This window comes from Panulirus ornatus, chromosome 28 (genome assembly GCF_036320965.1).
Source record: "Panulirus ornatus isolate Po-2019 chromosome 28, ASM3632096v1, whole genome shotgun sequence".
NCBI classification, from domain to species: Eukaryota; Metazoa; Arthropoda; class Malacostraca; order Decapoda; family Palinuridae; genus Panulirus; species Panulirus ornatus.
In genome coordinates, this window is record NC_092251.1 from 6576893 (window position 1) to 6645649 (window position 68757).

The 68757-nt window shown below is 39.2% G+C and overlaps 2 protein-coding genes across 2 annotated transcripts; both read right to left on the minus strand.

Annotated features, from left to right (window-relative positions):
- Nucleotides 1–2872: 2872 nt before the first annotated feature.
- Nucleotides 2873–31900, minus strand: LOC139757799 (PHD finger protein 12). The gene is made up of 15 exons (XM_071678620.1): nucleotides 31537–31900; nucleotides 27990–28204; nucleotides 27176–27245; nucleotides 23843–24116; nucleotides 22100–22208; nucleotides 19944–20076; nucleotides 18416–18586; nucleotides 17635–17997; nucleotides 16146–16462; nucleotides 15808–15929; nucleotides 14886–15131; nucleotides 12095–12177; nucleotides 10893–11099; nucleotides 8996–9129; nucleotides 2873–3231 (listed from the first exon to the last, which is right to left on the minus strand). Exons 1-15 carry the CDS (start codon nucleotides 31582–31584, stop codon nucleotides 3018–3020), a joined length of 2706 nt encoding a protein of 901 aa, XP_071534721.1. The 5' UTR covers nucleotides 31585–31900; the 3' UTR covers nucleotides 2873–3017.
- A 4069-nt stretch (nucleotides 31901–35969) lies between these two features.
- Nucleotides 35970–52302, minus strand: LOC139757802 (uncharacterized). The gene is made up of 3 exons (XM_071678624.1): nucleotides 52146–52302; nucleotides 38221–38428; nucleotides 35970–37108 (listed from the first exon to the last, which is right to left on the minus strand). Exons 1-3 carry the CDS (start codon nucleotides 52221–52223, stop codon nucleotides 36939–36941), a joined length of 456 nt encoding a protein of 151 aa, XP_071534725.1. The 5' UTR covers nucleotides 52224–52302; the 3' UTR covers nucleotides 35970–36938.
- Between the last annotated feature and the right edge of the window lie 16455 nt (nucleotides 52303–68757).

A 68757-nucleotide genomic window follows, 5' to 3' on the forward strand; every position in this document is an offset into this window, starting at 1 on the left:
CAAATATCAAAATAGTTTTCAAATATATGGATAAGCATATAACTAGAATGTTGTTCATATCCTACCTAAGGCCAAACTAGAATGTTCTTCTCAAGGTTAGTAACCTAACCTAAAGAAGCACATGGAGCAAACAGAGAAGGTCCAGAAGAGGTCTACAAAGATGGTACCAGAATTACGAGAACTAAGTTGTAAGGAAAGACTAAAGACTTTATTTGCCCATCTTAGAAGAGAGAAGAGTAAGGGGTGATTTATCACAACCTTATAAGTATTTAAAACAGATAAATGGTGTGGACAGTGTAAAGTTCTTCAAAAAATGTAGGGAAGGAGCAACCACAGGACATTAAACAACTTTAAGCAAGAAAGTTGTTAAAAAAGATGTAAAGAAGTATTTTCATACTACAAGAGTGGTGGATGAATGGAATAAAACAACTGAGAACGTTTCATGCAGACAGCACACATTAATATAAGAAGCTGCATGATAGAGAGATGATCACAACCTTTAAGTCATAAAAGCAGTTCAATACTGTCAACTGTAAAATATTCTTCGAAAAAATGTAGGGATAGAGCAACTAGAGGACATACCATGACATTTAGCAAGAAACTTGTTAAAAAGGATATAAAGAAATACTTTAACAGTATAAGATAGGTTGGTGAAAAGAATATAATGACTGAGGGCATGGTTCAAGAAGACAGCACACATAAATTTAAGAATTTTTATGATAGCAGAGAATGTTCAAGAAATGGGGACACTACAAGTGTAACCCAACAGGTAATAAGTAATTACAGATCAGAAAACAAATGATTGAAGACGTTATGGGAAACAATTGAAAAAGAAAAATAAGAAGTTAACACACCTAGAAAGGGAGATAAAGAAACTGATGAATCAATTCAAGGATCGTGATGGGTCTCATAAGATAAGATAGGAACTCAAAGATCAGAGAGTAAGAGAGCAGAACATAGATTTGCATAAGGTGAGGAAGATCAGAGGGTACATAACCAAAAGAAAGAAGGCAGAGTATTTAAGGAATGGGAAAAGTGAGAAGGGGCTAGCCTAGATGTCCTAAAGAATGGAGAACATGAGGAATTCCCCATAACTCAAGTTATGGAATCTACTGAAAGGGAGGGAATGAAGAAGCTATTTCTGGGGCTACTCAGCAGACTCTAAATATGACGACTGATGTAGTGGGACTGAACTGGAGACATTATAACAGCATGTCACTCCCTGTATACCACATCGCTCTAGTTCACTATCCTGTGCATAACTTATGCATTCCTGCATGTTCTGGTCCCAAGCATTCAAACCTTCCATCTTCAATTCTGTCTCCACTTCTCCTTATGCCCTCCATTTATGACACATATATTCTCTTTACCAACCTTCTCGCACTTATTCTCCGCATATTTCCAAACTATTTCTGCACAATCTTTTCAGCTTTCTCAACCATATTCTTATTACCACATCTCTCTCTTACTGTATAATTTCTTACTCAATCAACCCTCCTCAAAACATATGTCCTTAAACATTTAATTTCCAACACATTTACCTCCCCACAGTTCATCTATAACCCATGCTTCACATACAAACACACTGCTGGGACTATATCTTTAAGCATATCCATCTTTGCCTTCTCTATTCACACATTCCTCAGCACTCCAAGGATTTTGCCTCCTCACCCACCCTACAACTCACTTCAGCACCCATGGTTCCATTTGTTGCCATTTCCACTCCAAGGCATATATAAATAATTATCATTATTCATCAAACTTGATCACTGTTTCCCACATCAGCAAGGTAGCACACATATGTTCCAATGGTTCCAACCGGTGGATGTGGCCAGCTTGCTAAGTGCTTCAGGAGCCTCGTAAAGATAGAAGGGACTCCTAGGGCAGGAAATAAGTATGCACACACAAGATCCACAAACTCTTAAAAGCAACTGTGTAAGGAGATATGTTAAGATGGAGTGCAGGGATGTGGGAGATGGTCTGGTAACACTCTTTAGTCATAGGGAAGAAGATAGGACATCGAAGTAATGTGTACTTTATGAATATAAAATAACATCATTAAATTTGTACATTATGTACAATCCTTCTCATTGTATAAGGACATGAATTAAAGTTTGATATATACATTACCATTTACATAATATATTAGCACTAAAATACATATAGATTGTTCAATATTGAGAGCTTTAGGTAACACAGTGGCTTTTTGGTACAGAAAATATAAGCTACAACCATGTACCAACATCATCTTTTTAAGAATCTGGGTAAAATTACAAAGATACTTTTAACAAAATGCTGATAAAGCAACCATCAGATGAAAAGTCTGATGATCAGTTGTAAGAAATGGCATAACACTTTCAAAGTCCCAACAACAGGCAGCACAACAAATGTACTAGTTTAAAAACCTTTACATTTCTACATCACTACTTTGTATTTGTGCATATACCTCCCAGCCACATGTACATCACAATTATCTGGATACGGTAATCATAAACCCAACATGCTGAGCTGGTGCACTGAGCTGCCTCTGATCATCGGGTTAACTGGTAGACGATCTTGGGAAAACTCTTCACTGTGGGCAAGATGTGAAGATTCTATGACCTATAAATGGTCAGAATACATGAACACATCAGTCTTGGAGATTCTGTTTATAAAAGAATTAATGAATGCCCATCACTTTCAGAATATTTTCCATACTTTGTCTATCGTCATCAGTAATAAAATAAAACCTTTCTGTTTTTATGACAAATATTCTTTTGCACCTGAACAAGATTCAATCAATTCTGTTTTCATAAACAGTATTTTAAAAAATACCCATTCCAGTCCATGATGGGCACCTAAGATATATAAATCTATTAAATATTCTTTCTGTAATTTTGTCAATTCACCTAAAGAAAATCATATAGTTTCTCTATAATATTATTTACTCATTACACTTATTCATAAACACTCCATTCACGGAAACTATAAATTCAAGAAAACTTGTTATGTACAAGTCAATTATCTAACACTGTTTTTCATGACTTTGAGTTCTTTTCCTCCTTTCTGGTCTTTTCATCTTCCTCCTCCTCTTCATCATCCTCTTCAACCTCTTCCTTGACCTTTGCTTCCTGCTCTTCTTTTTCTTCCTCTTCCTCTTGCTTGAAAAACTTATCATATGTACTGAGAGTTGTTTCTACCCAATCTGCTTTACTAGCCTCTTCCACAATGCTGAACACAAACTGCAGGCATCTGGAATAAGTTAAATATAAGAATGTCTATACTAGGTATGTACATTACTAGATTGGTTGGCCTCAGTTGTTCATGAGGGCACTACCAAGTTCAAACTTGGAGCTGTCTCTTCTTTTATGAGTGGTCCTTTTCTTACAGCGCTCCTGGGGACTTCAACACATAGTACCAAACATGAAGAATTATTTAGCTAAAATTCTGAACACCAACACTTAACAAGACTGTTTATGTACCATCCTGGTTAGAATATGGAAAACAGCATTCTTGACACAGATTAAAGATTATGTCTATTCTTAAGGAAGAATAAATATCAATATAATTTTCACTTTAACCCAAAGAACTTGGGCTGAAGAAGTGTGCAAGAAAACTGAAAGACTGACTGCCTCTTTTCAAACCATGGCACTGGGAATGGATTAAACTATTACTTACCAACAGATAGATTCTAGAAACAGAGGTCTGAAAAATGAAAGAACCCCCTGAACTTAAGAAAATTAATTTCTCATGCTTATGTCATGTGTTGGGACACACTTTTGTTAGCTCTCTGCACACTCTATGCTTAAATTCTACACATTCATTAGAACTTTTAGTGTACCTCTATTTCTTCTTCCCTACGTGCTCTATTCTCAAATTCAGCTTTCCCACCATGTAGCACCTTTACCCCTAAACACTAAATATCTTCGACAGCTTCTCCATCTCCTCCATTCAAACTAATACTATACTGGGGGACCTTACAAGATGATGGGGTAATGTTCCTAGAGATCCTTCATTATAGTGGAACGTCGTTATGTGAGTAATTGCATGAGAAATGTTTCAGCTCAAATATTTCCCATCTAATTCTCACGTATGAACTACACCTGAAACATCTCAGCTTACCATTATGATGTAATTCAAACTTTCTGAATCAGCAATTGTTGCCATTTCATGTGTAAATATGATAATATCTAATAATTCTTACTAAGAATGCTGGTGATGAGGGATTAAAGTAGGTGGTGGTGGTGGGGTGGGGTGGGGCTTAAGGGAACAGTTTGTCAAGCTGTCCAAATTCAGTTTATCCTCTTCATTATGTGATATCTATCACTGATGTTTTGCTATTATACCATCTATTCAAACATTTTCATGTTAGGTAAATCTCACTTTTATGGCAGCTTAAAAATATGAAAACTTGGTGTTCCTTATAAGGTTACTGACAGTAGCTGGAATATGAAGAGAAACATTATTCTCTTTGATACCATTATACAGTGAATCATAACTGAAAAACTTACAATTGTAAAGATTTCACTTTAAATGGAAAAGAACTGAATAAAATAGAAAACTTAAGGGTGTTCTATGAATTTCTACCCTAACATTGCTCTGTGATCTGTTATTTCTTAGGGATTGCCTGTACTCTTTAATCACTTGTCTGAACACTTGAGGGCCTTAATGGGTCCTGAACTGAACTGAGGTATGAAATAGATGCCAGATGTCAACTGCAACTCTAACAAGCACAAAAAAACAAACAAAGCACAAGTCTCCCTGAGATAACCATGGTGGGAACCATGGTGGGAGAAAACAGTACATGCCCTTAACCCAGGTCCCTGCAATAGGACACTGTAAACAATTAATATTCTGTGGGGATCAGATAATGATAACAGTCATTTATCATATCAAGACATATCTGTAGATCATAAGGTGTGACTTAAAATACAATCTCCTAGCAAGAGGCAATGAAACCGGAGAGGAACTCCAGGTCAGAGTACTTTTCCTGGAGGATTCAAATGGTTGTAGAATGCCAAGATTCAAATGCATAAATGTTGCACTGAGGTTTAATGGTCTATTATGCATTTGGTTTAAATGGCCCTACTTTGTATATGCAAACACCGTAATGATTTAAGATTTAACCTGTAATTCCTTCCTCTTCCCTTTATAGAGGAACAATTACTGACTCTGTCAAATAAACAGGCAAATGATCACAATTCCATGCTGCCAAACACACTTTTACAACTCTACCGGCATTCTTCACTATCTAACTCTTTAATCCACCTATACCCACAGCTTTACCATTTTTCAGGAGTAGCAATGATCTTTCTACCTCTCTATAACAATTCTGAACTTCTGACTAGTAATTCTATTGTACCAATACCTAATACATGTGTCTCTTATACCATCATCCCCATCAGTTCTTTGAAATATTTTCTCCATCCCTACAAGGTTTGTTTCTTAAAATCTCCAAAATGTGTCTAATACAAATCTGCTTTTCACACAGCAATTCCTTTCTGTACCTATTTGTCCTGTTCCAGGACAACATATTCTCCCTTATAGTTTCATGCATCCTTTTTCCAAGATTCTCATGAGCTTTTCTTTAGTTCTTCTGTATCATCTTTTAATTTCTTTATGTTTTCCAACTTCCCTAAACTCAGCCACCAATTCCTACAGTTTTTCACTTGAATCTCCCACTGTTGCTGGATCATCAGCAAACAATAACTGACTCATCTCCCTTATAGTTTCATGCATCCTTTTTCTCAGATCCTCACTAACTTTTCTTTCATTCTTCTACACCATTTCTTCTTTTTACTATTTTTTAAACTACCCTAAACTCAGCCACCGATTTTTGCAGTCTTCCACTTGAATCTTCCACCAGTACTGGATCATCAGTAAACAATGGCTGACTCATCTCCCAGCCCTCCACCCTCAAAAGACTGCTACCTGCTCTTTTCTCCAAGGCCTGCGCATTTTCCTCCCTCACTACCCCATCCATAACAATATCACATAGGCAAGGCGACATCACACAACCCTGCTGAAGACCTGAAACCACTCATCCTCCTCTACCTATTTGAACATATGCCTTACTTTCTTAATGAAAACTACTCAATGTTTCAAATAGTTTTCCTCCCACATCATATATTCATAATACCTTCCAAAAAGTATCTCCATATCCATAAATGCTGCTTACCAATCCTTCTGTCTCTTTAAGTATTTCTCACATACATTCTTACACCTGTTCCACACATGCTCTTCCACTCCTGAATCTACTGTGTTCCTCCCACTGTAATGCTCTTTTCATACAGTTCAAGTTCTTCTAATCTTTCATGGCAGTTCTCATGCTCCAGTCCAGACATGCTACTTGCACAGTGTTTCTATATTCTTACTATCTTTTTCATATCTACTGCTTTTTCTGGTTCTGCACATCACACATTTTCATTATCAATTTTGTCTCTTGCTGTGAGTGTTCTTAATACCAGACCAATCATATATATCAATTATTTGGCTTGAATGCATATGTCTTAATATATTCCTTAAATTCAGTTTTCTTTACAATAATTTCCAAATCCCTAAGGTTTACTTCACTTTCCATTATTTTTCCTGAAGGCTCTTTTCTATGTAGGCACTGAAGTATTGAAGGTTACCAAGTGACTAGTTCAAATTTCTCTTCCTTAAATTCCATTGGGTTCTTTTCTGTCAATTTACATATATCATTCAAGTCTTTATCAGGTCTTTCTTGGTTTTTTCACCTTCCACTCTTTTACTTATTCTCATGTCATCTCAAAAACGTCTGATATACTCCCCCTCTCTCTCTCTTACTTCTTTATCTATGTCTGATATAATTACAAAGATTACTAAAGCTAGAGTTATTTTTTGCAGTGCATCTGAAAATGTATCTTTCATCAGACATGTTTCCATTTGCAACTACTTTTAGCTTAATGTTAGTAAAATATTCTTTGATCCAAAGTGTCCCTACCTACCTATGAGTACCAATGATGACATTTTGCCAAAATAACAGGGGTAATGTATCACAGTAACTCCTAGTCTTGCTTGCTGGATATCACTGCTTCTCTCAACCACTACTCCTCTACTAATTACATGCCTTGCTTGTTGTATAATGGAGGAATGGAAAGGAGAAACATAAGTGAGTCTTGCTACCAACATACCAGTACACTGATCATTTCCAATATTACCATCCACCAGAATTCTTCCAATGTTTCATGACCTTTTATATACCACTAGAAAACAATCAACTAGAGTAGGGTACATACAGATAAATAAACAGACTAACATACATGCAAGTTTTTAGGTCAGTAATACTGGAACCATAGTAATACAAATTCAATAGACATAAAAAGTATAAGGTATACACATACGTACACCACCCTCAATAAACTAAACAATACAAAAGAAAAGGGTAATGATCCACGAGGGGGTAAAAAAGCCAGCCTCACAACAGCATGTCTTGACAGTGCACAATCCCAAAGAATTGTAAGCTTTAATAATACAGCTAAAAATGAATGAGCTGATAGTGTCCAAATGGCTGTGGTAGCTGAATTTGCTGGGAGCAGGCCCAGTATGAGTGAGCAGCTGGTGCCTCCTTGCTGGATATCATGTGGAGAGGAAGATCTTGACCCCTTAAATTCCCCGGAAATATATCTCATGCTCATGGGACAGACCACAGAGGAGAGCAAAAAGGCTAAAATGAACCCAGAAACTAACAGCAAAACTGAGGGGATGAAATATATGGAATGCTATGACAGCTACATCTATATTGCCAGGAAAAAGAAAAATACATGTTAACCTCAGCATGGCAAAACAAGGAGGGAAATGAAAAAAAAAATATTTACCAAGACAAGATCTTCAACAAATATAAAAAAGTCCTTAAAAATGAAGGAGAGATTTTTTAATGACATATCCAGCTAAATGAAAAGCCTAAGAGGATTATATAGATCATTACAAAAATATTACATAAATGAATAAAAATAGTTCCAGATGAACACAAACTATTCTTAAACAAGAAGTGTATGTGGAAAGTGCAATTCATTCACCCTTCAACAAACAAGACAAAGCTTGTTTGAAGTACTCTCCCCCCCCCCCCCCCTCTCTCTCTCTCTCTCTCTCTCTCTCTCTCTCTCTCTCTCTCTCTCTCTCTCTTACACTCCCTCCCTCTTCCTTATTTTCTCTCTCTCTCTACCTCTATCTCTTCTCAACTTGTTCTTTCCTCCAAACTTCTCCCCTCTTTATTTATTCATAATACCTCTTCTCACACATTTGCAACTCTTTTCTTCATTATTTCATTTCCTTCTTTTTCCTTCCTTTATTTCTCTTCCACTTCCCTTGCTCTCCCTTTATAGTTTCTCCTTCTGTTGTTCTTACATGCTTTTCACTTCAATTATGGCACATGTGATGGAAATGGTGATACAATCCATGAGTGATAAAACTGAGGTATGCTACTAAATCCAACAAATTTTCATTTCCCTTACAATTAACATCCCCAGGTCTTCATAACAATTCTAATTAGATGGAAATAGTATGTATCTGAAATATTTCAGTTTTTATCATCTTTGTCAGTGATCACTAAGTTAATGTGACTAAGTACTGTAAATGTAATGCACTGCTGTTCTACAGGAAAGATGTGAACATACATTATGTGGTAACCAAAATGACAGGGGAAGCTTCTGCCTGTGACATTCTGCAATAAATGCTGGAATAAGTCTGCATGACAGAAAGACCCAAACATCAAAACATCTTTCTTTCCTCTTTCAAGCATGTTCGCTGTTTCCCGCATTAGCGAGGTGACATCGGGTCAAGATGACTGGGCCAGAGGGGAAAATCCTAACCAGGCTCCTTCCTCTGTTCGTTGGAAAGTAATAATTCAGAAAGAGAGAATTTCCAGCCCATCACTCCAGCTCCACTTAGTTGCCTTCTATGACATGCAGAAAATATGTGGATAGTATTCCTTCTCTATCCCTAAGGGATAATAGAAACAGTATACAACACCAGAAAAAGCTTAAACTGTACTTACCCGAATCTGAGATGTGAACCATGATGAAGAACAGCACCTCCTTCCCAGCCACCACTTCCTGGGTTAGAAGACGTTATACTTGAAGCACTACCCATCTTCGTTTTCCCTGGTCTGCAGTTACACCTTGATAATGTCTATGGGGGATATAAAAATGAAATCCGTTAAATTTCTAAAGTATGATGAAAAAAATCTTCAATATCACTGCAGAAGATATCACTTCAAATTTCTTGTGGATTTTGCACAATATCAATACCATAACAAACTATGAGCTAAAACTGCTTCAACAATGAGCTGGTTTTTGAATAAGTAAATAAGTAATGGTAACACACACAGTCTGACTGAGAGAGCTGACCAGGGGATGCTGAAATGGTTCAAACATATGGAGAGAATAAGAAAAGAAGACTGACTAAGAGAATCTGTGTGTCAAAAGCAGACTGAGCAAGCTGGAGGGGAAGACCATGGAGATAAAAGGATGGGGTAGAGGAGGATTTCGGGGACTGGGGCCAACCATTCAAGAAGATGAGAGCCATGCGAGGGAAAGAATGAACTGGATCAATGTGGTATACTGGGAGGAACATACTATTAATAGACTGATCCTGGAACTATGAAGTGGCCAAAGCAAACCATGGAGTAGTCTGTAAGGCTTAGTTGTGGATGAAAGATCATAGTTTTGGGACAATATATACACAACAGATGTAAGCAAATGAAGCCATTGTCAGTTCTTAACGCAAATTTGCCATGGTAAGAGAGGCACTGAAAAAAAAAAGTAAACAAGAGTATATAAAGACAGGGGAGTTAAGGTAATTGGGGAAGCACTGGTTATATGTGTGGGTGATGTGTGCGGCATACAGAAGTTGGGATGTGGACACATGAGAAAGAATGGTGAGAGGTGTACAGATGGTATCTTCTGGGAACAAGTGCAAGTGATTGGGAGGAATATAAAAGAAAGCAGAAGGTCAAAAGAAAGGAAAGAAACCTGAAAAAAGAAGGCAAATCAGAGCTAGGGTAAGAAGGACATGGCAGACTTGAGAGAGAACAAAAAGACATTTTGTAAACAGGTGAAAAGGGTGTGGAAGAAAAGAGATTACATATGTGACCACAAGGAAAGCAGAAGGGAAAGTGGTAACAAGCATAAAAGCAGGTGGAGAGAGGATCTTACAGGACTACTACATGTGTCAGATGACATGTATATATGGTAAGCATGGAACAAGGGGGCATGTTTAGTGAAAGAGTGACGGCAAATGGTAGATAAAAATCAGAGGTGGTGGTGAAAGCCTTGAGTAAGATGAAGTTTAGCAAAGTGACAAAAGTAGACAGGAGTGCAGATAAGTTTCTAAGGAAAGGGGATGACAGTGTTGTTCACTGGTCAATCAGGATATTTGTTATTCATTTACCCCAAGGTGATATGCCTGACAACTGGCAAAATGCATCTATACTAACCTCATAAAGAGGCAAATAGGATAAAAGTAAATACTTGAATTAAAGAAGTACAAGTCCTCTGAGTAAGATACAAATGGCCAACATGTTGATGGTGCTTGTGATATATAAACAAAACCTTTTTCTTTATCATATATGCATTTACAATCCTTAAATTAACTACACACTCAATCCAGGTCCATTCTGCTGTCTTTTTCCTTTCCTACAATCTCATCTTTCGAACTCATCACCTTATGTTTTCCTTAAAATTATAATATGCCCCTATTTATAAAGGCTTAAACTCCTTGAAAACTTGTAGATTATTCATTCCTATTTTGTTCCAAGGTCTGGCTTTAATAAGGAATTCTATCCATGACTGAAACCTTCGATATGAGGAAAAAGTAAAATCAATCTGTAGCTGACAAATATTTCTTTACTATGGATGAAATGAAAACCAAAAGAAACTTGAGTAATAACTCACCTGTCCAGGAGTATCTGTCATAGCTTCTTCAGATGGTCTGCCAGGAGGCTGGCCTCGTTTTTGGTTAATAATGGCTCGGACTTGTTGAAGAAGTGGAGGAGGAGGCGCATGATTCACAGTTTTTTCACTGTGATCATATCGGTACATCACACTGTCAACTCTTGTACCATGAGGACTATAGTTCAGAAGCTCATAATGGCCTGTATTCTGAAATGAAAGTATAGAATAAATTGGAGCTTACAACTGACTTTATGAAAGTATATCTCACAAAGGTAAAATATTATTAAAAAAGTTATCTATACATATACTGTGCATCTCATTCTCAAATCTCCACCTCTTTTTCATTACACCATTCAAACAACATTCATTCAATAAAGGTTACTGTCTTAACAACCCTCTCAACAATATCTCAACTGTTTAATTATGTCTTTCCCATTTTTCTCTCGATACTACAGTGTTAGGGGTTATCTAATACACTATATGGAATTTTGCAAATAACTTCAATCTCTTGTCTGTTAAGCCTTAAGCCAGAGACTTGTCAACAAAATTCAAAATAATGCTTTTTAAAATTTTCTTTATCAATAAGCTGTTATTTTCACATCTTTCTTTAGTGTCTTCATAAGCAATATAAATCCACCTATATGTCTCTCTTTCTTTCATTAGCAAGGTAGTACCAGGAACAGACAAAGAAAGGCCTCATTTGCTCACATCCATTCTTTACCTGTCAAGTTTAAGCAATCAAAGCCACTGCCCTCTATCAACAACCAAGCCTCACTGAACTTTCCATAGTTTCCCCCACATGCTTCCTTTGCCCTGGTTCAGTCCACTGACAGCATGCCACTCCCTGTGCAAGACATTGCTCCAATTCACTCTATCCTGTGCTTGCCTTTCACCCTCCTGCATATTCAAGCTCCAAGCATTCAAAATCTTTTTCACTTCACCTTTCTCCTTGTCCCCTCCATTTCTGACCCAAATATCTTCTTTTGTCAACTTCTCATCACTCATTCTCTCCATATGTTCATACCTTTTCAGCAAACCCTCTTCAGCTCTCTCAACCACACCCTTCTTATTACCACATCCCTCTTACCCCTTTTATCACTTACTCAATCAAACTATCGCACACCACACACCGTCCTTAAACATTTCAACTCCATTTCATTTCATAGATCTTGTCAATCTTCCAAAAAATATAACATTCTTACCTCATCAAAAAATATTGCAGCATGCTCCTGGGATGTGTAATTACAATGTCCATAAGTACTTAAGTCCACATGGTTGTGACTTCCTGTAAAGAGAATAGGTATTATTTGAAAAAATAAAATCAATGCAGTTTATAAGTACAACAAAAATGCCATCCAGCAATCCTGTCAGTGACTGCTGCCACCCGTACAGCCATTCAACTACCTATTCTTTTCTGTTTTTACTTTGTTCTCACCACTATTTAGGTAATTCATGGGCATTAAAATGTCAAGATGTGCAGTTTAGGAGTGTTACACATTATAATGCATAAATGAAGATTATATAATGATAATATATGGTATTTTTGACAAGTCCTAATGCAAATCTTTTTTTCATTCCCCTTATAATTAATTCACTCTTCACTGTGTGTAAAGAGCAAAAAATCATTACACTTGAAGAAATTTATCCCACGTATTCCCTGCGTGTCGTAGAAGGCGACTAAAAGGGGAGGGAGCGGGGGGCTGGAAATCCTCCCCTCTCGTATTTTTTTTTAATTTTCCAAAAGAAGGAACAGAGAATTGGGCCAGGTGAGGGTATTCCCTCAAAGGCCCAGTCCTCTGTTCTTAACGCTACCTCGCTAATGCGGGAAATGGCGAATAGTTTGAAAGAAAGAAAGATTTCTTAATTCATTTTCCCCATTTTTTTATGTTTTTAAGAAGCACTGATGCCAAGGATGGGAAATTTGTGGCTTTGCTTTAATATAAAAGTAATAAAAAAGAACCATTTACCATATCCATATTTTACATGAAATTCACAATCCTTGGGAATGCAGGTTGAAATTAATTTTGCAGCCAAAGATTAAGATTGATGGCCCCATTAATGGCTATCATATGTTTTCAGACTTCATACTACCCAACTAACAGCAGTTTTCCACCTCACATGATATGCTGCTTTCCTTTAATCTTCTCTTTAATCTACTGAATCACCTATCGCTACCACAAAATATACTGTAAAGGGCTGAACTTATCTGTCCCCTACAGTCATGTGCTGAATCATTTCAATGTATGCTTGGTAGTATAAATTAACACTCATATATCCCTTCATGCAGATACAGCAAAGAAAAAACTATCTTCTTAATCCTGGTAAGATAACCCTTAAAAAATAAGAACCACACCATTATAAATCTTTATGAATTTTATTTCAAGCTGACAACCAAACCTAGAGGCAGGGAACAAATTCATCCAGACTAAAGATCTAAAGCAAAAATGTCTCCACCATCCCCAACCCCACCTCCTGGGACTGGCCAAATACTAAGGTAATTTTAGTTAGTTCTTGCACTGTTTCAATGGGCCTTGAAACATGCTTGTTTGTCTGTCTGTGGGAAGATCATAAACAAATGCACAATACCTCTACCCCCTAGCCCCCACCCGAGGTAAGTTTGTGACTGTTTCCACAGCATATTTACTGTATCATTATTCTATTTTGTTTTTCCAGTATTTCAGATGTTGAGGTGAACTTCAAAATTTCTAAAGAATATCTAATCAAAGCATGGAGTGGCAATTTTCTATTGCCTCCAGCCACACTAGGGGAAGGGATGAAATTGCTAGGTGCTACACAGAATGGAAAACAATATACTCATGATCACCTGACAGCCTAAGCTAATGCACCATAATGAGCAATTGAGTTTTAATGAAAGAACAAAGTACAGTACTTACAATTCAGGTCATAGAAATCAAGAGAAATAAACAAGATATATGTATGATAAAGGCCATAAACAGAGACAATGAGATGAAATCATCACTTTGCAGTGAAAGAAATGATGAAGAAAATGCAAGCGACTGAAGGTTGGAGGCTGGGGAGCCACCAACTCACCATCACTCCAGCAGTATCATAGGTTTGGGAAGGCTTTTCTATGGTTTTTATGTCTATGAATGAGCATTAGCTAACACCTTACATATATGAGGGTCAAATAGAATGAAATCCTACCAAATACACCATATTCTAGAGAATAAATAATTGTATTTAACCCCTACACACTAAAACTGTCTCTAATGTTTACAGTGCTCTATCTGTAGGTGAGAATAAAAAATCCTTTGTGTAACAGCATATGAGTTGGTCCCCACTTCACATAAAACAATCAATGTGGAGAAAATGGAGCTGTTAAAAAGTGCAATGTCCACTTTACATCTGCTTGCCAAATGTTGAAGGTCAATTTCCTTAAAAAATCTTCACTGCAGTCCTACATAACTGCTAGTTACAATTATCCAACTTAACACAATTCCATAATAGTTCCCTTCCCCATTCTAGTATCTTTTCTTGATTCCATAAACTTGAAAACTCATACCTTTAATCATCTAGGTTCAACACCTGCTATTGATTGCAACCTTCATTATCTTACAAATCTAACTGCAAACAAGTTAATCTTAGTACAAGCTGAAAGCAATTCTTTCACTTTGATGAAATCAACATAAATGGGCATCAGGATTCACAGGAAATCCATAACAAAATCTCAAGTGGTACCAAATCATCCCTGAGATCAGGTAAGACTGATAAAATAAGGTTCACTACAATAATTACAGAACAAGCTGTCATCTTTTGGTCAATCTAGATTAAACCCTCCCACCCGGTAGGAGTATCAAACAGAAATTACAAGTGAAAAATATTTTCTTAATCAAAAGGAAGAATTCTACAACCCACTTTTTAAGGAATAATGTAGGACCTTAAGGAAAAGTAATGAAAAAATATCTAGTTTATCACTACGCATACTGCAATCCTTCAGAGAAACAATATAAAAAGTTCATATAAATTGTTTACCTTTGCCTATACGTATAATTCTGTAGGTCATAGCAATGGGCTGAGAACTATAGGACGGTATGGGAGACTTGACAGCCCAATCCTGAAGGTGAGAGTCTGGAACCAAAGGGCAGAGCAATGCATGGGCTGGAAGAGGTTGAGTAACGACTGGTGCAGGCGCGGGACTTGGTGGACAAAGCAACTCCTCTAGCCGTTGCCATGCCAAAACATCTACTACTGAACGCTCTAACTGACTCAGTGAAACCTCTGTCAAAGGAAGACAATACATTTCTGTAAGTATACAAAACATTAAGTGATACTATTGCAAGTGACGAAATGTCTAATACAAAATGCTCTCTTGTTATTACTACCATACTTAATTCATGGACTGCATTGATATTTTTGTTTAAATGGCATAATTTTCTGCAATGTAGCCTGAAAAGGTATTTGAAAGAGAGTTGACAGTAACACTCACTAAAATAGATGGAACCACCAATTTTCCATTCAGTGAACCAAGGAGAAATATTAGGTAAAATATGTAGAGTCTCATCCATTGTTCAAGGATATATACACTGCAAGTTGTAATACACAGCTGAATCACATAAAAGATTCCATCAGAGTTAAGTTGGTTGGAATGTTATCCTCAGGCCTTAAAAACCACATCTTGTTCAAGAAGATGGTATACTATCCATTTAAAATTAAATCTGACATGTATTAAAAAAAAAAAGTGGAATATGCTGGAATGTTAGAAGAGGAATACATGTGACATAAAAATGATTCAGGGAAATTTGACCCTAAGATGTGAATGGAAGACTGATGAAAAATGTTCAGAGGCATGTAAAGTAAAGCAATATAAGATTAAGTAACCTGAATTAAATGTGAAAGTGCATCAAAGTTATACTGTACAAGAAATCCGATACAAATGATGTTTTCTAGTTCTCACCCTGCTTGCCTGTGATGGAATTCTGTAGGGAAGAAGCCAAAGAAGTCAAAGTTTCAGACAATATTTCAGAGGCAGTTTGTTTTCTGTGTCTGGGAGCCTTTGTTCCTGGATTGGTAACACCCCTGCAAAGTAAGAAAACCACCTGAAGATGAGAAGTTCTAACCAAACTAGCAAATTCAAAATTTCAGTCATTTATTAGTATAACCATATCTAAGCAATTACAAACTATACAGATGTTCACTGCAAGATTGTTTAAGAAAATTTCAAAAACATTCATACCATGAGAATACTTAAGATAAAGTATCAGATAGGCAGGAAAAATAACAAGCAATACTTACTTTCCCTTTTGGTTTTTTAAAATTCCCTTTTTAGTAGGCAAATATGTTGGAGGAGGCTGAAAATTACTGTTCACAACTGCTTGTTGTCTTCGAGAGTCTGCAAATCTACTGTGTTTACTGCTTAGATCATGAGAAGTTAAGTCACCATTCATACATCCTGGTTTTTCTAAAGGAGGTGACATGTCCATATTGGTACCTAATGAAGTAGGTCCATTCATTTCTCCTTGTTTCTCTGGTGTTTTGCTTAGGGAACCTGTATTATTATTTGCCATATGCTTAACAATGCTTGCTTGTAAACATAATAATCCTGCCAACCACTGAAATATAATACAAGACATAAACATTAGATAACAATAAAAAACACATTCCATTCCCACAAAATTCTTTCTATCCACACCTTATATGGATCTTTCATATGCATACCTGAGTCTTCTAAATACCATGTTTTTACTACAGTATTTGCCCTGTCTTGCCACATAACAAGGTAGCTTATATAGAATCTCCCATAAAACCTATCTCATCACAGAAATTCTTCTATCAATACATTCGTCTTACATATAAATGCCCCTTAATTTCATTCTTCTAAGTATCTCCAGCACTTTGTATACATCTATATCTACACTCTCTTTTTTTCTTTTCTTTAATTCTTTCAACCTTACTTTCTCTTCACTCTATATTATCCTTAATTTCATTCTTTCAATTTGTCAAACATCTCTCCAACTATATTGCATCTTCCTTAATTTCCCCATTCTTCACTAACCTCTTGGAATTCCATAACCACTTCTCAGATAATCTTACCCAGGTAATTGCACTATAAAATGAAACCCACTACTAAAGACCATATTTCAATAACATACAATAAGAGATGTAACAGCTTTACCCAAACAAGCCTTACGACACCTGTTCAATCAAATTTTTCATTTCTGAACTTTCCATTATGGCTTAATATATATAAAAATACTTCCTCCATTATCAATTCTACTATGTATAGCACAACCATTTAAATCTTTTACAATTACTTCGTCTCATTTCCTCCTTTTAAATGATCAAAGCCCAAAACTTACTACCATCTTTATGAAACTGTATACTCTACCTCTGTTTCACCTCATTCACTTTTCATTGCTTATCACTTTCTAATTTTTTTCTTTGTTGTATTCCCCTTTGCATTCCCTTCTAATCTCTTCACTAACTCACTTGTGGTATCATTAACCAATATGCTTAATTCCTCTCGCCAAAGACATTTTGCATCACCTCACTTAACAATGCTTTTTATATCATTCTCCAAATTCTCATGTCACTTTATCTGCTGCACACAAATCTTCCAGCTTCCCACACATCACTAATATCTTTAAGTTCTCTCATGAAACAGAATTATAATCTGTTATTTCTTTACATCTTACCTATCATTGTCTCTTTAACTTTCACATTTTACCTTAAATTTCACCGTTAAACAATCTAAAATATGATAAAAATAATGCCCTTGATTCACCTCATCCATTTCTTCTTTTGTCGCCTTTCTTCTTTCTGTTTCACTTCTTTTTTCTTCAACTTTAGATTCCTTTTCTACTCCTTCTGTCCCATCCTGATGTATATCTGAATTTATAACTGGTTCTTCTTTCACTTCTACTCCTCGCCAATTCTGTTGATGCAACCAGTTTGTTACAGTTACATTTGTGCCACATGATGTCACTGGGATGGTAGCCACCCTACTGACAGCAGTGGTAGGTACAGTAGTAGCACTGGAAGCCTCTGTGTCATGGTCAGTAACAGAAGGAAGGAGATGTTGCGGGGGACTGTGACGCAGAAGCAAATCTGGTGGTTCTGAGTATTGCTCTTTGACAGCTAGTGGCACCTGAAGAAAAAACATATCAAATCACTATCTTCAAAACATAAATTTTCTTTATGCAAGTTAACCCTTAAAACATACTAAAAAAATTCAAACTTTTGTGTTTACTCTGCACAAAAAAAATAATTCACTCAAAAAATATGAAATATCTCAAAGAACTAGATATACGTAACATCCACAGTGTTGTATAGATGTGTCTTGGGCCCTGAATGCAAAGGGACAGAAGAAGGTGAACATGCTGAAAATGAAATGCTTGCGAATAATGTGTATTATGAGGTCGGGTGATCATATGAGGGATGAGTAAAATATAGAGTAGAAAAATACTTTGGAAATGAAACGTCGAGTGATAATACATGATGTGAGATAGATTGATCAGGTTCATGTATGTATAAACAGAGACACAATAATTCAAAGTTATACTTACTCGTATTCTTGACCTGAGGGCACGTTTAACTTTGTACCGGAAAGGAGGGTTTTTTCTGTGACACCGCTGAAGGAATTTAAGTCTTATGGAGTCTTGATCAACTGGCACGTTGAATTTGTCCCATAATTTCACCCTCTGACTGAGACTCTGAGATGTTAGCAGTGTAGAATCCTAGTTGAGTAAAAAATAGTCAAAATCAAAGACTATGAAAAACAAACAAAGTCTTGGGCAAGAAAGTACAAACAATTTCCACTAATATAGGAAACATAGTTCTGATAAAGAAAGACCTCTTTCTGTATTGTGACAAGTGTGTTCAACATGGAATGTGGGTCTTGAAAGTGAACAACCAACAACTGTCCCCTAAAGATGAGTCCACTGAGTAGTGACAATTCAGTTTCAAATAAGCACACTACAGGAACAGCATTTGCTGTGATGAATCACAGCAGATGAAAGCTAGACAGAGAGAAACGAAGCCTATAAATTTTGGTGGAGATAATCTATCTTCTGGCAAAGATTAGGCTTATAGGTACATTGCTGGTGTGGATGAAAGATAATTACTTGCCTGAAATGAAATGTTGGCTCCTAATCCTCTTGAAATAATGATCAGTTCACATCATAGTCCTTTACTCAATTCCTGCCCTAAACCATTGTTCTTTTTTCTTTGCATCTAGTCACACTTACTTCACATGAAAAAACAATTGAAGATAATCTTTGCATATCCTCTCCCTTCACATCTAGGTTAAAAGCAGATAAGCATCTCATAATTCTTATAATCATAGCCTAGCAAATTATTCTCCACAACATCCAATCTTCATATTCTATCCATCCTGGAAATTTAAATCCATTTTTTATGAAGCATACAACTTAAAGTATTTGCAGTTGATGGGCCATTCTAGGCTGTATGAGTATGGGATGCTTCATCACTTCTAACATACCACACCAAACTAATGTAACTTATTCTCAAAGCTCCATCAATTCACATTTTTCAAAAGTCTGATACCATATTTTCATCTAAACTATATGACAAAGAATATACTTTGTATATTCAAACTGTAACATTTCCATTCTTCCTTTTTACTACACTTTCAGAGCTTTACCATTGTCACAAACCCTCTACCAATCAAATAATGTGTTACTGCACTTACACTGTAGATACTTGATTGGTTTGCCACAATCAAAAACCCTATACAGTGATCAGTTTATGCACTTTTCCATTTCTCTCCTTTTAATGATTTCCTTACTCTTTTTCAGTCTCTTCGACTTCGCTAACTTTCATTCTTTTAAAAATTCTAATGCATGCATTAACTGATTTTCCTCTATGATACCTATACCAGCACTAAGAATTCTTCAGCAAATGCTTCTAATGCTGCTGTTGGGTCTTATATGTGATACTTTAAGGCATATATGAACTCAGTAAATAATGGTGTTGGGGCAGCAATACTCTTAATATGCAAGCCTGCTTGTAATGCAGGTACAGGTGATATAAACATATAAATTTGGCATGTTCCTCACATCAAAGTCCCCTTACCAAAAAGTTTTCAGGATGATTTGGACACATCCATTTTCCCATGGGTGGGGTGGTGAGTGGGGGGTCTAAACAGTCAAGATGGAAGAACAACTGGCAGTAATCACATGGTATTAAAGGACCAATTCGGCAACTCCTGCACAAAAGAAACAATATGAAAATCTATTAGATATCAATTCATATAAAACAAGTTCTACATGTAGTAGTGAATATTACTAGTTTCCATGTCAATCCATACACCCATAAATAATGCAGCATCACAAATCATGACAAGGTGATCAATACATTGCAGTATGATCAATACATGGTGTCCATGAAAGATTAAGAATGCTTCTGTTCGATTTTGTGGCAACAAGGACATTACTATATTGCAGCCTCTATCAGCATACCATACAGAAAGAGGAAATATCATTAACTGAGAATACTTGAGAACAAAGTCTGACAAATAAAACCTGCTCTGATGGATGAAAGAATATTTCTTGTCTAATTCAACAGTAGAACTTTCCACAAATATAACTCCTCCATGGCACCTCAAGTGTATGAAACATGGGCAATTCTGGCATACTTTTTGAAGTCACAGAATATCCTTGGTAAACACATTGACTAAAGCTTCATTCTCCTGGGATACAAATTCCAAGTACTCTATAACATTGAAAATGTTACCTTAATTAAACCAGATGGTGCAGATAATAAGATCATGTTAAAGACTGAAGAAAATGTAACTTTCTATCTACCATCTCCAACTCCATTTCCAGTTATAAAGGGTGGTTTGTAAATATACAGCACCTCAGTTTCACTCCTATCATCCTCAACCTACATCTAGCAAACTAAAAAAAGACATAGTCCTCCATGCTAAAAGAAACACTTCTTACTTTTTACTTTACATATCAAGTTAATTTGATATGTGAAGTTAATGTCTCCATTCACATCTCAACCTCTACACACAAAATCATTCTAATGAATGAATAAAAAGGCATAAAGGAAAGTAGGAAAGTTGAAAAATTAAAGAAAGCTTACCTTCCAAAAAAAGTTTAATGAAAAGCTGGGAAATTCTGAATCAGTAAAAGCAAAAGGAAGTAGATAACAGATACAGATTGGATGTTTGCAAATGAGATCATTTCCATTTGTTCCTTACATTACATCACTAAGGCACAAAAAGTAAAATTAGGTATAGGAAGGATTATCTTTTTATACTTTTTGCCATTTCCATTGTGGTGAGATGGCACCAGGAACATCCACTCTCTATATGTCATATAAAATACACTCTATCCAAAGCCAAGACACAAAGACCTTTCCATAGTTTCTCCTGAATCCTTCTTTTACCCTGGTTCGGCCCAATGACAGCATGTCATCCCCTCTATAATACATCGCTCCAATCAACTCTACCTAATGTGTACACACACACATCCCAGCATGTTTAAGCCCCAATCCTTCCACCTTCTCCTCATTCCTTACACTTCCATGTATACCCTCTTTGTCAGCCTGTTCTTCCTCATCTTTCTCATATGCCCAAAGCATCTCAGCAAACTCTTGCTGGCTCTTTCATAGATACCATTCTTACCACCACACCTATATCTTTCCCAATCATTTCCTATCTAATCAACCCTCCTCATGCAGCATTTCATTTCCAACATATCCACCCTCTTCCATACTTTAAGATTTGAAGTCCATACCTCACATCTATACAACACTGCTGGGACTACTACACCATCAAATATACCCATCTTTGCCCTCACACACAATGGCCTCTCTTCTTTTATGCTTAATGCACCCAAGATCATATCACCCTGATCCACCCTATGACTTACTTTGGCTCCCATGATTCCCTCTGTTGCCATATCTACTCCAATGTATCTAAAACAACAAGTTATCTCCAATCAAACTCACATGTAAACCTATCTCTTTCCACTGCTAAACTCAACAACCTTACTTTTATTAACATATACTATCAACTTTCAATTTTCACACTCTCTCTTAAACTCAGAAATCAGCTTCTGCAGTTTTTCATTTGAATCTGTGGCTAGAACCATTTCATCAGCAAAGAGCAATTGTTTCACCTAGGGTTATATGATATTTTACTAATGACAACAGAGGTAAAACACACAAAAAGGTATTAAAAAAGTAAAAGTTTTTGATACATGATACATGACTTGGCTTACTTGTTGCACTGAAAACAAAGTTTGGCAGGCAAAGGAACTAATCCATTATCAAGTTCATGAGCCTTCTTCTTCTGGGCTCCTTTCCTTGTTCCATTGCTCTTGACAGCAACTGCAAAAACCAACACAAACAACTGTCACATAATTTTGCATATACTGCTACATGATAAACCAACACTGGTAGGAGGGAAATCTGATAAAGTACAACTTGTCTGAAATTAGTAAATTTTCCTCTCTTTTGAGGAAGAAATACTAACAAAAAAGACATTTTTTTTCTTTATGCAATATACACATGGTATCAAAACTGCTTTTTGTACCTGTTCAAAACCACCAAATAATTTTCCATACATATCATGAGCTGTTGTCTATCTATATCTACTTTCTTTAAATCCATTTCTATTCACATGAGGTTAATCAAGATCATATTGCCTCTTACTTCATTCACTAAGTTCCTCAAATCATATCAAGAGTGCTTAAGTGAACATGTGCTACCAAGCTGACATAAACACTAAAAATTTTTTCACTCTTCACACAAATTGATTCATTCCCTCCTCTACCTTCACAGACACCATTAATTCTAAGGTATGCACTACATCCTCGGCAGAAACTCTGAAAAAACATTCAAGTCTTTGAACATGTCCTATTCATCCATGTCACCAAAATATATCACATATTACACCACTTGCCTCCTCCTTTATAATGTCCTCCATTTCACAGTACCCATCCTAATCCTCAGTTCCTTAAAAAATGATACCCTCATTTCTTTGATTATCACCCATCAATACTATAAAACTTTATCTCCCACAGTATTTTTCTCTCCTACAACATCCTCTTTTCTTTTGTTGCTGACCTTTAACTCAAATTCTCCTTCATCCTCCTCCCAAAACGTTCATTCTCCTTCCTTTCATCATGTATCATTTTTTTTGTCTGACAAGTTTTGTCTTTGACTTCTATTCTCTATTTTTCACTGGGTATTTAACTTCTCTCCCAAAACTTTAACTACTTTCTTATATCAACATTCCCATGCTGCTCCCTCTGTTCCTTCCTGTCTGTACATGATACTTTCACGACACTTGTGGCTATATATATCAAAGCATTTATCACATGGCTCCCAACATTCAGCCTTGAAATGCAAACTTAACTCTTTTGGAAATTTTGTCTTGTAATTCAATTCCAGGGTTCTCAACCTTTTTCCTTACTGCCATTTCACTTGCATGTCCAGTTAATCACTATTCTAAGCACATCTTCATTCAGCATCTTACTGCTGTATGATCCAACAATGCACCTACTAGCCCTCTGATTAACCTTAAATGCTGTATCAAGCACATTCTATTTTATTTCCCATCTCTATTTCATGCTATAACCTGTGGGTGAACAAACAGATAAATGTGAAGATCATGCTTTGATGCCATCTATCTATTCATAACTCTGACATCCATTCCCTCAAGGAACTCCCTCAAAAGGGTGGCACCAGCATGAGTCTCCATAATTGGTGAACTCCAATGCTGCTTCTTAGCCTTTAGTGATGCACCTAAGTATTAAGTTCCAGTGGACTATCAAAAAGGGTGCTGAAAGCCCACAGTTGGTATCGATGAGCAAACTATATGTATGCAGATATCTGCCTAACTATTCATCCACCTGACCATCTGGCTTTCATCAGTTTATTCTTTTCCTTCACAGTTCACAATACTGAATCAAACATATCAATCTGAGGACAGAAATATATCAAATGAAATCTAAACATACTTTTAGGTTCACCAGGAAAGCAGACAGGCAATGTCATCTCAAAGGGTAGAGTGAACTGCTTAGGATTGATTGCAGCTGCTGCCTTGATGAGTGTAGCCAGGGGGGAATCTGAGATTTCGTATTCACGCCCCCCTGCACAAACTCTCTTATCATTGGTGTCAGATCTTCCTGTAACAGACGTTGTTGGCTTGTCATCCTCTTTGTCTTTCCTTTTGATGCCTTTGGCACTTTTGTTAGACTTGCCACTGGATACTGATGTTCTGTCATCATCAGGCTGGTGAAAGGCAATATCATATCAGTATAACTGTGGGAGTGGGTTAAAGAGTGCAAGGAAATGAGCTCTAGTTGTGACTTACAATGAAAGTTGACTACAAGAGTTGAATGACTGCTAGAGCTTATAACCCAGAACATGAAAGGAGTAAATAAGAAAAGAATGCATTTTGAGAAGCTGATTGAATGCTTTGGCAATTCTGGTACAAGGGAATGAATCACAATACTAGGGAACCTAAATGAAAGGATGGATCATTTGGTAATTGAGGATATAATACAGAATATGTCATAAAAGAAAAGTTACAGGCCTCTCCTGCTTTCCACTATGTATTTTCCTGAAAAATGCATGTAAAACAAATCCATATGTAGTAAGCCATATGGTGTATAAATGTAACAGAGAAGCAATCCTGGCATCTTCTAAAAGTCACCTTTTGTCACTGCTGCTCTAGAAAAAAGCGTCCCACAAAGTTTATGGAAACCATTTCAATACTGGAGCCCTTGCAAAGATTGCAACTGAGTTTAATGGTACCTATTTCTGACTTTTATCCTCCACCTGGATCACTAAAAATTTTTCAATACCCCTAAACAAAAGATATCTCACTTTTGTCATATTTGCTATTTTCCCTACACAAAAAATGTTGCTTTTGTCTTATTCTAATTATTTAGTAAGTGTGATTAAGCCACCTGTGCATTCTGAACTGCAGCCTCTGTATGCGAAATCAAGGTAGGCAACTCTATGGCCTTTTCATGTGGGGTCCTATACTACTTAATATAATATAGAAAGTGCATTTTGCAGTAACAAAAATATACCATAAAAATAATGTATGAAAAAGGAAAGAATTTAAGTGAATGAAGCGTTTAATGGGATTGAAATTAAGTAGAATTCCCGAGAACCAAAATGTACAATCAGAATTCAGAATCCTTAGATGGTAACTAACATCAGCTGTCCAATTAGTAAACATAAGCCTAAATTACTTATTGTTTTAACTTTCCCCTCATCTGTTAAAATCTCACACTAACTGATCATTCCACTGCCAGGAAGCCAAAGGAAAAAATTCTGCTTTCATCACAAACTATACAACCAACATCATAAATGCATAGCTTTGTCCCATAGGTCATGTGCACATGGTGAACCCACAGAAAAAACAAAGATTACTGAATGACCTGAGTAATAAAGAGGAAGACTTGCAACATGCATAAGTTTGTGAGGAAACCGAAGAATAATATCATGAAAAACATGAAGACATAAGTGAACAAGTATGATTTTAACATGATTACATAAGATGGACAAAGTCCTACATGGAAAGCATTCCCAGTGACCCCACACTTGTGGAAGAAAATATGAAGGGTAAAGAGCCAAAATATTTCTAGAGCAAATATTTATCTTTGTTTATTATACACTGTCGCTGTCTTGCGTGTTAGCGAGGTAGCACAAGGAAACAGACGAAAGAATGGCCCAACCCACCCACATACATATGCATATACATACACGTCCACACACACACACACATATACATACCTATACATTTCAATGTATACATATATATACATACACAAACATATACATATATACATATGTACATAATTCATACTTGCTGCCTTCACTCATTCCCGTTGCCACCTCACCACACATGAAATGACAACCTCTTCTCCCCGCAAAGGTGCGAGGTAGCACTAGGAAAAGACAACAAAGGCCACATTCGTTCAAACTCAAGTCTCTAGCTGTCATGTATAATGCACCGAAACCACAGCTCCCTTTCCACATCCAGGCCCCACAAAACTTTCCATGGTTTACCCCAGACGCTTCAAATGCCCTGGTTCAATCCATTGACAGCACTTCGACCCCAGTATACCACATTGCTCCAATTCACTCTCTCTATTACTTGCACGTCTTTCACCCCGATTGCTCAAAATCTTTTTCACTCCATCCTTCCACCTCCAATTTGGTCTCCCACTTCTCCTTGTTCCCTCCACCTCTGACACATATATCCTCTTTGTCAATCTTTCCTCAGTAATTCTCTCCATGGGACCAAACCATTTCAAAACACCCTCTTCTGCTCTCTCAACCACACTCTTTTTATTACCACACATCTCTCTTACCCTTTCATTACTTACTCGATCAAACCACCTCACACCACATATTGTCCTCAAACATCTCGTTTCCAGAGCAAATACATCTCTAATATCCCCCCTACATAAGACAACCTCACCCGGTCACCACACTTATTCTCAGTATGAACTAGCATAAACATATCTAGTACAATTTTCCAAAGAAGGAACAGAGAAGGGGGCCAAGCAAGGATATTCCCTCTAAGGCTCAGTACTCTGTTCTTAACGCTACCTCACTAACGTGGGAAATGGCAAATATGTACGAATAAAAATGTCATTCACCATCAGCACTATGCCTGTGTATGAAATATGAGAACACTTTCAAAAGAAGTTAATGAAAAACTGGGAAATGAAATCTGCAAGTCCTCACTCCTTATTGTTGTCTGGATAAAGTTAACATTAGATAAAAACAGAACACTTTAACTCCAAAAATGACACATCCATTATTTCAACAGCAATAAAAAAAAGCATTTGCAATCACATTTTGATCCTTAAAAGTTTCTTTATATTATGAAATAATAGCACTATGCCACACTTATGTCTAATGAATACCTAAATATTTGCAATATATCTGTACTAACATCCATATCCTTGGACAGGGTGTATGGAGTAAAATGGTAAAAATAAATGCAAGTTATAGGAGGGCATGGAAGGAGGAAATCTTGAACCATTGTCATATGATTTATGATTGTGTACCCATTCCAATAGTATCATTAACACACCTTGGAAGTATGCCTCAAGTGCGGTCAGAGTAAACTGTTAGAACACAGCTGTGCATGTTTTTGTTAAGAACCATCTCTCTATGGAAAAAAACTTCTTGAGTGGCAAGTTTCCATTACTGTATTTTACGACAGTCAGACACAAAATACTCACCCCTGAAACTCTGTATTGATGACATACCTACCTTCCCATGACATTACTGTATTCTACTACAGTCAGACACAAAATACTCACCCCTGAAACTCTGCATTGGTGACATGCCCACCTTCCCATGGGTATATCCTCCTCATCCAAAGGTGGGTCACTGAAAGATAAAGGAATGCTGTTAAGCCTCAAGTGTACATAAAAACACTACTACCTTGACATTTCTATGATGTAGCTTCAAATTTTTCCTTCTCTAATGTGGTTATGTTAGCAGCAGCAGGAACACATTTGTTACTTAAGGGAGAGTGGCAGGAGGGTAAGAAACAAGAGGACAAACTTTGAGAAGGATCAGGAGAAGCTGTAGAGTTAGGACTACAAGAAGGATATATAGAGGATGTTAAGGATGGTGTAGCCCCTTTTACTGGAACTAAGAGTTTGGGAGGGCGTTGCAAGGTATAAATCGTACATTCTAAAATTCTTTGGATGGTCTGCAAGACTAAGGAAGGCAAAAGTCTTCAGGTGTGCATGTGCAAAACTGGTGGGTTAAGATGAAAAATTTCTAAAGGGAATTAGATACGTGTATAATGAATTTCGAAGGCTGAGAAAAAAATGTTATGATGGGCATGACTCTAAAATAGAGAAGAAAAAAGTGGAATGTATTGTTGAAAGATGAAGATTACCAAGTGTGAATACAAATAATGTGTTTCTGGAAGATTTCTGTGCTGAGAGAAGAATATTCTTAAATACTTATGTTGAACATAAGCTAATTCACTTATATAAGTGAGATGAGGTGCAGGGGGATGTTCCCTCTACGGCTCAGTCCTCTGTTCTTAACACTACCTTGCTAATGCAGGAAATGGCGAATATGCAAGGAAAAAAAAAAATACTGACAAAAAAGACTTACTGGCACATGAGATGGAAGGATGCAGGGCAGACATCACAGCATATTAGATCACCTCCCTCACCACATGCATCACAGGAATCATGGTTATGACCTCGACCAGGGCGACGAAAGTATGGATGAGCAGCCAAGCCTTCTTTAGCAGACCCTGTTGATCCTCCACTCTGTTGTCTGTTTGGTTCTCGACTTCCAGGTGGTGCAGTCAAAGCCAGAATTTGCTGTGTAGTTGAAAGGAATAGCTATCAAAATACCCTTTCTTCACTCAATAAATTTCCTAAATCCTTTTACTGCATAAAAAAATATATTAAAGAATTTCAATTACCATTAGCTGAGTAAATGTCTATGACAGCAAAACATCTTTTCCCTTTGCTGCAATAATCAACGGCCTTTCCAAGGTCTTAAAATACTCACTAAACATCCCTGCTATCTGGAAGATGTTTCAAGAATAACGAAGATTAACAATGGACAGCAGAAACGGCCAAATTACCACACAACTATTTTCACATTACGTTACGAGTTATATACAACATGACGTGAGGTGCAGAGTAAATGTTTACCTTCTATGAAATAATATACATTAAAGAAGCTAAAATAAATATGTTGGTTACTTTAGTCCTTTTTTTTTAATAGCTGCTGTTTGCATATTTGTATTACATCATTACATACATAGCAAAGTTTAATAAACTGTTCTGTGTTTTGTATTGTACTGTAATAAATTTTCAAAATTTTTATTTGTTTTTTCTAAGTGAAATCAAACCCAAATGATGTAAAAAAATCTTGAAAATCTGATTTTTTATCAATAATGGCATATACATATAACAGATTTTACAATGCTAAAGAAACATTGTTCGTATATAATGCAATAAGATGCTTTTGCAATACACTTGGCCTCCTTCTGAACCACTGGTGTTACCAGACTCCATCTGCTTGTCATTACATCACAAGCGAATGCCACCACTGCTGAGGTTTTACTATCAGAGTAAAACCAATAAGATGTTATTCAACTACCCTTTCTGAGTTTTGAAACACATGCCAATATTTATAAAGTATATTCTCAAATGCATATATGGTTCAGCTTTCAACCAATCTAACTCGCAAATCATTCCATATGATATCGACCTTGTTGAATAAATAAAATGTCGCCTCGTCTGAGGTAAAATGCTTGTCCTCAAGCTCATATCCATTCCTACAAGTGAAACTAGACAAAAAAAGCTTTAAGGAGCAGCTTAAATGGAGATCATTAAAGCGTTTGCTAATCCTGAATGCTGTATTAAATCAACTCTTAACCTTCTCTTTTCTAAGCTAAATTTAAGGTGTCTAGTTGGTTTTTGTAGGATTTGTTTCTCAGTCTCGGAATCAACCTGGTATCTCAATGCTATCCTCTCTACATTCTGTCTATGTCTTTTTTCAAGTAGGGTAACCAAGGCTGAACATAATATTCAAGACTGGAACGCATCAATAAACTGTAATAAATATGGATGATTTCCCTAGACATATTTGAAAGCCTTGCTAATGAAACTAAGAATTCTGATAAACCTTTTACTGCCTCTGTGCACTGCTTCCTTGTCCTTTAAGTCACTAACGATGATTACACCTAGTATTTTTCCATATTTAACTTTTGTACCTCACCTACTCATACTGTTGCTTGCCTTCTCATCTTTAATATCAATATGTGAAACTTTGCACCCATCAATATCAAAATCAATTTCCTAACTATCAACCCAGTGCATTAGTTTGTCTATGTCAGTTTTATATCAAAATCCATTTCCTAACTATCAACCCAGTGCATTAGTTTGTCTATGTCAGTTTGAACCAGCAAACATACAATTTCAGTTGTAGATACATTTCCCTGTTTGGAATTGTTTTCAATTTTCAATAAACAGTGCAAACCATCATTAAAATGTATGTGAAAGAGAACTGGTCCCAAAACTGATCCCAGAAGCACACAGCTTGTCACTTCTAACCATTCTGAGGCTTAATCATTATTCACGATTCTTAGTCTGAAGAGAATTGTTTTTGAACACGTGGACTTCTGAATGGTTAAAAAAAAATTCCAAATGAAAGTTTCAATAAATTTTCCATTAATAGCTATTAAGTGAACTGGACGATCATTTTGATGCATATTCTTAATACCTACATTTTCAATAATGGTGTTACTTTCCCCTCAATAAGGGTAATTTAAATCTTAACTATCTATATTTTTCTCTCTTAATGCCCACAGGTAAAACCTCTTTAGACTTGCTTTTTAATTTATCTTACCGAAAGAAAACAATTTACATACTTAAAGTATGAGATCTATCAATGTGATATAAAAATCCCTTTCCCTACATCAGACATTCTGTATATAAAACATCAAAAAAGGCATGAAATTTGTTTTTTAATTAGCCTGGACATATAAGCAAAGGTGAGTCTAAACTACTGTAATGTGGTAACCAGAAAAGGGGAACAGGATTGTCTAGCATCACAAAAAATGCATATCGGTATATATCTATATCACATAAAGCCCCGTGTGAAGATTAAAAATTCATATCACTGAATTCATACTTCTAGAAAGGAAAGAAACATATCTTACATGGAGATAATTTTACAAAGTCATTAAAGATCATAATAAGGATTATTCTTTTCAATTATATTGTAGCCTACAACTGATGCCATATAAGTGTCACTATCATCTCATTAAAGTGATAATCTCTCCAATACTATTTCACATATGAAAGAATTAAACAACTACAGTAACAAATTTCTATTTACCATATTTCTAAACATAAAATCACAAATAAATTATCAATGATCAAGATCATATTACAAAACTGAATCTCTGCAACCTAAAGGCTTAAAATCATGCACTTAACATTATGCACACCTACAAAATACCCTCTACATAAACAGTATACATAAAAGCACATTTTCAAAATACATGTCAAAGTAATTCTACCTGATAAAAACTAAAAGTAACAACCTTATTTCATAAACAACATTTAAACAAGATCAAAATAGTGAAAATATGAGATCTTTGCTATATTCACTAAATATCTATTCAATCATTAATAAATAATGCCAGCAAATCCTTCATATCATTACTAAACTGATAAATAAAAAGGAAATAACGCCCAATATATGAAAGTAAACATTAATCAACATATAAATATTTAGGCAGATAACTTTAATATTACAACAAAAGTCTTGACACCTATCTGGGACGAAAAACTGAGAATAAATTCCTTACAAAGTAAACCAAGAAGCTTTATTACACATCTGTATCTATTATCTATCATTATTAAGTGCTGTAAACCAATTATGGAATTCTGTAAAGTACCCAGGTAATCTGCCATCTTACCCTCATTTCACCTTTACCCATAATTCACATTGTAATGTCCCTTTAACGTTTAACATCGCATGAATTGAGTCTTCCTTAGATTACAGAAGATGTTGTATGGCCTAAGAGTCGGCTTGCGGCCATCAGACCACAAGATGGAGGCGCCATACTCTCGCCTAGACCAAGACCTCCCATACCTCACCCAATATTCCTTAACCTCAAACACCTACTCACCGGCATCAGGCCGCCCATGGAATCCACATCATATTCCATTGAAGTCATGGCAATGACCTTATTGTATTCTTTTGACTAGACAGCGAACTACAGCATGGCATTAATCAAATTTGCCAGCCCTTCTTGCACTTCATACTTCAGGTCAAAGACCAGCCAGAGTCGCTCATTTATCTACCGATTTCTCAGTTCACACTCTTCACTTAATGATTTACTCCATATATTTTTCCTTATTTAGACTGGTATAATAACATATGATGATCCCTTTGATATTCATAGCAACGTTATATTGTACAAAGTAAAAATTACTATGTCAAAGTCCTCAGTTTACAAATGTATCCTTGGCGCAAATGTCGGATACAAATATAGACTCCTAAATCCAAACAAACCAGCTACAATGCTGAAAATGAAACATAAGCAGATCGTATTAAGTAGTTTTCAAAGTTTTTAAATAATACTGAATACTACTTCATATGTAATATCTATTCTTTTTTAAGACTAAATCCTTTCTAAGTACAAATTTTGATAGTTTGTTGTTATATTTAGGTGTATACTAAGAGAGTTTGAAGATACCAAAGTTTATTGAAAAAGAAAACAAAGTGGGCATGCGCAAGCATCAGAAAATAGCGCGGGCTTTACCCGATCAGTCGTCTGCCAGGCTCTAAAAGAATAGTGTTTACAGATCAAAGGGTAACTATGTATTCCATGAATATTGTCTTCAAACATTTGAAATATCTACCTATTCTGTGACTAAGTGATAAATAATTTTCTGTGTGTACCGGAGACAGCAGTGCAAAAATCGCTTAACATACAATCTGCATTTCTGCGTTATCATGTTGACGTTACTCATTTTACAATTTAGGTTGGAAGCTGAGCAGAAAATCACCGGGGCAGAAAATTTCTAATGGTCATGTTGTCTGTGGTGTGCATTTTTCAATAATTTCATAAATTTGCGGAGGAGAGATGACGAGGAAATTAATTGTAATTTGAAGTCACTTGTCAATTCAACCTTCACAGTGCCAACCATTTAATATATTGGATTTATTCCAATATTATTTCAGTGATTTATAACATTATTCATATGTGTCTACATAGAATTTATACACGTGCGATCGTCTGCTTGCGTGTGTAGGTATGCGTCCGTGTGTGCTTTTGTGTAATCACCAATTGGTGAACTCGTGAAGGACGTTTTAGGGTTGAGAAACCCCATTTAAAAGCTCTTTACATAACTACTTTATATATATATATATATATATATATATATATATATATATATATATATATATATATATATATATATATAAACGTAGCCAACCTTGGGGATCCTTGAGGTGTTAAGCAGCCCCTCCCCCTTTTGTACAGAAAAAAAAATATCACCGATCCAAAAATAATTTGGAAGTTCCGCAGCCGCTGAACAGCACGGAATCTCCCCAAACGAAAGCTCTCATGAGATAAAATGGAAAGGTACTAAAATAAAAACAAAATGTATTCACCCTCCAATGGTTATATCGATATCACAGCTCTTGCCATTGCAACACTTCTCCATCAGTCACCAAGGTCGCATCCAGGTGTATTGGTCTTGTTTGGGGGGGGGGGGGGTAATCGATTGGATCCCTGAATGTCGAGCGTAATTATCTACAGATACATCATTGATTTTAATGAGAACCATTGAATCGATACATTATCTATAACTGAGGCGCATGAACGATTGATAAAATGATATCTCTTTACCGTGAGAGACAATGTCGAATCTGATCATTATCATTAAATCAACACACAAGCTACGATATTTGGCAGCATCTCTCAATATTGATCTTTCCATGCCACGGTCTAGTCGAGAGCAGCACAGGTTTGATGCTGTATGGGGAGACAGTTGGAGAGTGGTTAAGGGCGTGTTGCTGTTGTACTGTTCATGATCGTGTGATTGGGTCATCTGCCACCCAGTTTTGAAGCTTTGGCGAGATTGCTTCCAAACTTTTTTGAGTTTTGTTTCCTCTATAGTGGGTTAGGAAGCTGTCATCCTATACGTTTGTGATTCACCATTGCCTTGGAGTGTTCATTCATGATTGCCTTGGAGTGTTCATTCATGAGTGAACTCTCTCGAAGCAGCATTACGATGGCCGACACTCGGACAGTACTCTACTGTTTCATCCCAAACCAATTACTGCGTAACAAAGATCTTCAAATGATATATCTGTTTTCCAATTTGGCTTACCTGTGATACATTGCTGCAAAAACCCTACAACTACAAGTTTTCGTCTATATCTGGCCAGTCATTAAGATATTTTGAATTGATCCGCACACACTGTAAACATGATTTCAACCTTGATGAAGTGGTTGACATTTTTGCCCTGATCCATTCAACCGTTTTCTTTGATTTATCACACGTTATCTCTTGCGATGGTTCTGGGACTTTGCAAATATAAACATTTGCATTTTAATCTTTACTGTGTTACTTATGCATATATTACCTCAGAAAAAGACTTTCCTTTGTTTAAGCCAGATCACTGATAATGAAATAATTAGAACTGCGTAATTATATAATTTCTCGGATGTAAATGTTTATATCATTATAGAATACTGTACGTTATTATTATTTAAGGTAAAGAAGCCTTGCATTATGTTAAACTTCAATATTAGAACTACAAATAACTAGCAGGTGAAAAAGAATGGGAGAAAAATCATATAATCATGAAGTAAACCTGCATGGTATTTAACTAGAGAGGAATATCCCGACTGCATTAACTGCATATTCCCACATCACTTACAGGTGTAAATGCCAAGGATGTTTTTGTATCTAGCAAAACGTAGGAATCTATGAATCTCATTTTCTTTCCTCCTAAGATATCTGACATCTTGGGGTGGTAGGCACCGAGCCCAGCACCCTACCTAGCGAGGCGAATAGACCCACGTATCATCCCAATCCCCGTTGGGTAAACCTGCCTGCGGCTCAGTATCTTCATAACGAACTCAGGAATATCAGACTAACATCAAAATAGAAATAATTATTTAAAGACTTACTATCCAAGATGCTATCATGGTTTCAATTTCTTAATATTTTTATTTTCTAGTCATTTTTAGCGTAACAGCTGAAGAATGCCATTTTTTTGGGCAAAATTTAAGACAACAGAAGTAAAAGTTGATCTCATTTGAATGCACCTTTGGGTTGAATTAGATCGTCTTGGGTAATGTCAGCATACGTTAAAGTAAATCTGACCTGTCAAAAATACATATATAGCCAGTGGTTCAAAAGGTCATATATATATATATATATATATATATATATATATATATATATATATATATATATATTGCAATAGGTCACGATGACGTGCGTGATCTAGTATTTGCTGATAACTACGAGGAAAAATGAAACACGATAAGTTCGAGTGCACTTTCGTGTATAATCACATCGTCAGGGGAGTTACAAGAGAGAGAGGACTTAGAACAGTCAGTATGTATATACAAGGGAACCAGAGCTATGACGCTGTTGGTACACAAAGTGTTTGTGGTTTTCGGGTCTGGCACCGTTCCTGTCACGGTGCCAGACCCGAAGACCACAAACCACAAACACCGATGTACCAACGCCTTTGTGTATGTGTCGGGAACCCCCCCCCCCCCCCCCAACCACTCGAATAAGTAAAGAAACGTCTTTAAATAACCTGAACTGTGTTTTTAAGGCGAAAATTCAATTGTTGCCACACGATTATGATCTACTTGGCGAATATAAGATTGTCTGATAGTTATGATATTGTCGATAATGCAAATTAGTCCCATTATGTTGATATTTCACATAAACATTACCTTTAAAGCCACTGGGCCACTCTGAATCAACGTTGGCAGAAATGGTTCTTGGGTAGTGCCTCATCAATGTATCTGGTAACTCCGGAAGCCATCCAACATGGCCGTTGTTACGAAAAGTAGGAATTTGTGATAATATCCAAAACTAAGGCAGAATTGCCTCACATTTGAACTGTAGTTAAATGATAATGGGTTTATAAAGAATATGAGTGTTTATCTGTAAAATACAAAGACTGCTTTACTCGATGATGCAAACTGGTTATATTGATAAAAAAAAATAAAGAACGATACAGGTATATATTCACCTCTACCATTATTTCACTCTTTTCCCATCCCTGTATGTACATGAGCATACACCAAGTTTTTCGTTGTATCAACTCATCGTCAACTATTGCTTATGCATGTTTTTTTCTTGTCTGAGGCTTAATATCGCTACCAAATATTAATATTGATGCGTGAGGGTAGATACTTAATCAACGTGATCAACGAGCTGTGATCTTTGGTTCATTGGGTCAGCATCTGTTACACACACAGCTTTATATATGTAAAAGTTTCCATTCTCACTGTCTTCAAGTGACTTGAAGACATTGTAACGATATTAGGAAAATTTTTCACATGGAGGAAGTACACAATAATCACACTAACTTTTTATTTTCAGTTGGTTCTGTTATTACAAAAAGTACTGTACATGTCATTTGGAAATAAATATTACACCATGTGTCTGGCCGACTGCTGAGCCCAAGGTCAACTTGGCTCACACAGTCACACACGTTAACACTAAACAAACAGACGGTTTCAATGCAAAAAAAAGATTTTCTCCGTTCTCCATATCTATGTTGCTTCACTATTTTTTTTCCTGAATCTTTTTTGTTTACTTATCAAAATCACTAGTAAATACTCACAGTAAGGCAATCTGAACTTAGGAATGTCCACGAAATTTTATCAGTAAATTTGCTGGCAGAACTGTATCATAGGGAGTTCACTCCTCAAAAGTTTTAAGTTTTACGGTGAGTTTACCGAATGTGAAGGCATTGAAAATGATGGAAGATATGGGTTGATTATATCTAATCCCATAATTTCCTTATTGTCAATACCCTTCCCGTTATCTAGTTGCTTATTGGCTGAATGTATATCCTAAAGACCCTAACTGGTATATCCAATTCACTGCAGAATTTAATCCGCATTTGAGCCAATAATTTTAGTAACTAACTGTGTCAAACAGTTTCAAATTATTTCCCTTGGTATTTTTACATTCCAATGGTCGCCGCCATAGATTCAACATTGACCATCTTTTCTATGTAGCGAGCTTAACAAAATTGGCACCTGAAAACTCAGAGAAATATAGCGTATTGCATATATGTGTACTTAATTATGATATCGAACCTCATAAAGCTTTCCAGTATGGTATCCAACAACAAGCAAACCGCTGCGTAGAGGGAAGAGGGGCGAGGTTCAACAACGTTGTCGCCTCTTGGTCTCGTTCTGTAACTGTCACTGCTATTGTTATCAAATAACTGCTGGCCATCCACGGAGATTTACATCTAAGAAGCACATTTCTGAAGCATAACATGTTAGGTAATACCAACACAGTTGTTAAAAACGACCTATCCTAAGGTTTGGTAATTTCTCTTGGCAAGTCTGTTGAGGGTGTTAAAGAACTTCCTTGGGTACCTTTCTTGGATCTGGGCTATCAGCCACCTGGCCTGCTTGGCCTGTTCACGGGTGCACAGCTGAGCGGGACAAGCACGTCGCATTATCAGCTCGGGCCCAAGTCCTGCAATACCAACGTACACATTATAAACTAAAATCTGTGTTAGTTGTGCTACACCATCACATACATTATAACCTGTTTTACTACCTCGGTTTCCACTAACACACGTTATAGCATAATATAGAAACCTTTGTCACTTGGCCGACGTCAGCTCATAACCTAGATTTTCATACAACCCAAATACAGCCTAGCCCTTTTTAACTCAGGAATCACGAACACATAACCTGTCACCTCTTGCAACAGAAACACACATGCCAAATGACAATAACATAGAAACTGTCACGTGAAATATTCCTTTCTCCATCCAAAAGACCATAAAATGTTCTCATGATAATATGTATCTAGAAACGAACTACTGCTTTCACGATAAGTTGAGCAAAATCCGTCATTACACTTGCGAGGATTTCCAGCCAAAACCCATCTGGCATACTTTCTTATCACAATTAAGCCAGAACTGAAACGGTCATTCAGACGCATGTACGTCGTCTGTACATTTCATCATCAGAACACATCCACCCAAAAGAGTCCATTCACTGAAAGTCACACTTAGAGGCCTGAAATTAGAATATGCTTCGTAAGTTTAGTCACCCAACAAAAACAAAAAGCTACTACAGTATGAGAAAAGCAATGTGGTACCAGAATTTAGATGGCTGAGTTATTGAGAAAGGTCAAAGTTCTTCAATTCCCTAACCCAGGAGGAGTTAAGTGAGAGGGATGTACTTATCACATGACCATTTTTTTTTTTTTCAAACACTGATGGCGTAGATAGTCAGTCAACAGTACGAGAAATGTTGGAATAAAATATCCAGAGGATATAACATGAAATTAAGTAAGAGACGCGTAAAAAAATGAAGAAATTCTTTTTAAATATATAAGTGGTGGATACACGGAATAAGATGACTATAGACATGGTAAATACGGACAACATACAACTTGTTCTATGATAGCAGAGAATGTGTTCAGGAGATGGGAGCCCCATGAGCTTAATTAAATCTCCCTCCCGAACAATACAAACAAGTAATAGCTAAGTACACACACACACACACACACACACACACACACACACACACACACATCTGTAAATGACAGATGGGGGAAAAGTGGGGAAGACTTACGACGCAGCAGAGGGGCGTATTCCTGAGGCATATCGCATGGCAGACCCTCGATGCAAGCAAGGGCTTTGTCGACGGTGGATGGGTTGTTGAGTGCGACCTCTAGCTCCACCCTGGAGGGTATCTTGATGCGGGGTCTGGGTCTGGCAGCCTGAGCTTGGCTCGCCAACGCCAACAAGGCCACCACCATCGTCAACATCACACGCACCATCTGTCCAAACAAATAATAGCGTTTAATTGAATATCGTATATTGCTGTCCCTTCGTGTCACCCAGTCACAAGCGGTTTGTGTCCGACACAGCGGAAAAAAAATACCAACTATATATTTGTCAATGGCTCCAACATAAATTCCTGAACAAAGGCTCAATTTCCAAGATCATATTCATACTACTTGAAAATCTGCAACTGTCACAGAAATTTTGCAACTTTTCTTATGAATGTATTAGTACATAACACACACAATATATATATATATATATATATATATATATATATATATATATATATATATATATATATATATATATATATATTCTTTTTTTTTCAAACTATTCGCCATTTCCCGCATTAGCGAGGTAGCGTTAAGAACAGAGGACTGGGCCTTTTTCGGAATATCCTCACCTGGCCCCCTCTGTTCCTTCTTTTGGAAAATTAAAAAAAAAAACGAGAGGGGAGGATTTCCAGCCCCCCGCTCCCTCCCGTTTTAGTCGCCTTCTACGACACGCAGGGAATACGTGGGAAGTATTCTTAATCCCCTATCCCCAGGGATAATATATATATATATATATATATATATATATATATATATATATATATATATATAGATAGATAGATAGATAGATAGATAGATAGATAGATAGATAGATATAGATAGATAGATAGATAGATAGATAGATAGATAGATATATTGTTCTTTACTCTTGATCTTGACAAATATACGAATCGCTTGTGACACACCTAAGTGCAATGTTATTTCAGTCTTGTATCACCCTCAGGGTAAACACATATGCATACACATGTTTTCTCCCCTTTTTTCCCACCTTATTCTCTTAAATTATTACGCCAGCGGCAATGTGACCTGGTCGATACAGCCTAGTCCGTTTCTACGGCGTACACATCTTTAATAATAACAAAAGATATCTGCCTGCTTTTCCAGTGCGTTCAGCCTTACAAAACCAACAAGGCATATATATATATATATATATATATATATATATATATATATATATATGTATTATCCCTGGGGATAGGGGATTAAGAATACTTGCCACGTATTCCCTGCGTGTCGTAGAAGGCGACTATGAGGGGAGGGAGCGGGGGGCTGGAAATCCTCCCCTCTCGTTTTTTTTTTTTTTTAATTTTCCAAAAGAAGGAACAGAGGGGGCCAGGTGAGGATATTCCAAAAAAGGCCCAGTCCTCTGTTCTTAACGCTACCTCGCTAATGCGGGAAATGGCGAATAGTTTAAATATATATATATATATATATATATATATATATATATATATATATATATATATATATATATATATATATATATATATATATATATATGCCTGTATCTGCAGCATGCAAAAAATCGTTAAGATATATATTCGTGTTGGCTCTATTTACCGTATTTACTACGTAAGTCGCACTTAAGAGTCTTAGTCACTCACACCTGCCTCTGTATGCTAAACTGTACTTATAGTTTTACAACCAATGAATTATGTATTTTCCCTCACGACTGGACACTTGCGAGAAATAACGAGAGGGGATAACTGTATGCCGAGGCGCGGGTGAGCAGGTAGAGCAGCGAGGAAACACTCGCGTTCGAATACCTTAGCAGGGATGAATGCATCAGGGAAACGTTTGCTTAGACAGACTTTCTAAAGGCTGGAAAACATCGCGTTTGATTGTATTGCAGACAGCTAAACTGTCCTCATATACAGTTAAGGAATCACTGGTAACTGGTAAAGTCCAAGCGGGAGAGGGTGGGCAAGCTCTCTTTAGTTTATCGATTGTTCAAACCGGGGGAAGAGGCCAAGTAGGTAAGACAGTGTTATGCGGAGACAGCTGTCTCGTCAACACAGACACCCACACTTCTGTAGTTTCTGTCACCGCAGATATGTACATGTTAACACATTTACATCTGTAAATATGGAGTAAGCAAACCATAGCATCTGTTACGTTGCAACACAAGTACGCACTTGTACTCTAATAACTGTCTTTCATCGGTGTCTGTGCACTAACTTGTGTCTGGTTAGTGACAGACATCAGGGAGATATACATATATCATAAACATACAGAGATTACAACCAAGCTGAGTTTGTAATGTTACTCATCTGGAAATAGAATTAAGTCGCTGAGTTAGGCAAAAATCTATCAACACTCATTAAAATAATATTGGAAAAATGAATTTACCAATCATTCCCATAAGCCAAAAGTCAAATTGTGGGCAGTGAATGCAGAAAAATATGTTACCTATTAATATCCTGTGTCTTGCAAATAATGTCCTAACTAGTACATGAAAGAAGGCGACCACAGTGGAAAGATATCCTTCGTAACCTCGTCATTTTCAGTTATTCTCATAGGAATATATATATATATATATATATATATATATATATATATATATATATATATATATATATATAACACACACACACACACACAGAGGGAACACCTGTTTGCTGAGCGGAAGACAAAAACCCGTCGCGTCTAACAGCATTAGAAAGTGCAGTTTGGTCCCCTGGAGCAGTAGCAGCAACAGCCTAGAAACAGTGCCAGTATCAAAAGAGACAGTAGCAACACTGGTAGCAGTGGCATTCACAAATACAGTGGTAGTAGTAGTAGCAGTACTACAAGTAAAAGATTAATACAACCTGCAGAATAGAATTTACTGCAACAACGATCTCAGAGGGAGCCGAAACAGTAGCACCACTCGTAAAAAGGAACAGTAACACCACTAGGACAGTAGCAATAATAGCCACAACAATAGCACTGCTAGTTTAGCAGCAACAAAAGTAGCACCACTAGCACGAACAAAAGTAGCACCACCAGTAGCAGCAACAGTAGTAGCAACAGCATTAAAGCGATGTCATCTTAAGCAACAGCAGAATTACTAAGAACAACAATAACGATAATACCAGTCGTTACGAGCAACAGTAATACGAACAGGAGAAACAGTAGTCTAACAGGAACAACAGCAGCATCATGTAGTCGTAACCGCGCCTTTAAATTGCAACAGGGAAGGAATTTCTTGGTACACTGCCAAGTAACATAGATCTCCGCCCCATCAGTAATTCACCCAAGCACCGCCCAATATATATACTTATATTATTTGAAGCCTAGATTATTCTGTGAAGCCCAGGTTCTAATCAGTTTATTCGTGAACATGATCTTATCACTATATATATATATATATATATATATATATATATATATATATATATATATATATATATAAATTTATTATTTTGTCTCCTGCTATGTATGTTCCAGTATATTCGCGCCGCACGTTTTCAGGAAAATAATGTGATGGTAATAATAATAATGATGATAATAATGAACTTATGGATACAGCAATGAAACTTCATAACATCCTTATTACACCAGCTCTTAATATGAACCTTTTTTTCAAAATAGATCATAACGGAAGTATTCTATGTTAGATAATTTTTTTTTATCGATACGGCGCTTGTCCGTGACATCCGGTGGATGAATATTGTATGGCCTGACATTTGATGAAGAAAAAGGTACTGCCATGAGTAATAGTAATGACATTTAAATGTCATGTGTGTGTTTCTCAGAGAGTGTGTTTACAGAGTAAGATGACAACGTGCGGCGCGGGAATAACTTGGCTAACCTCGACAGCCTTCCCCTCCCCGCCCCCGCACCTGTCAACCCGCTTCTCTTCTTTACTCACTTTCTCTCGAGTGTTTGCGCCTCTTCATTTCTGTTCAGTTCTCGCATTTGCCTTAGCTTTTTCTTTTTTCATTCTGAAGCTCTCACAGTCTTTTACATTTCTTAATGCCTACACTATTTGCTCTCATAGATGAATGGAAAAACTTAAGTTAGACTAGTCAGACTAGATTTACATATAATAAAGAGGAGGGGCGACGGTGGGGTCTCTGGTAGAGGCTGGGGGATCAGTGAATGTTTGTGGGTTGGTGGACACCAGCGGGCGCGGGCCGCGAGCGGGTCTGCCTTGGGCCAAGAAAAACAATATGGTGTGGGTGAGTGAAACGTGCGCTGGCAGGTGCTGTCTGGTGCGCGGCCCTGTGAACCAGAGGGTGCAGTAAACACACACACACACACACACACACACACACCTTTCTTCCCAGTGATCATCTTTGGGACGCCTGCAGCGCCCAGACAGCAGTCCAAGTCCACAAGACAAACGTGATGTTGTTATGTCTTTGTAGGGCGAGTGTAGGGCACTTTGAGGAATAAGTTTTCGGTGTCTCCATAATGGGAGCAGCACTTAGACATGGGGGGGGGGGGGGGGGGGGCGGTCCTGTGATACGTTAAAATCGGCGTGCGTGACGGCGGATGAACGGATGGCGTCCAGAGTGCAGACGAGAGAGAGAGAGAGAGAGAGAGAGAGAGAGAGAGAGAGAGAGAGAGAGAGAGAGAGAGAGAGAGAGAGAGAGAGAGCGTAACTCGCATATGCCGAGAGAGTTGTTTCAGGTGGGTGCATGTATCTCTCTGGTTGAGTGGTGTTAAATGCTGGTGTTGAGGGCAAGGGGGCAGTTGTTATGAGTACGCCGATAAAACTTCGATGTATACGTGTTTCGTCAATGTCTTGAGATGGGACGGGAGATCTGCAACTCAAAGTTGGTGAAGTGTGAAGCTGGGAGAGGTGAGCTTTTGATCCTTACTTTGCGGTTGGCTGGCTGGTAATGAACTGATTAGGTGGGAGGGGGTGGTCTTGTGTTGTTGCAAGGATGTAAGTTCTGAACATACTAGGGTGAGAGTATATCGCAAACCTGTTCCACTGTGCACGTTTTGGATACTTGTGGTTGCTCGACAGCCGGTGATTGTTCCGAGTGCTCTATTTTGTCAGGTTTGCAGATAATATAACTTGCTCATATTACACAATATATATATATATATATATATATATATATATATATATATATATATATATATATATATATATATTATCCCTGGGGATAGGGGAGCAAGAATACTTCCCACGTATTCCCTGCGTGTCGTAGAAGGCGACTAAAAGGGGAGGGAGCGGGGGGCTGGAAATCCTCCCCTCTCGTTTTTTTTTTAATTTTCCAAAAGAAGGAACAGAGAATTGGGCCAGGTGAGGGTAGTCCCTCAAAGGCCCAGTCATCTGTTCTTAACGCTACCTCGCTAATGCGGGAAATGGCGAATAGTTTAAAAGAAAAAAAAGAAAAAAAAAAAATATATATATATATATATATATATATATATATATATATATATATATATATATATATATATATAAACAAAGCTGTTAACTATTAAAGTAGATTTTGATTGTTTTCCTAAAAAAAAATCCACATTAGAGGACTCGTTCTCGTCTTTTACTACTTTACTGATATTAACGCTTCACTACTGTATCAACATAATTATTATTATGGCTGAATTCTTTTTTCTTTTTTAAATGACATGTTATCTTTACTTATCTTGTTGTGCTGGCTATTTTTATTGTTTCCGAGGTGGAGCACAATGATCAACAGGGATGAGGGCTGGCAGGAGGAAGGGCGGATGGGCGGGAGTAAGGTAATAGCATGGTATGCGTCATGGGGGAGCTGTGGGGGGGGGGGATAACCCCGTCACTTGGGGTAGCATTGGTTCCGGGTGGGGGGACACGGACAGCGATGGGTCATCGAAAAAGATATGAGGAGGCAAAATTGAACACACTGATGGGTGTGGTCGTCACTCATGACTGGAATCACTTGAGAAGTAACTCGTATATTGTAACGTTAAGTGTAACGCGCGCGTGCGTGTGTGTATGTGCTGTGTGCGTGTGTGTGGGTTAACACGGTGCAGCTCATCGGCTGGGGTTGCTAGGATCATCGACGGAGGGCCGGGTCGGGACCACAGGGGGAAGCCAGCATAAGCCACCACCACCCCTTGCACGGAGTTCCTCACAGAGAAATCATCGTGTATAAGCAAGCAGTGCACTAACATTCTGCCTGTCTTATATTGGGAACATTGTGTTGGAGGCTATACACCTGGAGGAGGAGGGCGAGGAATGAAGGTTTAACAAGTGTTTGGGAGGGACAGAGGTATTGAGGTGTGTGGCGAGCGAACTCAGGAATACCACCCCATAATCCAATGCAGCTTGCTCTACATATACATATATGCTAACTCTCTCTCTCTCTCTCTCTCTCTCTCTCTCTCTCTCTCTCTCTCTCTCTCTCTCTTATATATACATTTATCTAGACTGTATCATAGTGTGCTGACCCTCTCTACATTATATATATATATATATATATATATATATATATATATATATATATATATATATATATATATATATTGAATACATGAGATACTCAACCTACCTATGTATGTTGAATTGTCTATTACTCTAGCGTCCAATACAACACACACACACACACACACACACTTTCGACCTATGCCAGCAATGGTACACCGAAAAAAGGGCTTGTCATTGACAGGAACTCTTGCCATGACACATTCTATTGTCCATACATGTGTGTACTGACTCAGGAAATAATTTGTGTCCGCGCCCTTGTCCTGATTACACGGGCGGGCCGCAGCCCACCATTCTAACTTGCCTCGTACTCTCGACTGTATGCATAACTTCCTAAACTCAAGTCTGCTGCCTGTAATGTCTCACGCCCCAGCCAGCCTGTAGGGTGATAGATAACTACATTAGACTAAACAGACTTTGGTAAAAGGATCGGTAAACACTGTAGCAGCTGGAGTGTAACTTGGCGTGACGTAGCCTCGCTTAAACACCCCCAGCCACAAACCCGCTGCGGCTCGGGGAGACAGAGCCACCGAAAATCTCTCTCGCTTCATGATTGTAGGGAAAGGTTTGGGGAGTTCAAGAACTTGTGTGGGGGTTTGTGTGAGGGGTTGTCGTTAGTGCGGTGGGGAAGAGAAAGCTAGGAAAGAGAGAGAGAAGGAAAGGAGGAGGGTAACAGATCCTGGGGCTTAACCCAAGTGCCCCCATTGTCTACCATCGAGTTCCTGCGATGCACAGCCAGTCACGGTATAGACTTTGATTCTACCTAATATAAATTCAATACATTATTCGTGCATCTGATTATTCATATCACGTTATCTGGGTGCTCAGATGCTGTTATTAATGTTCATATTAACTGTTTCCTTTATTCTAATTCCAGAGAACTGAAGCTGAAACTCAGCAAGTCCGTACTGGCAATACAATTAATCAAACTGCTATCCTTTTTCTCTCTGTATTCATCGTAATAAAGGTCATACATAAGTACAAGTCCAGTGGCTAGGGAGAGAGATTTACCCCACTGGGGTATCAGGTGCACGTCCATTCATTCACCGAACCCTCTTCCCCCACAACAGTAGTGTTCGATTCCCTCGTTACTACATTTCAGCGGACCGCCGGGACATATCATTAAAATCTTGTATCTACAGATGATTCGGTTACACGGTGAAAAATAAATGATAAATTGGGTGACAGTAATATCAAAGTCTGCAATAAAAGGAAAATAGGTCAATAGGAATGAAAGAAAGAAGAGTGACCAAGAATCCTGGCATACGAACATAGCCGCGGTGCTCCAGTGAAAGTTGCGGAATCCGTATTTCATCATAGGGGACATTGTTGCCATTTTGATCCTCTTAAATAATTTCCTGTCTGTTATAATAACACAACTAAAAAATAATAAAAGAACTTGACACAAATCCAGAACTCAAGGTGTTTCATTTCATAAGAATGTAGTCCATTACGTAACTACACGCGCAATAATATTATACGGCTTTAATGATTAAAACTGATTCACAATGAACGCATCAGAAAAAAATATATATATCAAGTAAACCATTACGTTTAGCAGCCTGTTAGAAAAGACACTGTAGAGTGTTGTCAAGAAGTGTTGGAATTTACAATGGTCGGGGCAAGTAGGGGTGAGGGATAGCTGGCCGTCCCATCCCTCATAGTGACAACGAGCGAGACAATGCTACTGTATTCTACTCGTTCACTGCTGCTTTTGTGTGCATGTTGCAAAAAAAATATAGAAAAAAAAATCTTGCGTCTTACAAAGCAGGTTGTGGCAGGGTCCAGGTGGATCATGACGGGCCAAGACCACTATGGACCACACCTCGACTCTTCTTTCATCCGACCCAGACGCCTCGGTCCAGACAGGGGAACCAATCATTCGCTTCGCATCACCTTCGTTCCTCCCACTCACACTATGTGCTTTGTTGGATGAAGTACCCATACGACACGGAACAACCCCACTGCTTTAAGTCAAACACACAAACAAACAAAAAAAGCGCATATGCTTCAGTACAAGCAATATCGAACACAAACAATCTGGCTCAGCCACCTTGAGACAGGAGTAAAGAACTCGTCCGGTGATCTCCTAACTCTCGCTAAATATAGCCGCTTACTTTCCAATCTACAGTGAGTCGTTTTGTGTATTAGGCGCGAGTAGTGAGGTAAGAGGGCGAGCAGAAGTGTGCACGGAGTCGCCAGCCACCGCCATCTTCACCCTAACTTTCTGTTCCGGGGAAAGAGAAGCCTAGCGAAGAATTAACCAATGAAGAGTTTGATATGGGAATCCTTCAGCCATGAAATGATGTAAAAGTCCTGAATTATAAACAACCCGAGATGTTTCAGTTCTACAATTGAGTGTTTTGTGGGAATGGAAGGGAATAAGTTCTTAAGATGTGAAGAAGAGGATGAACCAGACGAGAAGTGGGCAGCGCGGCGGGCGACCTGCCCTTGAACTGGAGGAAGGTGAAGGTGTTGTGGGCATTCCCCCGGTCATCCCATTATCATCCTTGGACCTGGGAGTTTTATCTCCAGCAATGCCAGGGGAGGTCATACACACAAGCCTACACAAACTATCAAGATTCATAACACAACAAAAATATATATTATGTCTTCATCTTACAGAACAAAGGGAAATTTTACGAAACTGAAATGATTAGAGGTAGTGGCATTTTAAGGTGTGTCTGTGATGATGGGGGAAGATACGACGGTGGGGGCCGACATTTAGGCCTGACAGCCACTTGCCTGGCTTCTATACAGTAGACCTCAGAGCCTTTGACGCTCAAGCCTACATCATGTGAGCTGAGGGTGCAACTTTGTCCAGATATCTGAATCGTCACTGCAATGCCATTTTATGTCCAAAACTCGATTCGTCATATCTACTTGATCGTGTATGATATTCGTACGATTATGAAGATTAGCAAACTAGTTCTCCAGTGTTGCATTTCTTTATAAAGATAAGTTACGACTCGGTATCGACAGATATTGAACTCAGAGAACCTCGTACATACAGGCACACAAGTGTGCCTTTGTTCCTCATCATTTATAAGAGAAAGAGGATTTGGCATAACCGCTAGTACGCCAGCAGGAGCAGGGAGGTTCCTAATCATGCTTATGCTACCTCACTAACATCAGCCTAGCTCAGGAAGACGCTTAATATCACTGTACGTGCGGCACGCTTGGCTAGGTCCAGGTAGCAGATCTAGCCACCAGACACGAGGTGGTCCAGGGCGTGGACCAAGACACTAGGCTGGAGGTCCACAACCCTCACAGGTGTTAGGATCGTCCACGCCCACGAGTACGTTCCACACACTTTGAGAAAGGTGATATCATTCACCCTAATCATTTTCTTTTGATGAGCTTAAGAACAATCCAGCATTCCCCGGTATCTCTGGCATATGGTGAAAATAAAAGATACAAACAGGTATCTTGTTAGCCCCCCCTTTTTTTTTTTTTATCTTAACTGTGATGGAAGTTGAACACAACTTTTTCCATTCAGCTTCCCATTTTAAAGATCTACATCCTTGACATCTGTTCTGAATCTTCACAAAGGTTAGGTTAGAGCGACGAGGCTGCATCGGGAGGCAAGTTCAGTAGGCCGACGGCGTCTGTTATGGCAGACGCAAGGAAAGGGCAAGATCGTGGTGGCCAGCAAGGCCTGAGAAACGTCCACCACTCCGCTCTCTTGGCCGCTACCACACAGGAATATTCCTCGATGATATTTAGAGACACTATGTTGCTTCTGCCTCACCATCGCTTTGGATGTTCTCTAATTCGTTATACAGTTGGGAAATTATACAGAAACGTCGTTGGTCGCCAGAACCCAAACACTGCGTTCGTTACTTGAGCACCGACAACGTCTTCATGATGCTTTTGGGGAGTAAGTCAATGGTCGACCTCTTCACCCTAATGCCAAAATGTGAGAGGAGTAAATACGTCGTCCATGTTGAGCATCGTCAACACCTGGCTATGCTTCCATTAATTTTGTGAGAGGGTCTCCAATTCCCTCGCATAGGTTCGTGCGATTTAGATACTAATTTTTGACGTCCGTCTAATATAGCAAAAACATGTAACTCAATGTACAAAGTGGATGCCATAATCACTGTAGCAATATAAGGAAAAAAACTTTTACTTGTCTGTGACTTTTGTGGACTCGACTTTAGTTATTATAGATGTTAAGAAGTTTGTGGATGACTATCAAGATATCCGACGATTCTTAAGGAGGATTGAAACACTCCTAACAGGTGATTTACGCCTGGAGATTCACACACACTCAGTATGATTTAGCCGTCACATTAACCTTAATAATTACGCCCCCAAAGTCCCCTTCCCCATAACAAATTATATTATGCCCTACGTTCTCAGACAATAGCTTGAGTTACTCGATTAATAAGTGGAAAGGTGTAGACCAACCACCTCCCCCCTCCCCCAACATCGCCACCACAGTAGACCTACCCGATATGGCTGGGATCCCCCCCCCCCCCCAACTACCTCCTCTTTCCTCCCCCACTTGCCAACCAGACGTCCAGACAGACTCCCACCTCCCTGCCCCGCCGGGGGAGCCCGAGATCCACCAAGCCATTAACTAAGGGAGAAGAGCGAGGCAGGTGCCGTCCGGTCTACTCCCAACACCCGGCCCCTCGGGGGAACACTGTCTGTCAGAAGTGAAACCCCGCCGCCGCTGTCAGTGGCGGTTCGACACCCTCCCTCTCTCCCTCACTCCACGCCCGTCCACTTCTTACTTTCTCGCTCTCCCCGGCTCACTAGCCACGCACCCACCGTCCACCATCTCACTCCCTCCTTTACCCAGGAACCTCTCATGTGTCCTCACTCTCCCAGCCCTACCATACTCATCACCTACACACTTGCTACCTACTTCCTTCTTAACTCATCCCTTTGTCACATTCTCACAATTCTTCTCATTTCTTACTCATCATGTCTTACTCCCTTATTCTCCCTTTACTCATTAAGTCACGCATATAAGTCTCAGCCACTAAGCTCTCTCCCTTACTTACTGCTTAATCATCCATTGTGCACTCATCTCTTACTCATCCGCCAGTTTCCCTCTTACCATAACCTAGCCCCTTATGGCAAAGTGAAACACAACGGTTAATTTTTCCACGACATCTCAACACTAGAGTGAAATACTGGACGAATCCAGTCTTGTCTGGAAAGCTTGTTGACGGTATACAAGCGACCCGCCTGAGCCAGGATGTGTCCCGTCCTTTTAAAAAGCCAAGGGTTTTAAAACAGGCGCCTGAAGGGGTCACTCGCCCGGCTTGTAGCTTTCATGCAGGTAAACAATGATTATCCCGGTGGCTTGTAGCGCTTCATGGGTCATCATGGTAGCTTTTTTCTTTTTTTTCTTTTAGCGTGTCTTCGGTTACTTAAAAAAGCCAATATGGACATCAAAATATTTGGCGGTGCAACACAGTTCACTAATTAGGCTTATGTAATTACATCATCATATATGAGATTAGACCACAGCAGTGACAACAACTTTGATACTGGACAACGGTAGACAGGAACACACAAAACAGCATTGACAGAACACTTACACCAAACAACAGCAGTGACAGAAACACACCAAACAACAGCAGTGACAAAGACCAAACATCTGTAGAAAGACTGAAATCAGACGACGACAGTACGACACTGGAACACCAACAGTAATGACACCAGCAGTGAAACATGGCAACACTGGTTCCTTCAACAGCGAAGCAAAAACAGAAGCAATCATAACAAGGAGGGAACAATATGAGAATCGTAGAAATACTGAGGCTAACAGTAGCCACAACGGCGTCTGAACAAGGACAAATGTACTTAAAGCAACGGTAGAACGGGAAGACGACTTTCACAGCCGTTTTTAAAATAGGAGGGACACAGTTACGGCAACAGAGGGAAAGGAGAACATTATCCAACACTGGAACGGGATGATTTTACAGCACTGGAGGAATAACAGTGGTGGTCACTGCAACGGTGGAAGAGGACCACTGGTGGTCACAGCAACGGTGGAAGAGGACCACTGGTGGTCACAGCAACGGTGGAAGAGGACCACTGGTGGCCACAGCAACGGTGGAAGAAGACCACTGGTAGTCACAGCAACGGTGGAAGAGGAACACTGGTGGTCACAGCAACGGTGGAAGAGGACCACTGGTGGTCACAGCAACGGTGGAAGAAGACCACTGGTGGTCACAGCAACGGTGGAAGAGGACCACTGGTGGTCACAGCAAAGGTGGAAGAAGACCGACCACTGGTGGTCACAGCAACGGTGGAAGAAGACCACTGGTGATCACAGCAACGGTGGATCAAAATTACATCAGCGACTTCAGTAATATCATGAAACGCCCATCGGCCAGGCGGTAGTACGAACCTCCTTATTAGCATCAGGAATAAAGCAAATCTCGCGTTTCTCACATGTCATCAGTGAAAACAAAAAAGTTGGCTTTGTGTTGTGGCCCAGAAAATAGAAATGAAAAAATAACCATGAGGACCCTATCTATAACCAATCGTGTGTCTCATAAAAATCCCTGGGTTCGATTCCCTCAAGGGACAAAACCTTAGACAAATGTCCTTACCCTTGCTTCTTTTCTTTACCTGCTTCATCATAACAGGTATAGATTCAGCACTCAGGGAACGGGCCCTTAGTGAGGGAAGGCCTCGTCCTCGCATAAAGTTCTGGCGAGGCTAACATTAGTAAGGTATATAAGAATGACTGTGGACACCTTGGGAGAAAGGAAGGTACCTCGAATTACTTAAGGAAAGCTAAGCTATCTCAGCAGAGGTTGGACATAACCAAACAATCTCCTGCCTATCCTGGCTGACCCGGTGAGTACTAGAACGATCATTTACATAGTATAAAACTCATCATCTGGGCAAGAAAGCAAGACATCTAAACAAGCCTTGAAGAGGACAAGTGTTGGAAAAAGGGGGTGGGGAGGACTGGCGGGGAAACACACTTGGCACATGAACTACGTAGACTTGGTCAGTCCAACAGGTAGTGATCCTCCGCTTCCTTTAAACGCGCGCGTCTCTAGTTTTCGTCTATCATTTGACGAGCTTTCGACGGACAGACCATCGCCACAACAGTAGTTCGGTGTAGCTGTCTGGCTCGGCTAACAGGCGACATGGGTGAGTGGGGGTGCATGTGAAGCAGAGAATGTATCGTGTCGCGACTTTCCCCCCTCCCCTTGCCAGGGAGAGAGAGTGGCCACAGCATGACTGCGAACATCCCTCACGTTGCTGGAGGAAGGGTGGGCGCAAGGGGGGTGCGTGGAAGGGGAATGTGGAGGGAAGAGACTTGCTTCCACTTCCTTTCACAGTACAGGCCTTCCTGTAGTCGTAATCCAAAGACCACGCATGACACGATAATGTATGACTAAGAATAACTATCAAAACACTAGCCGGTAGGAAAACAATACACTTTTAGTCAAACTCATCGCCACCCAAGAAAACGCCCGAGTCACTCACCTCGTCGGAAATAATATGCAGTAGAATACCACAAGATACTTGTGATCCTGAGCACTTCTTGGGAGTGAATGTCGACATCTCTCAGGGAGCTTCTCTTTATATATAAGTCCAACTGACGTAGGCTGCCATGTTTCGCCACGCCAGCAATCTTTTAGCCAGCTGGAGTGGGATCCCATGTGCTTCGGGTGTAGGCCAGACGACACGCGACCCTACAATGAATGTGTTTTTGTTAGATCTAATGACTACGAACAGGTGAAGGTCAATAAGGCAACATCCATATCATGAGTCAAAGAAAGAAATTACAAAAACCGACTTACAACTCTTCATGTCAACCTGAGTAAAGTGATGTTCATTCAATTGTCATATCGCTTTTCATTCACCGATTTTCATTAGCAGCAAAAAAGAAAGAAAAAAAAGAAAATCATGTTTTGGAATGTTTACGTTGTACAAACAGACAACACCACTGCGGAAATTTCCTCTACACTTATTGAGAAAGTTAGCTCTTGGAAGTCAAGCACAAATGCCCATCAGTATGTCGCACATATTGAGGGGGGGTAGGTGGGCTGTGGGATGGGGAAAGGGACTTCAAGGGTCGAGCGCAAAGTGCTTCAGCTCCTTTGGATCCCACGCTAGACCAACCTCACCTAACATCAGCCACACAACCTCACCCAGCGTATTTCACATACTCACTTGAGTTATGGCAGTACCAAAGTATAATTGAACATACCACTTCTCCCAGTTAAACCTTAAAAATTAGTCCACTTACCCAGTGACGTAGTGCTGGTACTCTTTTCCCCCATTTTACAGGTATTACTTTGCTTTTTGTCCTGAGAACTGACAGCCTGTGTGCCATCACCACTGGGTTAGACCACGCAATACTTGGCAAGCAGCTGCCTCAAATGATTCTTGTTTGGCCGTTGGCAACACAAGCTTGAGTCGTTGTCATGTCTGCTTATTTCCCTACAACGATAAACTTTGCAATTCTATCTTCTCATTGCTAACTGCAATGACTTGTCCCTTTTTAAGAGGCACGTTTTACCCTTTCAAAACTCTTGGAGTATTCTTAACCTTACAATATCTCATGTATGACCCAACTCCTAGGAGCACTGTCGTCCATCATCGAAGCCTGCAATCGTGGAAAGAAGAGTCACAATCGCAATCAAAAACATCAACCTTACTTAAAACACCAACCTGGTCTACGAATTCCGTAAAGTACCAGCTTCGCCTACCTCACCACACCCTCGCATCTCACACGGTCTTATCCACCACAAAAACCCCAACATACCCGCACAACAGCATCTTTTAACATACTTGGAGGGCAATTCCCCCAGTAGGCCCATTTTTCTCTCCTAATAATCAAAAGCAAAAAAGCCAATTTTGCCCTGATCAACTAAGGACCTTTGAGGCCCTTTTTGTTATGACAATGTAAATCGTAACATTCCTCGCGAGCTTTCTATGATCATGGTAGTTATCATTTATTTCCACGCACATAAATGGGCCCCTCAGAAAATCTGCCCCAGCAGTGGAAAGTCTATTAAAGATGCCTTGCCATATATCCTCACAACTACCCCAACTACATACACTAACCTCACTAACGAAAGACGACGAACCAGTCAAACACAAACACGCCTGAGGTTCACACCACCTTTGCATATTCAAAGTATTATCAAAATCATTATCACCTGTTCTAATCATGTGTATCTGTGATCACTGTCTGCAGTCAGTTTGTATTACTCTACTATGCAATGTATGGTAATCTAGCATGTATACTTATCTAGAATAGGGTGGTCTAGCAGCGATAACCTGTAGTTATCCAGAATGTGATCATTTAACACTTAATCACCTAGCATGTAGTTACCTAATGGTAAGTTTCGCGTATGTGGTTATATAACATTCTGTTATCTAACAGTTTTCTAATATATTGTTATTTAGCATTCTGCCATTACCTACCATGTGAGTGTTTAGTATACTGTTATATAGCTTGTATATTTCTAACGAATGGAAGAAATATACATCTAAGTAACGAATAGTCGCATACGAGACCAATCTGTAGGTCGTTAGGTTAGTAGGTCTGGGCTAGGCTAGGCGAGGTAAGGACTGATGCCCACGAACATACCACATGTGGCTAGGCTGTTTTACCGCCCGTCTGGTTGCCATTTCTCTGTCTGTTTGATCACTTAACACATGAATGAATTTCACAGTTTAGCATTTCTTTAGAGAGATTAATACGGACAGAGCCAATGTGGCCACTCTAGCTAGCTGCTGGAGATCAAAAAGTTCGAAAGTTGAGTTCATGGGTTCCGTTAGTTTGGAATTGGAGTTAGATATGCCTCGATAGAAATATGAGATATGGTCTTGACATTTACACACCGTGCTGTGCTTTAGTTGCACTCACAATTAGAAACCACGGATATGTTAGTTCCCCGGGCGGTTTATATAGGTCATTTGTGGCCGAGTTGAGGATCAGGGTGGTCACAGATAATTATGTGTATTTCTGGAAGAGGTAAGCGGGACCCAGAAATGGTCCTAGGGTTTTTCCTAGACGATGACCCTCTATATATGTGAAGGGTTATACCAATGCTCATCACGCTATAGTCATATATAATTACCTCTGAGGGAGTGTGTATAGGCTCTCTACAAAGGTGAAAGTTTGGGCCAGACGGCAGAAAAAGTAGAGCAGTTCATCTTTCAAATGAAATTAAAGTTCATGAAAAACAAGAAACGTGTCCTGGCCGGGCATAGCATACCGGCCCACTTAACTCCATCGTTCTTTAGCAACATCTTGTCTGAAATGTAAACTTTGTTCGTTTCAGTCATGACTAAACTTCGAGGTCCCCGCTTTTCTTACAAAATTATACAAATGCTCAATAAGAATCATAAAACTAATAAAAAATTCATAAATTAGCTAGCTTTGAATAACAATCTGAAACTCTTTACTCAATATCCAATACTCAGGATTTGTGAACTATTTTTTGTAAAGATATATGGCATGTGGCGGGGATACAAATGCCAATATAGATGCTTATTTTTTTTTTTTCACTTGCTCTCATCTTAGTGTCAGTTACGACTTTATCAACGTTACATAATTCTAAAACTGTACTTAGCGATTTATTATTACATTTAAATGGGCGTGTGTGTGAGTACTATTTGTGTGATACTGGGAGAAAGTTATGCACTAGCGTTAGCCTGGCCTCTTATCCTTTGCATCTACGCACTCACCACCTGCAAGGGGAGGGAGGATGAACACCTGAGTCGAGTGTAGGCAGGCACCACGGAGGCCCGTTCAAACACTTACATCCTCCAGTACACATCTCTTAAACCCTTGATAACACAATCATTTCAAATGGAAGGACAACTACGTAAAAAAAAACCACCCCACCCCTAGCACAAACATTTAAACCCTTTTAAACAATCACTTCATGTTTTGATGAGTACTGCTATTTGCGTTGCACTAGGTAGTCAAACTGTAACACTGAGGAGGGAGATGCTGTGCTGCTGTACCTAAGCAAACAGGAATATCTAAGGGAAGGGAGAGAATACAAGAATCCACCAGGTTACGTTATGAGCAACTAACAAACATTTTTGAACATAATTTTAATGATAATTCACAGTGACAGAAAATCAATTCTCTTCCTCTAGCTCTCTCTAACTTTGACAGACACTTACCCTCATTGTGATATGATCCCTGTAGGCCAAAACATCTCCTGGGTTATGTTTTCCACGTACCGTGATGCTGGAACTATTTCCTGTACTCTTATCTCTCACCAAAACCCCTTCACTAGCCCCGTCCTCCCATTAACTATCCCTTCATTCACCGATGCTCGTCTCCACTTGTAACGGAATTCAAGGAAACGGTCATGTTGTCACACAATTTCTGCATTCGCACTGTTTCCCAACTTTAATGCCGCTGTAGAATCTTACATAAACATCTATCAAAAAAATCCTATCTATAAAGTATATATATATATATATATATATATATATATATATATATATATATATATATATATATATATATATATCCTGAATACCATAATAAATTTTAAGGAGTACCAAGGAAGTCCTGTGAGAGTCAAAATATTCCGGGACTTTAATACTGGCGAGGTAGCCCAAGTCCACATAAAGTGAATGTTAAACTCCTGAAAGATACACGGGGTTCCCGCAGGTCAGCGTTGGATCCTGACGCGCACTTTCATTTCGAATTTTCTTTTTAATCATTACATCGCTACACTTCAGTGCGCAATCTTATGCTTTCACGCACATTCAAAGAATGACTTCACCACACACAGACACACACCAAGCCCTGAAATGTGCTTTTAAGCAGATACTTGCGTAGATACGCCCAAACTCACACTTTGAGATGTATACAGCCATACCTTCACACTCAAAGATGCACAGACATACATTCACCCTCAAATGCAGATATACGGTAACTGTCATACTCAGATACATATGTATTGACGTACATTTACGGGAAAATACAAATGTGCAACACATTTAGACATAGATGAAAGAAATCACTCACGTAAGGTGTACGTACACACATACAAAAAATTAATGCATCCTCCTTTCCCATAAGCTAAGACAAAACAGTCAGTGTGAGGAGCTGGTGTGGGTAGGAGAGGGAGGGTGTGTGAGCAGGTGAGGCAGCTCGTCACAGCCAACTTTCATTTTCAATATCACACTTCCGTCTGGTGAGGGTGGGAGCACTCAGAGGCAGCCAGTGATCCGTGAGCTGGCCAGAATATTCCGGCTTTTCTCCACAGACCAGGAACACTGTTCGGTAAGCTGTCTAGGCAAGACGCCGCGAGCAAGGCGTCTGGGGGTTCCCGAAAGTTAAAGACGTTCGCTGGCGAGGTGTTGGCGTCGCGTGAAGTCAGCCGGTCGCCCAAATCCTTACCACCTCACTCTGTTTCCTTTGTGCCTTTTGTGTGATTGCTATTTGTAAATTACTCTCAGTGGTCTACTGGAGAGAGTTTGACATCCGTGTGCGAAACGGGGTTGTCTTTTACTCTTGTGTGTGAATGTATGTGATTATTTATTTGTACAGTACGAAGAAATAGTTCAGTACATTGAGGCCCCCTTATGTTGTTTTTACGATTCAAGGAATTTTTTTTAACATTTGCATACTATCGGCACGGCATTCAGTTTCATTAGTTAGTCTGCTCCAACCATCCACCACTCTAATACTACAACAACACTTACTGAAGTCCTCTCCAACAGGCCTTTTGCCTTGCTTCTTGTTATGACATCGGGTTACTCTATCATTGCATCTCGTGAAGCAGTATTCACTGTTCAACTGTGTTATCACCTATTTCTACGATACGAGAAGGGAATTCTACACTCTCTTAAACTTTCTTTACTCTTATCAATATTTGTAAACCTCTGCTTGCTGTCAACATTCTTCACATCATCATTCACTTTATTCCATTCATCCAACACTATTATGCTATAAATGTACTTCGTTTTAACTTTTCTAACAAATTTCTTGTTTAACGTCATGTTGTGTCGTACTAAGCTATGCTGAATACACACACACACACACACACACTCACACACACACACACAAATATATATGTGTGTGTGTGCGTGTGTGTGTGTGGTACGGAGAAGACTTTTCCCATCACATATTATTTTTTTTGACTCGTGCACTCTCATCATTCACAAATTTTTCAAACGTTACTCCATTCATTCATTAGTTTGGTAATATAAAAGTACTTCTTTACATCCTTCCCTACAGGTTTCCAGCTTAGTTTCATTTTATGGCCTCTGGCTGCTCTGTCTATGTATCTTGTGGCGAATCGCACACAGTTGATATGTGCCATGTGTCTGTGTTTGGGATAGCGCACTAGTGAAGGCATTGACACGCTTTCCACGTAACACTTTTCGCCGTTCACTCCATCCAGAATTTCCAGGAAAAGTTCGATAAGACCGAAGGTTAGCGTGTCGGTTTGACATCATGGGTTCGTACACAACAACCTGTAGCATTAAGACAGTTTTACACGTCAACTGGTTGTCTTCGAGGTGTATTACATACGCAGTAGACTTTACATTACAGCTTACCGAGGACCTTAGTAAAACGCAAATGAAAGCAAACTTTTCCCAAATTATTCTTTAATTTTTACTTTCAGAACATAACCGGTTTGATCCAGCTGGTTCTGCCTTAAACCACACTCACCTTACCTGCCACACCAACCACCTCGCAAGGGTTAGTTTAACCCTCCCTCATTACTCCTATGAGGGTCAGACCCCTCCAGTTGTGAGGGTGAAGGAGGGGATGGGGGCAACCAAGCCTCGACAGCAGGACATGCTCCCAGATAAGATAAAAGTGACCGGATCACCTAGAGATTCGCCTCCTAACGTTCTCTACGCTAAGTTAGGGTAGAGTAGATAAGGTAAGTTCAGCTTCGTTTAAGCTAAGTTAGGATAGGCTAGAGTTAGGTTAGATTAGATTAGGCTAAAGTTAGGTTAGATTAGATAAGGTTAAGTGTGTACTAGTAACCTAACCTAACCTAACCGAAAGAGTGACCTGCGTCAAGCAATAACCAGGAGAGCAGACGACTGAGTAATCTACACCCACATAGAGCTTGAGAGAAGCCTAAACCTGTACTGTGTGAAGGCTCTCACTCACCCGCTCCATTCCAACTGAATGTGTCGTTTATTCCATCCCTTTCGCAACGATGATCATAACTAGTTTTCGCCTGTCCCTACCACAAGTAAACAACTCGACAAATCCTTGACTCATCCTGGCCAGTCCAAGGGTTTGATTGACCTATTCAGATCAGACTAGAATACGAATTGTATTCTGTAGGCTTACCGATGTAATTTCATGAAATTCCCTCTGAGACTTTGTATATATTTTTTGTCATACTGTCGGTGAACTTTTTACTTGACCGGACCTTATGTAGTTTATGGACAAGCCTTTGCTGCCACAATACACACACACACACACACATATACATACCGTACATACAACATACGCATAAAATCATACACATGCATACATACAAGCGTGCGCGTGACTCGTATTGCATAATAAGTCAAATTACTATAATATCATCGACTGGAGCGATCAAGGATCTATACTTAAAGGATCCTCACAGATTAAACAAGTAGACAGCGAAGTCTCGTACCTACACATACACATCACTGTTTACAAAATACGTTTCCCATCGTTCACGGTCACGTCACCGTTGCGTCACAACAACAAACCACAACTGGTTGTACCGAGGAGCCGAAATAGCGAAGACCACCACTATGTGGACACCCACAACCATGACTTCTCCCCTCACACTCTAGGGATTGTGGGATTACGACTTTCTCCCAGGGACTATGGGAGGACAGCTGCCCGCTCCTCCCAGGAACGACACCTGCCTTGGCCCACACAGCACTTGTGCCGCCCGCCCCAAACCCAGTCCCTTGCAACAGGAATGATTACATCCATCCTCTCCACCAGGAGAGGATGGATGTAATCTATCTACCCCTCCCATACGGGGAATCACTTGTTCCCCATGCACCAAGGGAACACGTTCTACCTCTCCTAACCATGAACCACGGTCTGTGCCCTTCCTCACCACTGAACCACGGCCTGTCGCAGTCCTAATCTTGGCGTGACCTTCAGCACCAGGTGTGGTCCCACCTGGGTAAGGCACCAGGGCGTGTACCACATAGCTAGCCTCCCGGGAGAGGAGGCCTGAACATTTTCCCCTAGCATCCTCAAGAGAAACATGGCAACTCTCATTCCTTGATTTGCGTCTTCACGATAAGCACGCTCGCGCATCTCCCTCTTCACTTACCCATACTATGAAACAAAGGCAGGAGTGCATTCGCGAAGTGCCAAGATCTGATGTACTGTTTGAATGTAGGGTAAGAGCAAGTGAGTGGGCGGTGAAAGGCAAGGACACAGAGGGTAGGATGGCAAAGCAACCTTCCCCGTCCCTAGCCGGGGGTCCTGTACGTCCTGCCAGGGTGAAGGTGGCAGGATTACCCAAAAGAGAGTGACCCCCATCACCCCCACCTTTCTCCAGTTCTTCGTGGAAGTTGATGACGCACGGATGAAAGGGATGGGTCTCTCGCAAGGCTCGTTTTCATGGTTCCTCTCATGAGAGAGGGGGTATGCACCTCATCCATTATATATTTCTGTGAGTTCTGTGTGTAGTATGAAGCCTGACATTCCTCACACAGACTCAAGCGATGAGACATTTCTTCTCTCATCTCTGATGTCATATGTGTGGCGTGAGGGGTGACAGATTTGTTATCACTCTTAGTCACGTCAGCACACATATAGTGAAGGTTCTGGCGTCCCAGGTCTTGATCCTTCCTGATGTAGGAGGTTTGGGTCGTAATGCCCCCATTGCAGTGGGGTGATGAGGCTCCTAGAGTGCCGAAAGTGTGGGTGGTAAGGCCCCTAGGGTGCTGAAGGTGTGGGTGATGAGGCCCCTGGAGTGCTGGGGTATGGTGGCGGGGCCCCTGGAGTGCTGAAGGTGTGGCTGATGAGGCCCCTGGAGTGTTGGAAGTGTGGGTGGTGAGGTCCCCAGAGTGCTGGACTGCTGCAGGTTTGAGCAACGAAGTGCTCCACGCCGTCATCCAAGCCTATTGAACAATTTTCTGCCTTGTAAAAATACTTCAGGCTCTAAGTACTTTTTGGAGGGGCTGAGTTCACTCTAGATCAGCAAAGAGCGACTGTAGATTTATCCCCCCTTTTTCTCACTCTCTTCTTCCACTCTTTGGGTTTTTCCCTAAACGACGCATTTAGTTCCACGATCCTAACCGAAACCGGTTTTCTGGTCTTACTCCAGAGTTCAGTAAAAGTGACTTTATAATGGAAATGCCTTGGTGAGGCGAAGGGTATAGCAGGCAGGCCGGCCCGTGGTGGGTCACCTTCCACCACCAACTGCCGAGGGATTCCCCAACGCCCCTTCGGATCAGATGGGACCTCCCAGACCTTGAAACTGTGAATCATTAGGTTCTTCGCGGTTGTGGCAATGGATCGTCTCACGTCGCCCCACCTCTGTTAAGTCACACTGATGCAACTTGGCCTCTGTTAAGTCGATGTGGTACAGCTCGACCTCTGTCAAGTCACACTGATGCAACTTGGCCTCTGTTAAGTCGATCTGGTATAGCTTGACATCTGTTAAGTCACACTGATGCAACTTAACCTCTGTTCAATCACACTGATTCCACTTGACACCCCTGCTTTTAAGTCCACCTAAAACAAGTGACACTGCAAGTGCCGAACGAACCTCCTTAGCTGTGCTTTCAGGAGGTGCTTTAGCTGTTGTTCCTCACATGTCCTGGAAGCTACTTGGTCATTCATCTCGCTTTGCCGTTGAACATTTTGCTGTCGAATCTCTGAAAGTCGATCACAGGCATGATCGACACCTAAGGGCGTCCCTGAGATCGACCTGACTGAAAGTACAAAGCGAGTGAAAGGTCGGAACTTCAGATAAAAAGAGATCAATGGTTGATATACGTCACGTCTATACACATCATCAATGTATACACATTACACATCTAATACCAGCCAGTGAGGAGGGATCAGACACACCCCTAGATCATATTGTTAGCAATCCGCTGGAAGCAAAGCAGGTCTTTGTAGAAATCTTACGCGAGGGATGTAGACACCAACGCTTCAGTTGCCTACAGTACAATGCCTGACTTACGGAACTAATAGCATGAGCCACAGGCAATAAAATCATGCACGTGGCCATTGCCATGTTTATCATGACTACCACGTGAAAATATCGTTTCAGGAACCTTTCTCTGGGAATGTCATTTCGATGAAGGCTGGAGTACGTTGGACTAACGGAGACAAAAGGTGGCGAAATGTGATTATCCTAACAAGTTGTGGTGACGGGGAGAAAAAGAAATCAAAGGTCAATAAATGTGAAGATCTTTTGTCCCTTGACCAGGAAGGTCCAACGGAAAAGTGAGAGGGGCCAAATCTGTGTACATTGTACCACTCTCTGTGTCCCTCCGCGCATGAGCGATCACCACCTGTTCCACTGCTAGCGAAGGAACTCTACATTGAGCTGTCTTTCGTTCCACTCCACCCTTAGATTTCCGTGTGGTGTGCTTACTCTATGAAAACCATTCAAACTTACACATATTTCCTTTTTACATGTAAATGTTACTGCCTGAGCAAGCACATGGTGTGCTCAGAATATAAACGCTTGTGACTTCAGGAACGGTTCGACAAACACTGTAATCGAGTCTGCCACTACATCGGCAACTCAAGGGTGAGCCGTCCTGTTTATTTCTTTCCGTACACCACTAAAATTTGGAACAGCTTACATTCTAATGTTTATCCTGACAGCAATAACATACCTCTTTTTAAGAGGAAGGTGTTTTTCCCACTTTAAAACCCTTAGATTATTATCTTAAAAGCTTAGGATTAACAATAACTACAGTCGGTGACCGGGCCACGAAAACAGTACATCTGGCGGCGAATAAAACACAGTCATTAGTGGCACACAGCATCCTTTAACTCCTGCATACATTCATCTCAGTAGCTTTGAGCATTACGTAAGTCTTATAAATTCAGCGGCTAATCATGACTGTATGTCTTGTATAAACGCAGAGACAGAACGTCACGCAAGCCTTGTATTATACACTCAGAAAATTTTGAACATTATGTAAGTACTGTATACATGAATGATTTTCAGCATTACATAAGGCTTGTATACGCTCAACTCGGTAGCTCTGGATTTTGTACATGGGTTTTCATTATATAACGCATAAATTCACAGAGTGAGCATTATACAGTCTTTAAACTCTCTCTCTCTCTCTCTCTCTCTCTCTCTCTCTCTCTCTCTCTCTCTCTCTCTCTCTCTCTCTCTCTCTCTATATATATATATATATATATATATATATATATATATATATATATATTCTATGTACCCTCCATGACTTTGGGCATTATATAAGTCCTGTGCACATTCCGTGACTCGGAGCATTATATAAGCCCTGTATACACTCAGTGACTCACACTACTTTCACTCAAGACAGATCTCTCTATCCTCACGCAAACTTGGCAACAAAGAAATCCTTCAGAGATTGGGTCAACGTCTTCGACGTGAAATAAGACAAATGAAATTTTTCATTTTTCCCATTTTTTTTTCAACCTTACATTTTGAAAAAGAAAACGGTTGCGTAAAGGTTTGCCACCGTTTGATTCCAGGTTTGCGGCAGCGGTTCTTGTAAATGTGTTCTCGTACACTTGAATCTGCTATAATGTGTTCTCGTATACTTGAATCCTGTATAACTGTGTTCTCGTACACTTGAATCCTGTATATCTGTGCTCTCATCCACTTGAATCTTGTATAACTATGCTCTCGCACACTTGAATCTTGAATCATTGTGTTCTCGTATACTTGAATCCTGTATATCTGTGTTCTCATACACTTGAATCCAGTATAACTGTGCTCTCGCACACTTGAATCTTGTATAAATGTATTCTCGCACACTTGAATCTTGTATAACTGTACGTTTGATCACAACTTCCACTTCTAGTGTCAATAAAAAAAAAAAATTGTATTCCCTCTCCTTCTTGGGAGGAGGTATCCTGCATCTTTGCCTCCCTCCCCTCCAAAGATCTTTGGATAGCTTCCTCCGGTACTATTATTATCAAGTTGTACAGACTTAAATACGTGTGTGTGTGTGTGTGTAATTACCTATTTGCACGGTACGAAAACGGATTTCTGTACTTGCGGGAGACCCCAGTCTCTTGAAGTTTCTATTATATCAATTTTTTTTTAAACTTCCTTATGCTGTCAGCACGCACAGAGTCCTCAGTCGGTTAATTCCACTACTCCAAGACTATGAGAATACTGATTCACATCTTTTTATACACGTTTCTCGCTTATTCTCGTTTTATAGCCTAGCTTTGCCCTAGCTCTGCATTTCGGAAGGACTGATCACCATCGGCGTCATTAAACAAATTTAATTAATGATCAAGTTAGAATTAATTAAAACAATTTACCTAAACTTAATTAATGATCAAGTCTCCCCTTACTCTTCTCTCTCCGGAGATGAACAAATCAGTGGCGTGTAACCTAGCTCTCTTAATTCTGGTACCAGCTACGTTTGAGCGCTCTCCTTTGGACCTTCTCCAATAGTTCTTTGTGCACCTTTCGGTGCGGTCACCACACTTTCGAAGTACACACCAATCTTGATCAAATGCACGAAGTGAACGGCTAGTTGAATACATCCTTATCCATGAAGTTAAATGCTATTCTAATATTTGCCAGCAGATAGTTTTTGTCTCCTTTTATATTCTTCTAAAGTAGTTGACAAGTTCGGGATCTCATTCACAGATTCCTGCGTGTGTGTGTGTGTGTGTGTGTGTGTGTGTGTGTGTGTGTATTTAAGTCTCATATACATAATGATGTATATTCTTAAGTATAATGAACTCAAGTTATCGTCAGAAATTCCTGTTACAGCTCTTACATTTAACGCACCTCCTCCACGCCCGTCCCTCCCACCATGCCGTGATAACTTTCACTGTGTCAGCACCATCTGCTGGCCAAGAGGTAAGTGCATCCTGGACCCTGACTTCCACTCACATCCGTGAGTGAGTGACGTCACAGGTCTCCTACGCCCTCCAGCCAGCTTTCATGTCGCCTCTGTTTAAGATCCGGGTTCTTACTGGAGGAAGAGATTGTAGTGTGCAGTAACTGTTGCCTGCGTAGCTAAATATAAAAGAGGACTGGTCTATCAATTGAAGCGATACTTTTGAACGCATCAACGCACTGATTAACACGTATACTTTTACCAGAGTGAATCACATTTGAGCATGGTACATCAGCACACACACACACACACACACACACACACAAAAAAAAAAAAAGGTAGTTACGCAAATGATCCCTTGAAATCTCTCGCTGGTCACCAGACCCGTGTGTACCAACCACCTCAAAGGTACACAGACACTCTCATCTCTAACATCAACTAGATATCCTCCACTCTATCTTGGAAACCCTACTTAATCAACGTTACAAAATCTGCTTTCCCAAACCTAGAGATTTTGTATGGATGCACTGATCATTTCTCCTGTGAAAAGCTATTTCATATCTACGGTCCTTATTCATATGCCTCAGAATGGAGTACTGCTCACACATTTGGGATGGCTCTTCCTCCACATTTTTATAGCAAAAGTGGAATCAAAAACTTTTCGTCTTTTTAATTTTCTAGGCGTCACCTCTTCCAAATAATCTGTCCCCTTCTACCTATTCTGCAGGTATCATTTCGGCCACTGGTCTCATGAGCTGTCTGCATGTGCCCGAGCTTCCAAATTTTGGAGCCGCGACTCGCGTCAAGGTCTGGCTGCTGCTTCCCATAATTTCTGTGCTTAGAAAAGCCACACGAGGATTGACCGTTATCATACTTCCTTTCCTTGTTGGAACTCTTTTCCTTCTCTCGTCTTCCTCTCTTTCTATAACCTTTAGAAGAGTCTGGTCTACAAACGCCCGAGGTGCTCTTGTTTAACTTCATTTTTCTTATACTATTTTCCTTTCTCCCGAGACTGCCATGACTGGGGCATATTTTGCCCGTGCCAGTGTCCAGAGAGAGAGAGAGAGAGAGAGAGAGAGAGAGAGAGAGAGAGAGAGAGAGAGAGAGAGCGAGAGAGAGGCTCCTGCGCAGATGTTCTGCTCGACGAGTCTCGAACCCCGCGCAGTGCAGATATTGTACCATTTGCTTCACTAGGGAATTTCTTCTTGCCCGGAAAACAGACTATCCACCACTCGAGTGATCAGGTAGAATAAAGTCTCTCCCTTGCCTTTCTTCTTTAATATTTGTTCTCTTCCCTTATATCGAATAGATTTTCCATTTCCATTCCCTAAAATGTATAAAATCCAGTTACATATATCTGGGATTAATGGAAACGGATCAACATCAGTGTATTGGAGTCTCTTCAACTTCATATTCAAGTAACCATAAGTAATGTGTCGAAGGACGATTTAAAAAAAAAAAAAAAAGTACTGCACTGCATCAACCCAGTTGCCCTGGACGCTGCCGTGCGAAACGAAGAGTGGGAGGGGAGCCTTCATATAAATTAGCTTTCACAGGGACACTACGATGTATTAGCTTCTTGGTATAAAATATTTAAGGTTGTGACGAACCTGCGAGAAATATTTCTATGAATATACGAGTACCATACCTGAAATTAAGTCCCGTTAGTCTTAAATGATGACGGGGTACAAGATGCATGTAATTAGTCATGTGGGAAATCTAAGTACAAGGTCGTGCGTCGCTCTAGGTGGACTGCGGAAACTGAGCAGAAAAGATATTAGTAAAAAGCCACTGAGCTTTATACACAACGCAATTGACACATTTATAATTACGTACACAACGACGGGACTTATCTGTACAACGCTATTCAAAACACCTAACTGTTCCACTCATCTTGTTTTCTAAACACGTTTTCAGCTATGTCATTTAAGTAAAGCAGCGATTGGATAGCTTCTCAGTTTAATTATAACCAGTAATAACCGGCTTCCCCTGTGTTGGTATTAATTTTCTTGTTTTGTGAGTACTATTTCATGTTCACAAGCTATTTTTTTTTCCTGCTAAAGATTTAAAATATGCATTTGTTTGTCTACCTTTACAAGGAATAGATTTTTTTGTTTTACTGATCATTCTGAAGTTTCGTTGTTATTTACTTTAGATTTGCCTGCCTTGTGCGTTCGCATGATATGGCGACACCTGAAGTGGTGGTTGGGGAAGGAGCCCCACCTTTCTCCAGGATGCCTCATGCACCTGACAGAGGCTTTCTTGGTGCCACAGTGACACACGCCTACCTCTTGTAACCACAACCAACATTTGACACGAGCTGTTTCCGTGTCACAATGACTACTGCCACCGACAGCAAGAAAACTTTACACTGGCAAACCCTATCAGCCAAGCAACTACACCTCGCGGGAAAATACACAGGACCTCACTAAGAGAGAGCCATCAACTAACCTCACAACCCCTTGGGGATACTAGACAAAACCTCTGGCTGACGTCTTCAGTTCCTGGGTATACTGCAGGGGACACTAAACTCACGAGGATATCAATCTATACAACTTGACAAGGATCCAGAAAACCACTCACGATGCAGGACGCTCGCATATATTCCTTCTCTAAAGTCTGCCATTGTTATATTTTTCATATATTTTCAGTACATCGCATCATGCACTTCAATTTCTGTACACCATTAGGTTTCTTTTTCTCGTGTGTTGATCCCGGCTCAGTCACCGCTCAAAGGTAAGCCGAATCCCCATGTAAACCTTTTGGTTTACTCTTGGAGCAGGACAAGCATATTGGCCATTTACCTACGCCTTAACCTTCTACTCAGCTGACCTCTTTGCTATATATTGATTACGACAACGTACAATGAGTGTTTCTAATGTTCATTTAATCGAATGCAATTCGTAATGAAATTCAAGATCATGATGATAATCAGATACTCTTAATGAAGCCCTCGCCTACACGAACTAATGACCATAGTCACACATTCATGTATCTACTGACCTAAATTTTGCTTAAACAGAAATGATTATCAAACAAAATGGAACAATTTTACCAATAACATATTGTACAAGGCAAACTATATTCATATTATAACTTTTCAGTTCTTAATGATTTACAGCAGTTTCGGTTCTCTTTAACATTTTCTCTTAATATGCACAATTTCGTTTTCTGTTAAGATATTAATTTGCGGCAATGACTTAGATATTGTTGTATTCATATGGTTGTTTAAAGAAACCATATTTTCCAGTTAAAAGTGGAACATTTATATCAATTCTTTCCATGTCCTGTCCCCTAAACTCTATGGGGGACAGTAGGACATAGTTTACACAGAATCCGTCCCGCCACAATGGATATGCAGGTTTAATTAGCTTGTAAAGTGTTACAAAGATGAATTTTACAAGAATGCATCTACTATTAGCAACAAATATTCGTGTCAACACGGTTTTCTGATCTTGCTTTTGTTAATATTTCATATATTTAATACTTTTTATTCTGTCTACATTCCTCTAGTATATTCTTCTCCTGGCAGTTGTTCTTCCTTATAAAACACATATATGTCTGCCCTTCATCTGATTTCCACCAAACTGACACTTTCCTTTATGTTTCTGATATATTACCAATACACATTCTTTTTGCATCATCTTCATATTCGTTTCCGAGTACACAGCATCTTGACAGCATTTACCTTGCCTTCCGCACTAATACGTCTTATTAATAGCTTTCTACATGTTCCATAGACATTTTCATGCACAAACAATTCCAGAAACTCTTTTGTATCATAACAGTCGTCTTGCCTCTTCTATGTCACAATTTTCACATGTACTGTATCTGTCCACTACCTATATGAATAAATTACCAAAGAAAATCTTTAATGTATATTGAAATTCAAGTTTGTGTTTTCTGCCATGATTCTTGGTCCTCTATCGCGTAATAAAGTACGTTTTATAAGACGCCATAAATATTTCATTTACCCTATCATGGTATATAAGATATTAGCATATGTCCTTTACATAAAAAAAAAAAAAAATGCATAAAATAGTTTGAAAATGAGAGTGTAGTATCACAAGAGTCACTACCCCTAGTTGAAAATACCAGCAGA

Excerpts from the sequence above, each read along its gene's own strand:
- LOC139757799 (XM_071678620.1), bottom strand. The coding sequence starts at position 31,584 with ATGACTTCAATGGAATATGATGTGGATTCCATGGGCGGCCTGATGCCG. Across the intron at positions 27,246-27,989 it reads TCCTTCCATCTCATGTGCCA|TGACCCACCTTTGGATGAGG; the intron begins GTAAGTCTTTTT and ends TTTATCTTTCAG. Across the intron at positions 11,100-12,094 it reads CTGCAATATTTTTTGATGAG|AATACAGGCCATTATGAGCT; the intron begins GTAAGAATGTTA and ends CTTTCATTTCAG.
- LOC139757802 (XM_071678624.1), bottom strand. The coding sequence starts at position 52,223 with ATGTCGACATTCACTCCCAAGAAGTGCTCAGGATCACAAGTATCTTGT. Across the intron at positions 38,429-52,145 it reads TGCATATTATTTCCGACGAG|ATGGTGCGTGTGATGTTGAC; the intron begins GTGAGTGACTCG and ends TTGTTTGGACAG. Across the intron at positions 37,109-38,220 it reads ATACGCCCCTCTGCTGCGTC|GACTTGGGCCCGAGCTGATA; the intron begins GTAAGTCTTCCC and ends TTGGTATTGCAG.